Source organism: Pithys albifrons, chromosome 1, assembly GCF_047495875.1.
Source record: "Pithys albifrons albifrons isolate INPA30051 chromosome 1, PitAlb_v1, whole genome shotgun sequence".
NCBI lineage: Eukaryota > Metazoa > Chordata > Aves > Passeriformes > Thamnophilidae > Pithys > Pithys albifrons.
This window is the reverse complement of record NC_092458.1, coordinates 100,769,008-100,830,226: the sequence shown is the minus strand read 5'-3', so window position 1 is coordinate 100,830,226 and position 61,219 is coordinate 100,769,008. Positions and strand designations below refer to the sequence as shown.

Genomic DNA, 61,219 nt, shown 5'->3' with positions numbered 1-61,219 from the left:
ATCATTCTTCCCATAATTAGTTTATAGAGGTTATTTCCATCTCTATGCTGATGTGAGTGAAGTGTCTAAGTTTGCACATGTTGATTTCTAGCAACAGTGAAGTTTTTCCAGTAATATTTCTGACTTCAGCTTTCATCTTGTTTTCCATGCAGAGTTACAAAAGGATATTTGCCAGGATCGTATCTCAAAGGCTTCACCTTTTCTTTCTCTCATCAGAATTAGCTTTTAAGAATTTCTGTCTGGAGTTTGCTGTGGAAGTGGTGGAGTTTTTCACCAGTCAGGTTTTCAAACAATTCAAGCTATAGTTACTTCCAGATGATCTTAAGGCAGGCGTAAAAATTGTTGAGTCAGCTCCTGGTACACACAGTACCTTGACTGGACCAATTCTTAAATTTCTCTGCAACAATATCCTTCATTAGACTGGTATGATCCTTTATAAGTGAATTCAGCTATTGGATATCAATTTGCTATCAACTAGAAAGTTACTTATGTGCTATTTTGTAAGTCAGTGCTCAATGTATGTTTCATGATGATGTTAATGATTTAGTTTAATCTGTTAAAGTTCAGCCATTTATGAGAGTAGAGCTTGGGGGGAAAGTACATTATTTTGCATGTGTTAAAATGCTACCTAGGCAAGAGACTGGAGGCAGTACCTAAGAATATTAATTAAATGCTCTGTTGGTTGCTCCAGTTGTCAGGGTTTGGGATTTTGTGTTGTGAGTTATTTGCTCTGTGTGCAGTTTCAGCCAATACATTTTTTTAATTGTTTCTTGGAACATCTCCCATATGCTAGAATATTTAAAGTGTCTTTTTAAACAGTGACTGGCAATCTGTGAAACACTATTTTAGCATGAATGAGTTCATATGCTACTAAAATACTACTTATACTAGGAAACTGAGGTGAATTGAAAGTAGCACAGCTAAAAAAGTGAAGGCAACAGGTGTTTTATTAGATTGCAGATATTTTCTTTTTTTAACATCTGTAGAATAAAATCATAGAATAGAACCACAGAATCAGCTAGATTGGAAAAGACCTGTGTAAGGGGGGTACTTTTAATTTAGATGATCAATGGAGCATATAGGGGTGAGAAAGTACATGCTGAGAAACTAGAAAGTACGTGCTGGGAAACTAGGCAGAGTAGTATACAAAGGAACTGTATAACACTAGATGTTCATTATTGAGGCCGTCCTCTCTGACTTGGCTGCACGCATGGGAACACAATGGTGATGGTCGGTACAGGGGGGTGAGGAAGCTAATGATGGGAGGAAGAATAGGTGGGCAGGGGTCATACAACCACTACCCAACAGGCAAGCATGCGCAGACTGTTGCTACTTATGTAATTAATAGGCAATGTTTGGCTGCCTCTCAGGCATCACCTTATACTGCGTCCTGGCCCTATGTAGTATAATGGATAGCTGATAAATAGGAACACCAGGAGTGGGGTAGCTGAGCAACACCCATCCTTCCACCAAGCTTGTGTTAGCTCAGTGGGGTTGCCCACTAAGCATGAGTGCCATCCAGCTTCTGCAGGTCCTGGTAGTCCTGGCCTGTCTGCTCGAGTAAGCATCAGAGATAGGAAGCAACTGCTGCAGCATCAACTACATCAACTATATCTCAACTATACTGTATCCTTTTGTATCCTTTAATTAAGTTTTAAGTATTTTATTCTTTCTGTTCTCTTTTGTATTAAGTATTTTATCCTTTTAATTATCTTTTGCTAGTTGTTATGGCAATAAATACTGCTTTTAGTATTTTAAGAATGTGATTACCTTTATTCTGGACATGTATCTAAAACAAACTGTTACAACCTCAGATCATCAAGTCCAACCTTTGACCTAACACCATCCTGCCTACTAGACCAAGGCACTAAGTACCACATCCAGTCTCTCCTTAAATACCTCCAGGGATGGTGACTCAATGACCTCCCTGGGCAGCCCATTACAATGCCCTATCACTATTTCTATAAAGAACTTCTTTCTAATGTCTAACCTAAACCTTCCCTGGCACAGCTTAAGACTGTGCCCTCTTGTTCTACTGCTTGTGCCTTATACTTCGTCCTAAAATTTTTTGCTTATTTGCATGTTTTCGCTACTGAAGTAAGTCCCAGTATTCCTAATTTATGATATGTTAACTCAAGGTGTTTCTGACTAATAAAACATGATATCCTCTTCTAGCACATCACCAGTTTCATAATGTGATGCAGGATTAGAAGAATTTTTCTTGGAGACAAGGCATCTGATGACTAAGAGTATGCTGAATAGGAAACAGGGCAGGCTGTGCTCCTGGAGAAAAACAAACAAACCCTGGAGATATCAGAATTTTGTCATTTTCACAGAGATGAGTATAAGGTGTATGTGCAACCTGCCAGAAAGAAGTATTTTTGCGTTACAAGGAAGGGGAGAGTAATTTCTTTTGTTGTACCTAATTTAATCACCTATTTAGTAAGAGAAATAGGATTTATCTCTACCCAAGATTGACAGTGCCTTTGACTATTATTTGAGGAAAGAAGTGAAACATCCTAGACTTCAATTTTCCCAATGTTTAAAACTGAGATCTTCCCTAGTTTATTCTTATAAAGGAATTTTAAAAACCTTTTAAAATGTGCTGTTTAAATTCATGTTGTTGGGAGTTTTAGCACAATCACCTCGATAATAAATAGATGCTAGAACAATTACAGTCAAATCATTCATGCTAATGCTTCAAATTTGATGTTCTGTATGCAGAATACTATAATATTCTCACATTTTAGAAGTATGCCACGTTCCATAAAGTAGTAGTTTCAGGTGACTAATCATTTAATAAACCAAGGAACTGATATTTAAATGCAAATCAGGGGCCTTTTTTTTGTGTGGTTCTGGATCTTGGCCCATGTGTCAGGAATTAAAACTGTTGACATTTTGGTCTGTGTTTTTGCCAATGCCACCTGTGAAAAGATTTAGCCTTTTCCTGCCAAGTTCTAGGGAACAAAAGCTGATAGAGTGAAGGCTTTGTCTTTGAAGACAGACTTTGCATAAACTGAAGTTACTTGAGTCTGTCCTATTGGTTTGACAGCCTTGGGAGGAGAGCTGAGGGGGGGAGAGCAAGGAGGAAGAGAGAGAGAGAGAGAGAGAGAGAGAGAGAGAGAGAGAGAGAGAGAGAGAGAGCGCAGCAGGGTCTGCAACCTCTTCCTGGGGGGTGGTGGCCTCACTGCCACAGGCAGATGTCTCCAGCAGGCTCAATAAAAGGTGAGAGGGCTTGTGCTCTTGGCATTTTGGTGGTTCTTTCCCCAAAAAGACAGCAGGGATGCCTGCTGTCTGCCAATGCTTAGAAGATGTAACCTCTGCCTTCGGGGGAGTGTTCTGAGTTGGTAAGACAACCTTACGTAAGTAACTCTTTAGTGACTGGGGTGCTTACACATTTGGGCTTATTGTTTTAGTATTCCTCCTTCTCTCCCTTCTCTTTAGGTTCCTGCTATTCGTTCAGTCCTGTTAATAAAGATACTGTTTTCTGTACTCTCTATGGTGCTCAGCCTCAGTTTTGTCCAGCAACAGTAGAACCCACCCTATTACAGCCCATGATTCACAATTTTCAGAAGCAGCAAACTCTATAGAAGAGTGTTAACTGTGTCAGTTCTGGGGTACAAGAAAGACAAGGAGCTACTGGACAAGGTCCAGCAAAGATCACATAGATGATGAGGGGTCTGGAGATCTCTCTTATAAGGGGAGACTGCAGGAGCTGCACAGTCACTCAAAGTAATATAGGCAGTGCATGTGCGTGATGCAGTACATGTGGATGACAGGGATTAAACTTTAATGTTCTGGCAATAGAAAATAAAAGTTTAAGCTGAAGAAATTAATCTATTGTGATATTTCAAGGTGTATCTGTTAATTGCTTGCCAGTGGTTTCAAATCTGAAGAAAAGCTATCCAAAATCACACTAGGAAATCCGTTGAGTTCAGTCAAATATCTAATTGAGTCAGCTTCAGTTATCACTGCCATCACCAGTTGATTTATAAATACAACTGCTTTTACAGCTCATGAATTCTGAAATTTGCCCATTGTCTCTTAAGAAGAACAGGACTAGCATCTGCTATTAAACAAGTCTGACTTGGCAAAAGTCAGTGTGAACCTAGCCTAAAAGGTCAAGCCCATCCATTGTTCTTAGCTTTGATAGTCCCTGCTATCATTTGAGAGTGCACTTGTAGCCTGTTCAAGTTGGCAGTGTCAGCCCAAGCTGATTGGAGCTGCAGACATTTTTGCTGACTGGAGTCATGCTATCTTTGCCAGTTTGCTGGAATAGACACAGACACTTATTGGGTCATGCTGAAAACATTCCTGTCCTATGAAGCAAGTCTGTCTGTATTTCAAGTTTGCCACGACTAATGAATTAAAAATCTTGGGCTCACCACTGTTTGCTGCTTAGTAATGCTTGTGAGAAAAGGATTTTTTCCTCCCTGAAGTGTGAGAGCATGATAATCTCTTGTCACTGGCAAGGAGAGAAAGGAAAAACAGAATTGTGGAGAGAAGCAGAAAAGGGTGATCTTTTGGGTCAGAAGAGCCTATGGGAAGTGCAGGTAGCAGCATGTTGCCCTGACAGCTGTCTCAGCTTCTCAGACCTTGTCAGTTTGTTGCTATGCAGCAGGTGCAGCCTTTTCTTTTATTGAAGCTTTACTCCATAAAGGCAACAACAAGCCAAGGCAGTTGCTGGCTCTGGATTATACAAGTGCAGACACTCTGCTAAGTGAGGTAAGGCAACAGGTGTGAAAAAATTCGATAGAGCTGTAACAGCATTCAATCTGCGATCTGCTGCAGATTTTTGACAGAGGAGCAGCAGCCAGCTCTATAGGCAATTGTTGGGAAGAAGAGAGCTACTGATTAAATCTCATTAAATTCCAGGTTGCCCACTCACCCTTATCTCTCTTTACAGCAATGTTGTTCATCATGCATGGAGAAAGCAAGTGGGGAACTGGGGGCAGTAGGTCTGCATGTTTCCTAATATCACCTTGTTTGCACACAGGGTTCTTCCATCCCTCTCTGTTCCCTGTGATTACTTCTTGTGATGAAGAGCTTGAGGATTCAGCACAAAAAGGAGTGAAGTGATAAATACAGTATTTTAAAAAATTGATAATAGGGTAATTGCTGTATAAAAAGATGAGATTTCTTTTTCAGGATTGGAATAAAATGAAAATAGTCTTTAATGTTTTGATAGAATTCACTATTACTTACTGAAAGGGTATTGATTTTTGCCCTCACATTAAAAAATGATTAAAGAAGGTAATTTAAAAACATCACACACCACAGAATATGTGACAGGGATAAAACAACAGACTTAAAGCAATATTGTTATAGGAACTTTAAAACCCCTAGCAGAATGCATCATTTTAATTTCTTAGGTTATGATGGGAAATGTTAAGTATAAGATTATGTGGAAGACCACTTGACATACTCAATGTTAAGGGAAAGTGTACCAACAAAACAGAATGATGAACATCCTTACTTTAAGGATGTGCTTATCACTTAAAATCTCTTCATTTTGTGGGGTTTATTTCTTTACCTTGTATTGGGAAGTATGGAAGGGAAATATGATAAAGAATTTTGCATTAGTAATTCTGTTGGGTTTTTTTGAAAAACAGTGAGATGTATCAGATATTTCTTATGAAGTGAGGATAGGGAGGTGGGGAGGAGATCAGTAATGCTCAGAAGATAAAAGTTAATCACCCTGGTGCAACGCATCAAAATAAAATATTTCAGCTGACACCAAGGGTCTTTTCCTGAGTCCAAAATCATACATGGCTGCAATTATTTGAATTTTCTTTGTCACTGCTGCATAGATACCAGTTCAATTTTTTACGTCTTGAATATTCATAACGGAGAATTAAGAACAATTCCTGGTATCCTTTGTGCGTTATCAGAAAGAGACACTCTCAGCTTCAAATAAGATTTTTTTAAGTACTAATTTTAGATTATTTGTTGGTATTTTAAGAAAAGATTATGCACTTCAAAAAACAAGTAACCATTCCCTCTGCTAGTTAAATATCAAAACAGACAAAGCAAATAAACAAGAAATGCTGAAATTAATGAACACAAAGCAAATTTGATCCTGTTCATTGATTGCATGGCAGTGATGCATGTTTGATTCACTTGTGCACCACCAAGGAATATTGAAATATAGTTCTGCTCTGTGGGCCCTTTGAGACTGCCAAATAATTGAGTGTAAATTAGAATAAGTTGATAGGATTTCCCTGAAATACAACATCTAGTTTACTGGAAAACTGCAAGACTATTGGCTTAGGAAACTGGCTTTTGTGTTCTCTTGCTAAATGCTCTGCCAATAATGTATTGTTAAATTCATTGTATTTTCCTGAAGAATTTGGTTTCTAATTGACTAAGAAGTTTTTATGGTAATTTAAAAGCTACTGTCATCATTGTCCACATAGTTGGTATGAATACAATGCACACTGGATAGCAGACTAGAGTTCTAAAATAATTTCTTTATGGACAGATTATTTGCATGCATGAAGTCCAATTGACTTAATGTTCTCCACACATGTAGCTAATCAGAACTTTAATATCTTTGAATTTTAGCAGCTTTATGGTAGATAATCAAGGAGCTTGCTTGTGTTCAGCTATTCAACAGTTTAACCAAAACTGTTCAGCCAAAAGATTAAATACACACAGTAGAGCTCCAAGTACAACCCTTTAGTGTGCAGAAATGTTTAAATTACAACATTAGAGATCAATAGTAGCTAATTCTTTTGTTTCCCAACAATTCTTTAGTGCCTTGTTTGAAATGAACTAGCTGTTTTCTTAATGGTCAGATTTTCATCTCAGTAAAACCACTTTTTGTAATTGATGGTCTCAGAATTGTGATGGAGGACTGAATAAGGTCCTGATCAGGAGCCAAACTCATGCAGATAGACCCCTACACCTGCACAGACTTCCACTGAAAAGTCACCACCAAGGTTTGGAGACCTCGTAACTTTCTAGCCATTAAGAGTGTGACTATCAGGCACAGCTGGACTGGAGGAGTAATGGGTGGAAGATAGGAGGATGGGTGCCTCCTCATTGACACCATGTGGAGTGGTGTGCACATTTCCAATCACATGGTAAGCTTGAGGTCATGTTACTCTCAACTCCCCACCCCTTCTTCCTTCTTCACCTTCAGAACCAGACAGCATTGCCACGAGTCAAGGCTTGCTGAAGGGGCAATGGCAGGGAGCAAGCAGGTGAGGAGTGCAGTAGCTTCCTTTGCCATCATTCTTTCTAATCTATAAATAGCAAAAATAAAGACAGTCTCTGCACTGAATTTCTTTTAAATCCTTTTTAAATGGAAAAGTGAAATGGTGCTCCCTTGACTTTGATTCTAAACATGGAATGGAAAAGGGAACTGTGAGTGCATAAAAGCATTGAAACTCACTCAATGATATCACATGCTCTATAATAAATATATTGTTTGTATTATTGCAGCTGGAACAAACAAGTAAAAGCATTGACTCAAGTGCCCACATGATCACCACCGCCAGGGTACCTGCTGATAAGCCAGTACGAATTGCCTTCAGTCTGAATGACTCCCCAGGTACAGTTTAATTTATGGAGTAAACCACAATGAAATAATTGCTTTTAAATTTTACATGTACTTTCTAGTGTTTACAATATCAGTCATAGTCCAGTATAATGAGTGGATTTTTTTTCCCTGAGTGGTACTGTGATCAGTTTTCTTGTCTGATAACTTTTAATGTTTACATTAGCAATATCATTAGGCTAAATCCACTAGATTGACAGTTTATAACTTAGCTTTCTTTCATTGGTTTGTGAAATGAACTTAGGACTTTAATTAATTATCAAATTTACCTGCATGTGCAGTATATCTGATTTTATGGAATGGTAAAACAAGAAAAATAAAAGGGCAAATTTGGATAAGCCTAGAGCAGAAGGGACTTTTTTTTAGCAGGAAGTTTGAAAAATGCCACACATGCCCAGCTTGGTGAAAGGTTTCAGGAAACGCATGACCCACATGGCATCTCTGAGAAAGCAGCAGAAATTTCATTGATGTTTATCCTATCAGCTAGTGCTGATGGAGCATTAATTTCCCCAGACATACCCTGTAAATACATGAACCCTTTGGCCTTTGGAATAGATGAATATTTTTAGTTTGTACCTTTCATATTATTAAGGACCAGAGAGCTGTTGCCAAATAATGAAAGTCAGAATGAAGTAAAGCAAAAAGGAAGTTGAAAAGAACCCCCAAAAAGTTGGCTGTTGCTTTTGCTAAAGGTGAGTGCCTGGACTCAGGGCTGAAATGTGTTTATGGCATGAAGCATAAGGATCTCTGATAAGGGTAACTGAAGTCCCCTGCTGTTGCGTGTTTTATGGGACTGTATGCATTGTAGGATAATGTGAGGTTGCTTCCTGAGCTTTATGTGAACAGGATCTCAGCTTGAATACACTTTTCTCATTTAAAAAAATATTTTAGAATATGTATTGTATTTCCTAGCTAATTTTTTCTGTAATATTTATTTTCAGCTACAATACTGAAATGCAATCTCTTTTCCTACGCAAGGGAATTAAAAACCAAACATCTTCATATGTTATTGAACTCAACTTTCAGTTCATAAAGATGAGTGACACAGAAAGATTGGGACATGGAATATAAAGAATTATGTGTGATTATATATGTATGCTTTTTATAAATTAATCTGGCAATTACATTTTTATTACAGAAAGCTGTAAGGAATCATTCTCATCTCTCAAGATACAGTCACATGGTAAATCTCTTACAGGAATTTTGGCAAAGATAAGTCTTGAAGAGAGATGTATCTTATGGAAAAAGAATACTTATGTAAGACACTGAAAACAAGTCAGGGAAAGCTGAAATTATGGGAAAATCAAAGGAAGCAGACTGGTTTGTGACAAGCGATAATAGGAAATTACAAGATTGTGAATAGTTTGGAAAAAGGGGATATGAACGGCAGGAAGCCTAACTTCCTTAACATTACATCATGTTTTATTTTTTAGTTTTTTATCCTGCTAGTAACTCCAGCCTCTCTCCTAATGTTTAGAAAAATAAACCCAGTTAGAGAAAGGTAATGTTTTCTGCTACGTATTGTTAAACTGTTTCATAATTTTGAATCCTTTATTGTATATATGCAAGTGTTCCTGCAGTATTTAATCCAGAATCTCCATGAGTATTTGTAAAAATATAGCAACCAGTGGAGTGAATGCATCACATGCCTTTGAGGGCTACCAGAAGGCCTAAATCAACATAATGTTTTACCATGTCACAAGTTTCAAGAGTTATTATGTTTGATATAATTTTAAAAGACAAAGGAATTTAATGTTTAAAAGGTATGGAAGTTTCTAGCAAACTATAGTTGAATGGAGTAAAAACAAGTATTTAAAACGGTTTTTTTTAAGATGAATTGCAAAAGCCTTCAACAGATAGACTTTTAGGAATTCCATAGTAAGCAGGGTTTTTTTTCTTACTGTTTTATATTTCTTTAAACATTTTTTCCTCCTTGACAAGTGTAGTTGTTTTCAGTTCAAACACGAGTTAATCTGCTGTAAGTGAGGTAGTAAAGCATCAGCCGAGGCTCATGAACTGCTGTAAGTTCTTCACCAGGGCTAAGTAATGAGGAAATCTGTCTGACTTAAGCTTTTCTTTAAATACTACCTTATTTGAAAGGCACAGTGACATATTTCACCAAAAAAAGGCTGCATTCTCCTTCCAGGGCTGTACAACTGCTTACTAGGAGGAACTGCTAGCATAACTGGATATAAAAAGGGGAAATGGAATGTTTCTTCTGGGTGGCAATTATCTCACTGGCTAGGATTGTAACCAAGTACTGGGTGTGAGAAGCAGTGAAAGGAGAAACTGCTCTCAACTCATAAGAAATTACTCTGTGTTAACGGACCTACAAGATTGGAGCTGGCTTATCCTAAGTGTACAAGATATAATTTTAATCATGTTATATTATTTGTCAGTCAATGTCTGATGACTGAAATCTTGGCTAGCTTTGTGTGGTATTTTTAATGTGAAAGTAGGGTAACCACTTCCTTAAAAGTCTCAGGAGCAGCTCATCAGCAGGTGCTACATAAGATAGTTTTGTTGTGTATCTCTTATTCCTGTATATATAGGGCTTTATATTTGGCTCTTTCACTCAAATTCACTTAAGATACATTACTCACTGTATTGCACCAGTTTTGACTTAAGGTACCATTCTAAATTAATGAATTGGAAACATATTATTCCAGCCTGTCTTACATCACTTGGAAACCAATGCAATTTGAAATTAATATGGTGTTCCACAATTTAAATAAGTGTTTCAAAGTTGAAAATTCATTGTGGTTTATCAATATCAACTTCATTTAACCTGTGAAATTTAATTTGTCCTCATTTTTATCACTCTCACTTACAAATATATTAAGATACAATGATTATAAGAGGAACTTTATACTATTTAGACAAGTGGATTTGTTTTGTTCAATACTTCAAAGGAAAGGTTTATAGGTAAACATCTCTTCAACTTGCTTCCTAGAATAAAATCTTAAGTCTAACTGCAAATTTCTGCTTTGTGATATGTGGTGATAAATGACTGGTTTTGAAATTATTAGTGAGTTCTTTTATTTGAAATTCTTCTACCTCTGATAGCATATTCCAGAAAAATCATTGACAAGAAAGGGAAAAAAAATAAATCTTTCAATGAACCTTACAGAAGTGAAACAGTGTAATATTTTTGCAAGCATAGCAAAATTGCTTATTTTACTCCTCTTTGTGCTCATTATCCTAGTGACCTCAAAAAGCTTTTTGCTTTTTCAGTTGATCATACAAGGCTGTTTTGCAATGGTTCCTTCTTCAAAATCAACCTTCAAATCCCTACTCTGTCCTTATTTTGTTCGTAATGGCAACAGAGGCTTTCCAGCACATTTACTGAAAACCAGCAAGAGTTGCTAAAATATATGGCTAAAATTTACAAAACTAGTTTCCTAAAACTACACCCAACCTACAAGGAAGTGGCTTGGTCTTTGGGGAATTAGATGGGAACTCATGTGAGATACTCTCAAAAGGATATTCATCTGAGGATGCTTATACTTCAGTGAAGGTTTATGAAGTAGGGGGATTTTGCTGTTATCTCCTTTGTTATAGACTGTTTCTATTTTTGGGAGGTCCATAACTCTTTACTGTTGAGCAAGTCTTCACATCCTGTTCCTAAGAGAGGCAGTGACCATTCCCCACTATTTTATAGGTGAGGTAACTGTGAGGTTGTATAAGGTCGTGTCAGGCAGGGCTGTGAATAGAAGCCCTGAAGCTTCACACAGCAGTGCCAAGTCACACTCACTTAGCCACACAGCCTTTCAGGATGAATTTGGTGAGTTTTCTGTCAGTATACAGGGCCAGAGCTGCTGGATCTCACTGTCCTCCGAGTGTCAGGACTGGACCCTGACAACACAATTTGACGGTGTTGTGCCTCTGCAAGTTGTGGTGCTTGCAGTTGAGTTTGAGCACTTTTCCTGTATAAGAGCTGCTCTACTTACAGGATAAAACCTACTTATTTTACCAATTTAATTCTTTAACTTAGGAGCAAGAAATCTGAATACATGTAGAAGAAAAAAAAATAGTACCTGATTTTATAATTAAATACTGGATCCTAACTCAGTTACTCAAGATAACAGAGGTGTGATTGGCATTTCCTAAGTTTCAAGTGCCTGATTTAGCAGATTTTATGTCCTTTCAACACATTAAAATTTTTATATTCTATTTCTATCTATAGGAGTATCATGGAGAAACCAACTTATAAGTTTATACTCTAAGTAAATCAGATGTTGTTCTTAAAGGATTTATTGCCTATAGCCCATGGTTCAGCTAAATGGAGCAGCCATATAGGGAGAGACTTGGATATTACACTTCATTATACCAGACACTGTGTCAGTTAGACAGTGACATGTGAAGGATTTCTCCCATTTGTCTTCATGATAGAGGTCTGGGATATTGGAACCTCCAGGAGGCCAGAATATCATTTAATAAGAGAAGCTTTCCAGAAAGCAAGATTCATTCTCAAATGTGCAACGTTAGCATATATCAGAGGAATGCCTCTGGACATAAGTATATAAGTAGTAAGTTTTGTGTAAAGACAATCAGCCTTAATGGAGTTCAGATGCTCCCTGTTACAATGACAGTTTTCAGCAACAAGCAAAGCAAACATAAGAACCATGAAACAAACAGAAAAATCAAACTCTTTTATACACATGAACCAAGTCTTTGGGTCAAAAAACCTTCAAGTGTTCATTGTGTAATAACAGAATCACAGAATCAACTAGGTTGAAAAAGACCTCTGAGATCACTGAGTCTAACCTATGCCCCAACACCACCTTGTCAACTAAACCATGGCACTAAGTGCCACATCCAGTGTCTTCTTAAATACCTCCAGAAACAGTGCATCCACCATCTCCCTGAGCAGCTCATTCCAATGTCTGATCACTCTTTCTGTGAAGAATTTCTTCCTAATGTCCAACCTGAACCTCCCCTGGCACAACTTGAGACTGTGCCCTCTTGTCCTACTGCCTGGTAGAAGAGACCAATCCCCAGTTCGCTACAACCTCCTTTCAGGTAGTTATACAGAGTGATAAGGTCTCCCCTGAGCCTTCTCTTCTCCAGGCTAAACAACCCCAGCTTGCTCAGCCACTCCTCACAGGGCTTGTGCTCCAGTCCCTTCACCAGCCTCATTGCCCTTCTGTGGACATGTTCCAGCACCTCCATACCCCTCTAAACTGGGGGACCCCAAACTGGACACAGTACTCAAGGTGCAGCCTAACTAGTGCCGAGTACAGGGGAAGAATCACTTCCCTGTTCCTGCTGGCCACACTACTCCTGATACAGGCCAGGATGCCATTGGCCTTCTTGGCCACCTGGGCATGGTGCTGGCTCATGTTCAACTTCTTGTCAATCAAAACCCTCAGGTCCCTTTCTGCCTTCCTGCTCTCCAGGCACTCTGTCCCCAGCCTGTAGCACAGTGTAGGGTTGTGGCCAAAATGTGGGACCCAACGCTTGGTCATATTAAACATCATCATTGGATTCAGACCACCTCTCCAGCCTGTCCACGTTCCTCTGCAGAGCCCACCTACCTTCCAGCAGGTTGACACTCCCTCTGCAGCTTGGTGTCACCTGCAAATTTGCTGATGGTGGACTCAATCCCCTCATCCAAATCATCAGTGAAGATACTAAACAGAACTGGACCCAACACTGACACCTGGGGGACACCAAGTAGATGCAGCCCTATTCACCAGCACTCAATGGGCTCAGCCATCCAGCCTGTTCTTAATGCAGCACAGAGTGTACCTGTACAAGCCATGGACTGCCAGTACAGTGTCAAAGGCTTTGCTGAAGTCCAGGGATACTACATCTACAGCCTTCCCCTGATCCACCAGGTTGGTCATCTGGTCATAAAAGTTCAGGTTGCTCAGGCAGGATCTGTCCCTCCTAAACCAATGCTGGCAGCGTCTGATCCCCCGTCCATCCTGTAGGTGCTGTGTGATCACACTTACGGTGATCTGTTCTATAACCTTTCTGGGCACTGAAGTCAGGATGACAGGCCTGTAGTTTCCTGGGTCTTTCTTCCAGCCTTTCTTGTGGATCAACATCACATTAGCCAACTTCCAATCATTTTGGACCTCCCTAATGAGCTAAGACTGATAAATGGCGAACTCTTTTGCCAGCTCCCTCATCACCCTAGGATGGATCCCATCTGGTCCTACAGACTTGTGAGAATCCAAGTGGCTCAGCAGGTCACTAACCTCTTCCTCCTGGTCTAGCAAGCCAGGAGGCCAGTTATCCTGAGGGCAACCTGTCTTACTGTTGAAAACTGAGGCAAAGAAAATGTTAAAAACCTCAGCCTTTTACTTGTCTTTGGTAACTGTGTTCTCCTCCATGTCCAGCAAAGAATGGAGGTTTTCTTTGCCGCTCCTTTTACTATTGATGTATTTCTAAAATCACTTTTTGTTATTCTTAACAGAAGTGGCCAGATTAAGTCAAAATTGTGCTTTTGCCTCTCTAATTTTCTTTCTACATGATATAACTACATTCCTAAACACTTCCTGAGTTTTCTGTCCTTTTTTCCAAAGTCAATAAACTCTCTTTTTTCCCCTAATTTCTTGCAAAATCTTCCTGTTCAGCCAGTTCAGTCATCTTCCCCGCCAGGTTGCCTTTTGGCTCCTGCACCTACAAGATTTCTTTCTTGATGTCCATCCTTCCTGGACCCCTTTGTTTTAAGGGTTGTTTCCCAAAGTACTTTCTGAACTTGCCTCCTGAATAGGCCAAAGTCTGCCCTCCAGAAGTCCAGCATAGAGGTTTTGTTGATACCATTACTTACTTCACTGAGTATTGAGAACTCCATCATTTTATTGTCACTGATGGTCTTCAACCACCACAACTCCCACCATCCCTTCTCTGTCTGTGAAAAGCAGGTCTAACAATGCCCCAGTCCTGGTATTTATCAGCTGCAACAGGAAATTATCCTCCATACACTCTAGAAGTCTCCTAGACTGCCTATTCTCCACTGTGTTGAGCTCCCAGCAGACATCTAACAGTTTAAAGTCACCTGCAAGACTTTAGTCAGGGTACAGGTCTTTATCTCTAGGACACTTTTAAATATAGAACTTCAAAATTAAATTTGGGATCTATGGGAAATCAGGAAGTACTACTCATTTAGAAATCATGTTACAGATACATTAATTTAGGTGGCTGTAATGAAGTTCCTGATATGATTCTTTTATATCACAGGTCAGTGCTGTTGAGTTTATTGGAGTAGCCAAACATCTATAAGTATGTCATTCCTTCTTTCTTGTTTCCTTTTGACCACAATCTTAACTCATTTTTAGGTGTAGCAAATTTCAGTCTCTGATATTTAAAATATTTTTATTTTTAAACAAACTAGATTTTCAACATCTAGCTTGAATTATAAATCCTTTTTCTTTCTGAGTTTCTTTATAGAGACCACAGGGGTGAGATGCTGTTTGTAGCTGTTAAAGAATAAGCCTAGATATTTTCAGGGGGGTTTGGTACAGAAAAGGCACTAATTTTATTGTAAAGGCAGTCTTTCTTCTTAGGAATCAGTGACGCCTAATCCAGGCACACATTAAAAATTGATAATGAATTGAGAAAAAGTGGTATTTCTGAAATTTGTTTTCTAGTTAAGGAGGTGTAGAGTAGAAAATAACAAATACAGACAGATAAGGAGATAGTTCTGAAAGGTTTTTCATCTTCAGAATACTTTCATTGACATTTCAGACATTTCTTTTTTCTGATTTTTCATTCTGAAGGCTAGAAGTCAATGCAATGTCTTTTGTGTAATACCCAGTATTTCAGCTTGTAGGGGCAATAGTGATTCTTTTGGAAAAAAATGGAAAAGTTATATCTTTCCTCTTGACTTTCTGAAAACATCTTCAAAAAAATTTTAGGAGCTGCATGACTGCTGTCATTTGCTTTCCCCTTGTGTCTAATTTAAATGTATTTTGTTTTTACCAAGTGATTTTTGTTGTTATTGTTGTGGTTGTTGCTTTGACAACAGTGAAATACAGACTGACTTGAGGCCATAATTTATTTCCCTAAAAGCTGTGGGGAAAGTCTTTTGTTGTTCTTTCTGTGGAAAATAAGCCAGATGTGAGGATTTCTGTTAATTTTTCTAAACTAAATACTTGAGCTAAAAATCTCAAAAGAGACTAAGATAATTAGAAACAGAGGAAAATTTCAAGCCACTGAAGTCTCCAGCATTTCTTGATGATGTTCTGCACGTCAGATGATGATTTAAACAAGTCTTAAACTAGTATCACTAAAAAAAACCCGTAGCAGCTGTTCAATAGATGCTAGGGCAGGTCCATTATAAAATGTACTATGGTATGCCATAATGGTTAGGATAGCAGTACGTTCTATTTATAGTACCATTGACTCAGTCGCTTGAGTTCAAAAAATAAGCAGGGAACATCTCTTTATTGAAAGGATTTCCTCTATATTAATTTCTCTCTCCATTCCATCCTTTATGAAGTACTTCCAAACTTTTATTTGGTTCTTTTAAGAGGCTAATCCAATTAATTTTCTAATACTCTGACACTGCATTAATTTTATTTCCTTATTAATAGCTTATGCAGTGAAAAAGTGATTACTGGCTGATATTTCTTCAATTTTTTTTAGCAATTTCAAGAGCTGTTATGTTTTTCTTAATTTTAAAAATGTTCAAGATCCCTTCTTAAAGCTACTGTACCAGAGGTTGTACTACTGGAATTGTCAAAACAAATAGCAGCTTAACGGCCATCCGTGACTCTGATCCAGTATCTCTGTCAGAATATTTAACAGCTATTCGGTCAAATACTTGTAGAGCAGCTGTACCCCTAGTCAGACTGAGTCTTATTCTGTCCTTCCTTTTAGTCTTGCCATATGATTCATCCTTCTTCTTTTAGAAAATTAATCTATTTATAAATATTGTACAAGAAAGCAACAGCAAATTAAAGGTAAACACTTGCCTATCAGCATGATACCATCCCATACAATTAAAGCAATTTAAGTATTTTCCAGAATGGACATGTTTGGGATATGGTATGAAAAATGAAGGCAGACACACACAAGACATGAGTGTCACTTGGTAATGCTAGCAAGGCTCCTATGGTATGAAAATATAGGAACTTCACTTTGTTTTCTGAGGAAGTTAAGTTTTTGCTTTTGTATCACTGTATTTTATTTTTTTCTTCTCTGGGCATCCCTTCCTACAGGTTGCCCAGCTATGTTAGTAAAGGCTCTGATCATGTGTTAGCCTGTGTGCTTATTTTTCATAGGATAAGGTGACTTATTTTACTGCCCCCCCCCTATTTTGCTTTGCTATATGACCACGGAAGGGCAGTCCCGTGGTGTAATGGAGAGCACTCCGGACTCCGAATCCCAAGGCTGTGAGTTCGAGTCTCAATGGTGACCGTCCCCTGGCAGTTAAATGCCTGCCTGCCATCCGATCCCATCAGATCTTGGATGCTCAGCAGGGTCGGCTCCCATTAGTACTGGGTGCTGTAGACAGTCCTGAGGACCTCACTGTCACTGTTCAAGCTCGCTCGGCCGTGGCAGATAGACCTCAGGACTTAAACGGTGGGGCCAGTTCTGTGCACGCTGTGCCTCACCTAAAAAATCTACTGCGCAGGCTGGAAGGGCACACCCACGCGGGGAGAGCCCTGCCCAAATCTTCATTTGCAAAGTCTGGCCATATGTACGTACATGACCACAGAGGGCAGGACAAAAGGATGCCAAATATTTCACAAATAGTTTAGATCCTAGTCTGTACTCTTTTAGAATATCTAGAATCCTGCAGTCCTGTGGTCCTATCAACCTTGTTGGGGTTTTGTTGCCATGTATAAGTCTGCCAGTATATAGCATGTTGCAGGATCTGAACTGTTAGCAATTTTCTATTATGAGAGCCATCCTTATTTAATTTTGACACATTACTAAAATCTGACTGCAAGCTAATAGTAATGTTCTCCTCACCTCCCATAACCTGTAGTAAGATGCATAAACAGTCATCACAATCCAATGCAAAACTGATAGTGTGAAAGTCAACAAGAAAGAAATATTGTGGTGGCTAGCTGTGACACTGCCAAGTATGATTACTATTTCTGATCTCAGTCCAGCTACTAGTGGGCAGGTATCCACATCACAACACTGATGTAACTGGCACAGTCTGTCCCACCTTTGGTGGAATCCTGAACTGAAAATAATTAAATAATTAGAGAGATTGAGAGAGAGAGAGACAGACAGACAGAGGGAGAGAGAGAGAAAACAAACCATGGTTTGGCTTGCTGTCATGATTGAACTAACTCTAGCCCATAGGGATTGTAATGGACAAGATAGTCATTGCTATGGAGTGTGAAGAAATTTGTGGTGCCTTCCCCATTCTAATTATGCCTGTGTAGGTAACAGTCTTCATAGAGTCACAGAACCATAGAACGGTATGGATTGGAAGCAACCTTGATCATCTAGTTCCAACCCCCACCTCTGGGCAGGGACACTTTTCCACTAGATCAGTTTGCTCAAAACTTCCTCCAACCTGGCCTTAAACACTTTCAGGGATAGGGCAGCCACAGCTTTTCTGGGCAACCTGTCCCTGTGCCTGGCCACCCTCACAGGAAAAAATTTCTTCCTTATATCTAATTAAACCTACTGTCTTTCAGTTTTAAGCCATTGCCCTTGTCCTGTCACTATACGCTCTTGTAAATGGTTTCTCTCCATCTTTCTTGTAGGCTCTCTTCAGGTACTGTAAGGCCACAGTTAGGTCCCCCCAAAGCCTTCTCTTTGTGTTTCAGGGTTGCCAGGCTAATTAGTGTGTCCTTGTGATAGTTATTGCCTTCATTCAGTTAATGAACTCTTTGGTAGTAACGATGCTGTCCTTAGTAGGTTCTTTACTTTGCAGTGTAACGGAGAGATCCCAGGAAGAAAGTTTGGATTTATTTGCATTATTAAATTGTTACATGTTCTACTGGACTAACTGACTTTGTTTTGTTTCTTAATCACTGCGATACAATATAGATTTTCTGTCTTTGCAGCACCTAAACATTTTCTTATTACCAATCTACTAGTATTTTCAAGCAGTCTATTAAGACATCTCAACTGTAAAAGATAAGATGTGGAGGTGTTTTCAGGATCCCAATATTATTGTCAATATATGCAATATGTAACTTCATCTCTTAGATTATTTGAAGTGCCCTTTTTGGTCGACATGGATTTTTAACATAGTTTTTACCTTTTAGATGATGCTTCCCCTGAATGCTTCTCTTTGGCATTTCCAGAACTAGATCAGCAGCTGCAGGTAAACAGGTTTTTTTTTCTTGCAATAGTCCTATGTTACAGTCACTATATTTGTTATGATAAAAAGCCTCTGGTTGCTACACTAAGGTGGAAGTTTTCAGTGGTGCATTTCTAACCTATTATCATTTAGTAAGACTGTATATATCCTTAGAAGAAAACATTGTCTTTTCAAGACCTGCAGAAAATTTGATTTGGCAGTTTTAATCCAATTGCAGGGAAATTACTATTTTAACAGCCTCACTTGCTTTTAAGATTTTTTTATACAATTCCTGTGCAAAACACATTGCTGTTACACTGCAATGAAGAGAGTTCTTTTGTGTTTGACAGGAGAAGGAATAAGCCAGGTATTATATTCTCATGCTTGCACACTGTGCTGTGACTGGTGTCATCAGCTTTCTCTGAAGCATTCCAAAAGAAAGCAGAGATGTGTTTTTGTAGTGCTGTTTTACCTTTAATCTTGCGTAACTAAAGCTAGTCATAAGGATTGATGAGAGCCTTATCAAAGTAACTGCAGTTCATGCTGCATAGCCAGTGACCCTAATGATTGCCCTGACTGCAACATGGAGACAGCATGGGATAAAAGGGAGGAATCTTTTTGTGACCAGACTGATTTGTCAGCATAGGATGATGGAGCCCGGATATAATGGAAAATGAGCAGCTGATGCCAGTTCCATGGTTCACCAGGCACAGAACCAGTTCTGCATCCAGGAATTATTTCACTTTTCTTTGTGGAGATTCTGGGGTGTTTGTTGGCTTCTGTAAAGATCTTCAGGTCATCTGTTTTCCCAGGAGCATTTAGGCTTTCTCTGATATTTCACTGTGAGGGCAGTTGCTTCCTGAGTGTAAATTGAGAAAGGCATTAGCAGACCATGTTTGCCAATAATGTCATCTTTACTGTACCCATCCACAAGTAAGACAGCATGGGAGAGCTGCTGATTTTAAGGGCTGACTCTTCTCTCCTGCTCTTCTAATCAAAAGGATGAGTGAGAAAGGAATGGAAGATGACAGACACTCTTCTTGCTCTGCCCCTCTTATCCTGAGAATATGGGCAAGTTCCTTAGGCATAACTAGGAATGATTAAAGGAATTAATAACAGTTTAAGATTTGGGACAAAAGGAACAGGATGGCATGCTGACCTCTTTATTTCACTGACCTTCCAGTGCAGCAAAGATAATTGGCATTTTTTTCCCTTATCAGAGTTCAGTTTGAGAAAAGCAATAATGTTTCATGGCCAAAGGACTGAACTGAAAGAGCCTGCATTCTGTTTCCAGCTGGGTCAGTGACACATTGCCTAGTCCTAGAGTTGCTTCATACCTCTATTAATCTCTGAAATTAGGTTATTTTTTACCATTTTGGAAAAGCATTAAGATCAGTCATTCTCTAAAAGAGCAAAGTATGATTATTATTACTGCTCTTGGTACATAAAAACAAAATTACTAGCATTAGTATAGGTAGTCTACATGACAAAGTCATGATTTTTTTATTTAGGACTTTTCTGACCCATATTTCTAGAACATATAATATACTCTAAATGTGTAATTTCATGATAGACTGGCAATGCTCCTCCGGAAGCATTCAAGTCTGCTGGATAAATAATCTGCCCTATCAGGTTTTTCACCTCCTTTGACTTTGGACTCAGAGGAACCATGTGGGTCTCAGCACAGGGGCTAACAAACACTATTGTGTTTGTGCCCCAGGGTGCGGGGTTATACTTCTGGGTTTTGTGGGTTGAAACCAATTTCTCCTTGTGCCATTGCATTTATTGTAATATTGTTATTAAATTGTAACTCTGACATAATCTCTTTTGTGTTGGGTTCATTTCTCCTGATGGCTTACCTTTAAACCAGCACACCAAGTCACTTGGAAAATCAGAGCCTTAGAATTCTACCCAGGTAGGCAGCAGACCACAGCCTAAGTACCCAGCAATTTGCACTTCTGTTTTAGGTTTCAAGCCCTCATTCTCCTATGTTAGGCCCTGGCAGACAACTTGGCTATTTGAGCAGAATTACCTAGTGTTCCCTCTTTTTCTTCTACAGTTCTACCATACCTACTCCCTAGGCACCACTCACTGATGACAGTGCAAAGTTCAGTGGAGCCTCGTCATGGCAGTATAACAAACCCTGCTGTCCAAGTACTGGCACTGGCTCTACAAAGGTAGAGGTAGAATTAGCTGGAGAGAAGGTCTTTCTAGGAGACTTAGCAAATAGCTTAATTCTGTATAAGGAGTTTTACTAAAGGACGATCTTAGTTACAGCTTCTTTCAGAAAAATAAAAATGATCAGTTTGTATCTTCTGATGTACTAGGTAAATTCACACTAAAAATGGTTTTATTTTTAAATTACATATTTGAATGTTACATTTTTCTACTACAGTGAGAGGAACACATTCCAAGAGGCAATTTGTAAGAAAATAACTATTTTTTTTTTACCTAAATCAAGATTGATTTATGGTCAACTAGACACAAAAGCCCTACATATGAGAACAGAGCAGTTTAAGCTGCATGTAGGTCTCTTTTGCAGCTCTATTTTTCAAAACAAGAAACCAAAAAGAAGTTCCTGCTAAGTTATCAGTGAAATAAAACTCATATTAATAAACTTCTTGCTTTTGTTTGCATTATTGAAATTTTTCTCTTCCCACTGACGAGCAATACTTTGGATGAGGATAAAACACATGCTTATTTGGGCTTTAGTGTTATTTCTCCTGCTTGTGTGTGAGTCTTGTGATGGAAAGTGCAGTGAGGGTAGGCTCGCTGCACTTGTCACTTTGTCATCGGAAAACTTTAATCTTTGCCTTGTGTGAAATCTGGACTGGTCCTTGGAAGGCACTTCCTTGATTATCCACATAGTGGGTGGTGAGCCCTCTGATAGACACTCTGCTATGGGTTATCTGCTATATTTAGACACCTAAGGCCTTGTAGCATCTAAGGCCTTGTTGTTCAGGTTAGTGAATGTAAAGGAAGATATCAAGAGTTAAGTACATGCATTGCTATGCCCTATGTGTTGCCTATCCCATTCCAGCACTTCCTGTGATTTGCTCAGTTCATCTCCCTATTCTCCATCGAAGTCTTTATTCCAGCCGGTTGTTTGACCCTGAAGAGGGTCATGTCACATATGGATGCACAGGGTGTTCTATAATTCTTTATCATTCAAGGCCAGGTTGGACAGGGCTCTGAGAAACCTGGTCTAGTGGAAGGGTGTCTTGCCCATGGCAGCAGGGTTGGAACTAGATGATCTTTAAGGTCCCTTCCAAATGATTCTATGATCTCTTATCAAGAAATTGTAAGCTTGAGAAGCATTTATGTCATATTTTGTAGTTTTGTATTACAAATCTGTAGAGATTAATGTAGTGAATTAAAATAAAATTCTTGCAACAGAGAAAAAGCTCCAAGCATTTATAATACCAGTTTTCTAAGCCACAGGATAGTTTTTCATGCTTTAGTGGCAAATGCCTATACAAAAGAAACAGTGAAAATGTTATGAAAGGGACATCTTGTTGTGCATGATATAAGCATTTAGCAGAAACTTGATTTACTCTGGAACTTTAATTGATTCTACTGAATGCCAAGATTCTTGTTAGACACATAAAATTGTTTTAGAAAGTTAAAACGTACACTACATTTTTAAGAGGATTATGGGGTTTTTTGAATGTATTATTATTTTAATATTAATTTCCATGAGACTTCCTAGAGTACTGTGGTACTCTATTGTTAGATTTGACTGCCTATGAACTTGATAAGTCTCCTGCAGTGCTGCTGTAATAACTATGGTCTTAGATTATATATGACATGGATGCTCACAAAGTCTGAACATCATCCTATAGTTAGAAAAGAATGGAAAACCTCTTGGCAAAGGAGAGCAAAACTCTCAATTTCCCTCATCCAGTTGACCTGAATTGTTTGGAGGAAAGAAAATGGCTTACTTTCATAGTAAAACTAGACAAGATATATCCTGAAGGAGATATCTGAAACTGGTTGAAAAGTTTCAGTTGCGTAACAAAAAGTAGCTGCAATGTGCTACTTTTGCTTGGAATAATGTGGTTTCTTCCCTCATGGAAGAGTACACAAGGTCATATAATGAATATGGGCCACCATGCAATATATTGGCACTGAACTTTCTGTTTCTCCATGTCTTAGTTTGAGGGGAAAAACCCAAAATGTTTACCAAAAAGCAGAGGAGAGGATTCCACCACAATAATCACGTCACTCTTTATTAAAGAAAAGGAACTTCAATTAGAAAATGGATATAAGAAGGATAACTGTTCTTAACTACTATATATCTACATATATATGTAGATATAGGTATAATATATATATATATAGATATAGGTATAATATATATATGTAAATATAGGTATAACTGTAAACAGACCAGAACAAACTACTCCCCCAGCAGCAAAGGTAAAAAAAAAAAAACAGAGAACAACCCCCAAAACAGTAGATTCCTCCTGGAGCAGTTATATTTATGGACAGTGTCAATGTCCTGCTTCGGCTGGCTGCAAGATGAATTCTCAGTCTTTTTTCCAGCGAGGCAGAGACGAGAGGGGAGCACTCTCTCTCTTTCTTTGTCCTTTATCCCAAACGAAGAAGGAATAAAGCTGGGAGTGGAGGAAATGGTGATAGTTCCCAGGAATCTCCTTGCAGTCCAAATTGATCCCCAGGAAGAGGGGAAAAAAAAGGTCTGCAGTGTCCTGTAGCACCTGTGCCTCTCCTCTCTTCTCTCTCTCTCTCTCCAAAGCTCAGGGTGCCAGAGATGGAGGGGGAAAAGCAAAGAGCGGACCCAGAAAAAAGAGAGCTCACCAGCAATTCGTGGCTCTTTTTTCTGTAGCTATCCAAAGGGAAAAAAAAAAGTCAAAGCAGCACACAGGGAACAAAGAAAGAAAAACCTCTTCCCACCCCCAGGTGCTGGGGTTCTGTTTTCTCACTCCACCCAACCATTAAGCTTGAATCTAAAAGTCATCAGCTATCTTTTGTCCTCACTCCTGCGACTCCAAGCCTAAACCTTCTGTGCTGGTATGGTGAGAAAAATTCTCTGAGGGGGCTTCTCCCAACACCACCTGCCTGTGTTTGAACCTTTAACACTCCAGAAGGGTTTAGCTGAAAGTTACCAAATCTACAAAAAGTGAGACACCACTCTTTAGGACAGTGGTAAAAACTGCTTCCTAGACAAGTTCATGTGAGCTGGCAAAACTGCCTGATAAAATCTTTTCTTGGAAGTTTAGTCTTTCCATGAAAAAGTTTTATTTTTCACAGTTGAGTCAAAAAGTAAATGCAAACAAACTATGGTCAAATAAAAAAAATTACTGTTTTAAAGTTTTTGAACATTTGAGTGGTACTGCCATGTATACAGCTTTTGTGGATATGGAATGCTGATACTCATATTGATAGGCAAAACATACTTTGTTCCGTGAGTAAGCAAAAAAAAAAAAAAATCAAACCTGAAAACTGTCATTCTGTGTCCCCAAGCAAAGATTTTTGTTTAGAACAGCTCCTTCAACCTGTCTTTAAAAGTATGCAGAACTGCTCAGGCTCTTTCTATTTCTTTGTGAACTGCATTTGCATGTCCTCTTCCAATATCTTTCATATCTGGATTCCAAACAAAAGTCTAAATGAACAGTTCACATGTCTTGTAAAGATGTACATATATATGTGCAGTTACAGAATAGTCTATAGAAAGATCTCTTACTGTCTACTTCCTGGATTCTGTAAAACACTTCTCAATGTTACATTGAGTTATTCAACAAAGAAGCAAAGTAAAAATCAAACCTTATTGAAAATCAGGCATAATAGGATAGACCACTAGTATAACTTAAAGCTGCATGTCCATATTTTGCCAGCACAGGAAAATGTGGGTGGATGACACTGAAGCCTGAAATAAACAGGATTAAAAGTAGCAACTGTTGCCATTAAATGTAACTTTATTTGGCAGGGATGCTTTTGGCTTGTCTATAAGGTAGGCTTTTATATATATTAATTTATGGACAGGCAAGGTATTTAATGAAGTATCAAGCTTGGGCTGTCCTAAGAAGTAGCTAAAGTATGGCTGTTTGCTTCTGAGTAAAGTGAAAAAAAACATACTGCAAATTGAAGTTTATTAAGGCCTATTGTTAAACTAGCAAATTCACAAAAAAGATAGTATACAGACTTCATGGAATGCCATGAGGGTATCATCTCCAACACTTTCCATGGTCTGGCCACAGGCATTCAAAAAAGTCATTCCAGGTGGAATGGAGACTTGTCTCTCTCTTTTTCTCATGTGATTGTGATAGAGATGTTTGTTAAATAAATAATGCATTAGCCAGTTTAATATCCTACTGGCCAGAAATTAATCATGGATGCTGTAGATACTATTGCCAAAACCTTTCATAGATATTTCCAAATTGCAAAAGAGCAAGCCAGGTTGTCAAGTTCTGACTGCCTCATCCCTGGAATGTTCAGTTCCAGGCTGGATGGCGCTTGGGCCAACGTGGTCTAGTGGAAGGTGTCCCTGCCCATGTCAAGAGGTTGGAACTGGATGATCATTAAGGTGCCTTCCAACTCAAATAATTCTATGATATGATTCAATGATATGATTCTATCTAGTCATATGAAAACATAATCAAATTTATGTTTTAAATAAAAATACTCAAAAAATTAAAAAGTTCTTTATATAGTGCTTAATACCATCAGACATGATTGAAAAGAATTGTATGAATGAACATTAGTAAACTGATTGTATTATTTGTTTTAAGTTTATTTTAAGTGCTAAAATATCGGTATAAAAATGTCACTGAAGAGGAAACAAGGGGATTGAAAATCAGCAACTGGTTCTAAGTGAAACTTAGATACTAAGTTTCAGCATGACTAGATAATTTTTAGCTCTATATATCTTTTGAGTGGAAAGCTGGAATATAGAAACAGAACACTTTTAATTTTTAAACTAGTTGAAGCCAGCTAGATTAGCAGAAACTAAGTTGGAAGCAAATCCAAGCTGATTTTTTGTTGGTTTGGTTTTCCTTTGAAGTATCACTGTTTGGGGTCTTTCCCCTTGGCACTGTTCAAAATTTTTTTTATTGTAATTCATTTGTTGATAGCTGATCTCTGGTACATACCAGAGATGCTGCTTTGGCTCATCCTTGCATTCTTGAATTAGAGCACTGAGACTTCTATATTCTGTCTTGTTAAATTGATGTTTATTATTTGGGTGGCTGGTGGCTGTATGAATGGTGCTGTTGCTCATCCACATTGAAATGCAATTAAAAGCCCTCTCCTAGGGATAAGAATCAAGTAATGGGCTGCCCTTTTCCTAGGTTTCAAAAATCTCCAAGATCAGAGAGGATGAAACAGTGTTCCTGTGAAACAATTCTGCAGCAGCATTTTTACATTTAGAACATGGGAAATGAATGTCTGTGTTAAAATTTTTGTGAGGAATCATACCATCTACAAGTACTATACATCTGCAAGGTCTATATGTTACTTACATCTGTGCATTTGGTTACATCTGAACCAACTTACCAAGTCTCATGGATAAATTTTTTTTTTTTAATCTTTGTCTCTGAATTTTAGATTTAAATTTCCATTTTAGATTTAAAAAAGGATTATAAGATCACAAGTCTGATGGCTTGTGCTTTTCTTTTCCCAATAATGTCATTAAATATTATACTACAAAGTAGAACAGCAAGAAATGTAAAATAATCTACTAATATTATGAAAGGTGACTGGATGTTCTTTAACTGGGCAGTAAAGGAACTATTTGAAGTGTTTCCTTTTCCTTCAAACAGGTGGCTCAAGCATGCTATTTGGAGTTCATTTACAGTCAACAGTTTCAAGCCTAATAACAAAAATCCTTCCTGAAAGTGTTATAGCCAAAATATGATAAGCCTGAAGCCTGAATTAAGCTGCATTCTATTTAAGGAACAAAAAGTACCATCATTTAACCAAAATGTATTTTCAAGATCTCAACTGAAATTCACATGAGGAATTCCAGGACTGATTGGATTTTTTTGCCATATTTGTTACATTCAGTGTGCATTGGGAAAAAAGTTAGTTTTGCTGCAATGTTAGAATAGGAGGTATGATGCTTTTGTCTTCAATGTGTCAGTTTTTTAACCTGATTTTTCTTTTTTTCAATTGCCATCACCCTTCTACTCTCAGTCTCACCTGCACTTTATATGAAAATAGAAAACGCTTTGCAAATAAGCTGATTTAACCCTCATGGTTTTTTTTCTACTAAGTAAACATATCCCTTTTACAGGAAATAGAGATGCAGAGAAATGGTATTATCTATTTACAACTTGAGGCACTGCTGGGATAGAACCCATCACAAAATCTTGGCTGCACTGGAGTCAGCAGTCTAACTCCTGTTGAGTCCAGTAGAATCAATCCCAGTGTCCCAATTAACAGTCCTGTCCCATTTAGGAATAAACTGGAATAAGCATTGCATTTAGGAATAAAAAAAGCATTTAGTCCATGTCTTTTCATATCTTTTGTTCTCATCTTACAGAACTGGAGAATAGAAGCTTGTTTGCACTCAATTTCCCTTCTGCTCAGAGCTGTAGTTTCTGCAGTGAAAAGATGCTAAGTTTGTTATGGGTCTGACTTTAGCATTCATATATCACTGTAGCTGAAAAAGAGGGATGTAAGGGAGAAGCAATTCTTTGAACAATCTTTAGGAATACTTTGCAAAGCTGACAAGGACAGTTCTGAAAATTCTTATAAGGTTTGAATGTTGATACATATTCTTATGCAGGGAAGTGGGGTTGGTTGGGCTTTTTTTCCTTCCATGAAAGGAATAATTGGCAATATCCTGCAGTTAGGGGAAAAAATTCTCACAGGAATTAAGATAAATATTGTATCTTTCAAAATATGTATTTTAAAACTAATATTTCATTCAAAAGCAGTGTATTTTTTTCTTCTTCTTCTTCCTTTTCTGAAAGCCTTTGCCTCCTTTTCATGACTCTAAGGAATCTATGCAGGTGTATAGACAGCACTGCAAAATAGCAGAAGAGTACCATGAGGTCAAGAAAGAAATTGCTCTGCTGGAAGAAAGAAAGTGAGTAAATTTCCCAAAGGATTTACTGTTGCATAACCTCTTTGTAAAATCCTGATTTAAACATGAGGGTTTCACATAATATTTTCTGACCTTATACTTACATACATGTATACTTATATATGTATTTACTTATATATACACACAGCTTGTAATTGTGGCCTTTCAGTGTCTGAAGGGAGCCTATAAGAAAGATGGAAAAAGAGACTACTTACAAGGACATGTAGAGATAGGAAAAGGGAGAATGGCTTTAAACTAACAGAGGTCAAGGTTCGGATATTAGGAAGATGGGATATTAGGAAAAATTTCTTCCCTGTGAAGGTGATGAAGCACTGGCACAGGTTGCCCCATTCCTGGAAGTGTTCAAGGTCAGGTTGGATGAGGCTCTGAACAACCTAGTTTACTGGAAGGTGTCCCTGCCTGTGTAAGGGGAGCTGTAACTGGATGATTTTGGGGTCCCTTCCAATGCAAACCATTCTATCAATCTATGACTCTATGACTGTAGTCCATACCTTTGCCTGACAGTCACAGTGGAGCACAACAAGTAGGCCTTTGCTCCATAAGATCAACTGGGGCAACTAAGAGCTGTAATAGTTCTGGGCTCTCAGTTATGTGGACATTCCTTAAAACCTTCATTGACAGCCTCCATGTCACATAACAGTCCAGTTCAACTGGTACAGGTCTCCTTTTAAATGTTTTGGGTTTTTTAATTTTTTTTTTCAATTTAACTTTATACATTTTAATGAAGAATGTAACAGATCCTCAGTTGGGCTTCAAGTACTTTATGATAAGCCTAACTTAGTGAGGTGTACTGTTTCTGTATACATTGGCTCAATGTACATGGGTATTTTAGGTGTTCACATCCAAAGTGCATGAACTGAAGACTTCTGTTTTATCTGTGGCCTGTACTCTCATATTCTGCATGACTATTAAATGGCAAAATGCATTCTGTGGCTCTTCATCCCTTTCCACAAAAAGCCTAAAAAAGAAATTTAGAGAGAGAAAAGAGGGTGAGTAGTGAAATCCCTACTCAGTTTACATTGCAGTTTTGCCAAGTTTGCGTCCATGGGAATTGTCAGCTGCAGAATCAAGCTTATGGGACAGAAACTGATGAAATCCTGTATTCTTACAAGATAGCCAAGAAACTCACTGAATCCAAACTATGAAGGGTAAGAAAGTAAGATGTAATTATTGGGGTTGATGGCTACAGGCACAATATAGCTTAAACTTGAGGGTTCCCACTAAAAATCCCCTTCCACTGAAGGATCTCTGTGGCACTCAGGTTCGGACAGACTGACACACAAGTTCAAAAAGAAAAAAGAATTAGCCAGAAAAGATTAGCACTACATAGTCCCTGCATGAAAAAAATGCATAAAAATGCAGTGTTTGCATTTGATTCATCATTAACTGAACTTGAACAATCAAATGTAATTGATGTGTTTGCAAAGATGAGGAAAAGATAATTAATTCAAATAATTTTGCAATGATTTGTCAAATTTGGTTGTCTAATATAAGCTGCTTACATATGTATTTAGCAATCAAGAGAATTCAGTGGAAACCCATGTGTCTTCTCATATTCTGAAAATCCAGATACAATGTAAAATGTTAAGTGGTTGTTTAAGTACTTGACTTTAGATGTATAAACCCAAAAGGTAGCTTTAGATAATTTGGATCATTTGGGGTTTAGGTCTACTGATAAAAATCCATTATTATTACTGACACATCCCTGAATCAGTTATGCCTATTTATGAAGTATGCTTGGAGCCTCTAAAAACTAGACATTTATAGATATTTTTGCACTTTCTTAAATGAAAAAAAATCTTGTTTGAATGCAATCTTTTAATTTATGAAGTCTGAATTAGAAATATTTTGCTTCTTGAGAATGGCAAGTACATGCACAAAATTGTTTACCAGAGATCACAACTGTCCTAATTAACCTCTGAGTCCAGATGTCAGCCTCTCTGCAGTGGTTATCCTGGACGAATTAAGGGGCTTCAGGCTGGTATTTTTGTTCATTACACCAGTGGATGTCAACAGTGGAACAATGTCAGGATGCTTCCACCACTGTTACCTTTGTTGAACCTGTTCTGTGGATTCCATGCCCCAGTAAACATACGTTAAGAGTGGCTGAATAAGGCAACAAGTGGAATTATATTAGTGATTCTTATGTGCCTTCCAATTACATATTCATATATGTATTACAAATGTCTTCACGTGCTGGGAAATGCCTAAACAAATACCACCACTGCCAATGTTTCTTAATCTGAAGTGGTACTAAAGCACTTAGATCAAAGATGTTTAATTTCCTACAGGTTGGTGCAGTGTGGTTGCTTGATTTTGAAGTTTAAGAAGCTGCAAGTACCAACTGAGGTTGGGGGTTTTTTTCTCCAGATGTGAACGGTTTATAACTTCTCCCTCCAGGGACCTCCTTCCAGAAACCATTGGGACCTCCTTACTGCATGAAGTTTGGTTAAAACTGGGAGGTGGATTGGAAAGTTATCAGGACACATATACTATTAAACACATGCAAGCATACGTACCTGAGCACATTAACCTTAATTTTTATTTAAAACTGGATGGAAAGGGAGTGTAAGTGGGGAGGTGAAGGAGTAAGCAAGAAGTAAAAGAGAGTTTTGGTCTAGTGATCACTGATTTATATGTAAAAAACATTCTCAGCACTTACAGTTTGAGAGTTAAAAGACGTTTAGGGGGTAGAACATACTGAATGAAGAGAAGAGTGAATTACAATGGCTGGGGTAGCATGTGTGTTTTGCATTGTATACATATATAAGTATAATACATTTTACATAGATAGATATAGATATGTAAAATGCATTATACTTACATAAGTATATACCCTTATAATTGCAGCCTTTCAGTACCTAAAGGGAGCCTACAAGAAAGATGGAGACTGTTTACTAAGGTGTACAGAGGTAGAACAAGGGAGAATGGCTTTAAACTGACAGAGGCTAGGTTTAGATTAGATATTAGGAAGAAATTCTTCCTTGTGAGGCTGTTGAGACACTGGCACAAGGTGGCCAGAGAAATTCTGGTTGCCTCATTCCTAGAAGAGTGGAGTATTCCATTCTTAGAAGGAAATGATGTTTTGACTTTTTTATAAAGTCTGATGAGATGGACAAGCTTGTAACCTCGAAAGCAGTTATACTCAAATTAAAAAGATGGCATTTGCAGCTTTCTGAAATTTGCCCCTATTGTGGGTATCTTCTACCTTTGAATTTGAATCTATGGAAATAAAGATTCACAATTACCTAATACACTCGTTATCTATTGTCTATTTCTTTTAAATTCTATCTTGATAAAATGGACAATGATCAAGTTTCATCCCTTTTAATGGGAACAAACAAATTTATAGTGTTGTTCAGTGTACATTTTTACCAAATGCAACCACAAGTGTTGTTGGATGATATCCCTGCCAGTACTCCCGTCTTCTCTCCAAATCTGTATAATTACAATGGCAAATCCCATCTGGCAGTGTCTGCACCTGTGGTGCCTACTGATAGTACACTGTGCACACAGAATACTGAATGTTAGGATTGACAGGAAAAAACCAGAAAATGGATTGAGCAAATACTTTGTTGGCTAGGAGGAATAAATTATGTGAAGTTAACCTGACATAAATATCCATACTGATATTAGAGCTTTTTAGTTAAAAAAATATAATAATTTTACTTTGAAAAAATTTTTTCCAACCTCCAAATTCACTGTAACCTTTCATAAATTAAATAGTACAAGCAGGTATATTTCTAAAGGAGGTATCTTTAAGAAATAGAAAGTTGAAAAACATGTTCTAAAATAATCAAAAACATTTAGTCTTTAACAAACTTCTCAAAGGTTTAACTTGACTTGTCTCTCACTGAAGTGTGAGCATTAAGTATGGCCAAGTATAAAAAGTGATGTGAAATGACAAGGATTACTTTTCATCGAGGCAAGAGCAGAGCTTATTTGCCCTTTCTCTTGTATGCAATGTAGGTGGCATGAGAATGTATTAGACTGCGAGCAGGGGAGGAGACAATAACTATTTCACAGGAAGATGGGAAATGTGAGAGAAATGTGAGGCTGCAGTTTCAAAAAAGGGAAAATCAAAGAATGGTAAAAGAAGTTACTCAAAAAAAGGCCAAAAAGGGAAGCAAGAAATTGAAAGAATTTGAAAGAACAGAGTAGATTTTTTTGTTAATACAATCATAGCTTTGTTTGCTCTCTTCACTCAAACTCTTTCCATTTATGCCAGCAATATGTAGTATAAGGGAAAAAATCACTGTGGAATAGGAGACACGAAAATAAAGAAAAGGGTGTGGAAGTGAGAACACACCACATTTAGGGCACAGAATGTAATTTAATTTATGTTCCAGAAACACACACGTATTTCCATAACAGATGTTTTGGGGTATCTAAGTTTGGGTGAAAGGAGTGGGATGGTTGGTTATTTTGAGCACTTGTTATATTGCTATTACTAGATAATGACCCTGGATTATGTAGTTAAACATTAGAGTTGCCATGGTTGCTAGCTGTTTATTATATTCTTAGCACTGGCTGGTTATCTCTTTGTCCTCCCCCAGACAATTCTAGTATAACTCTCCAGAAAATATAATTTGATCACCACCTGGTTTAGGATCATTCCTTTTCTTTGCCATGGATATGATTTCTTTTCTTCTTTTGCACGTGTTACAGTAAACATAGAATCATAGAATCATTAAGGCTGGAAAAGACCTTTAGGATCATCAAGTCCAAACATCAACCCAGTGCCAACACCATCTTCACTATTAATCTATGTCCTCAAGTGCCACATCTACATGTTTTTTTTTAACACCTGCAGGGATGGTGACTCCACCACTTCCCTGAGCAGCCCATTCCAGTGCTTGATAACTCTTTCCAGGAAAAGTTTTTCCTTATATCTAATCTTAACCTCCCCCCTGTCACAATTTGAGGCCATTTCCTCTCATCCCTTGTTACCTGGCAGAAGAAACTGACTTCCACCTGGCTACAACCTCATTTCAGGTAGGTGTAGAAAGCATAAAGATCTCCCCTGAGTCTCTTTTTCTTCAGGTTAAACACCCCCAGCTCCCTCAGCCTCTCCTCACAAGACTTGTGCTCTAGACCCTTCCCCAGCTCCATTGCCCTGGTTCTGGACATGCTCCAGCACCACGATGTCTTTCTTGCAGTGAGGGGCCCAGAACTGGACATATGTGGGATTTGAGGTGTGGCCTCACCCGTTCCAGGTACAGGGGAACAATAGTGTCCTGCTGACCACACTATTGCTGATAAAAGCCAGGAGGCCAGTGGCCTTTCCTGCAAATAACATGCAGTGGAAATGTCTGTTTCATTTTGTGGACACTTTCCATATGCTTTAGGACCATGCTGTCATGACCATAGGACTGTTCTAACGTTTCCAGCCCAGATAGTTTCTCTGGGTACAGTTTCTGGTGGGTCTTTGCAACATTATTAAAACAAGTAGTCTTCAGACTTCCAGTTACTGCAGAAAAAGATTGGTGTGAACCTTAAAATCTATCTTTTATCTCAATAATTTTCCCATTCTAGACCTGATTTTTCATCATCATGGGTATGCAAAATATATGTTACCCACCAAACAGTGGAAATTAAATTACAGTTTTTCTAATACAAAGAGAGACTTCCTGGTCTAGTGGAAGGTCCCTGCCCATGGCAGAGCTGTTGGAACCAGATGATCTTTAAGGTCCCTTCCAAACCAAACTATTATCTGATTCTTTGACCTTTTATGTATTGGCATCTGAGACATATTTTCATTTACATTAAAACAGGCTGTCTCATAGTTTTAAAAATGAATTAGTAGACTTTGAACACACAAGGGCAGTCTCCTCAGATAGCAATTGCATTACAGGGTCTCATGATTCCTCCTAATGTGAAAGCTGTGTTGAATGTGGGAAGAGAAAATGATCTTATGGCCACCAGAACACAGACACATGTTAGCTGTGAAGAAATGTGTAGTGCCACAGATGAGTGATCCTGAATACGTTGTTCACAACCAGGGAAAGGCAAATCTGACTCTTTGTACTTTGGAAGCTGTTTTCCTTGTGTCCAGTCTATCTCTAAATGCACTCATCTCCAGACAGATTTATCTGCTCAGTCTGTCACTTTCCTTGGCATTTATTCATTGTGAGTGTTAGTGTTAAGGAGCTCTGTTCTCTGCATAGTCATTCATTAAGCCCAAGAGAAATAATTTCCCTAAGACCATGCTGTGTTTTATTCCTGCTCTGGCATGGCTTGTGGTTTGTGGTGCAAATCACACTAATGTTCCCTTCCCTCACAAATTCCTTTCCCAAAAAGAACACTTAGACTGTACATTGCAGATTGTCTCAAAGCTTTGAATACCTCAGCACTAGTTCATAAAATACCTTATCAGTGCTGTTTATATTCAAACATGGGGTAACCATTAACAGAAAACACAGATTACACAGTACTAGATCTATTTATTAAGCATTCATAACAAAGGCTAGATGGTGCAAGAGCTTAGTATGGTGTTCTTTAACTTCTGGAAGCTAAGTTCAAATCCTGGATTATATCAGAAGCAAATGTCACTGTCCTCATCCTTTTGTGAGCTTCGTAAACTACATCATTCATAACATTTAGCAATCCCTGGTACTCTAGTTCTGTGGCAGGCTGACAGTATTTGCTGAAACATCACCACACCCTGTAAACAGGAGTTGATCCTGATGGGAAGGGAGTAAGTAGGTTCTGCTGACTCAGAAGTGAGCAATTTTACTACAGAATCACAGAATATGCTGAGTTGGAAGGGGCCCACACAGATCACCGAGGCCAACTCCTGGCCCTGCACAGTACCATCCCAAAGAGTCACACCATGTGTCTGAGAGTATTGTCCAAAGGCTTCTTGAGCTCCCTCAGGCTTGGTGCTGTGATCACTTCCCTGGGAAGCCTGTTCCAGCGCTCAACTACCCTTTGGGTGTAGAACATCTTTCTAATATCAAACCTGTGGCATTTATCAGACACTCTCATGGGTAGTCTATCAATAATACACATGTGTAGCCATCATCTGACACAAGTAGCTACTTGACAGTTTACTGGAAATTAGTTATTTGGACAGTTATTTGCCTCCAATGTACTAGGAGAAAACTGGAGATATTGTCTCAAGCAGAAAATACAGGAAAGATGGCTGAACTGGTTTTTTCTGCCCACACATTACTACTGGATCACAGAATCACAGAATTGGTGCAAGTGCTTTCTGTGAGGGAGGTCCCAGAGTATGGACTACAGCAATGAGTATATTTTTATTTTAGTGCATTTGTAGTTTGTTTAATAGCAAAGCTAAATTCCAGAGGGGATAAAAGGTATCAATGTTGCTTGAATATTACTGGAGAGCAGCACAAAAGCCATGCCTGCACAGAGTCTCATCAAGTCAGGACTAACATTAATAGAGCTGTCTGAGTTTGCACACTGTCTGTGCCACTCCTGGCTCAAGTCCAAATAAAGTAGTGAGTACTATTCTTTTTCAAGTACTACAAGTACCCACAGAAAAGATTTGCCTGCTTTGAAGATGCTGATTACTCATTAGTGTGTTCACTGCATCTCCCTTTAAGAAGCTCATAAGTGTAAGAAAAGTAAGGAAGAATGATTTGGAGTTCATTTGTTTGGAAACTTCTGTTTTAACAGACTGTAATTTAAAAGAGCTTAATTTAGTCCTTCAGTCCAGCCTTGAATCAGAGAATAACTGCAAAGAAATATTGCTGATGCTCTCATTTGGTCTCCAGAAACAAAAGTCTTCCAGAGGAAGCCCTGAGAGATTGAAGGGATTAAAGACTTGTAAAACCTCATTGTCCTTAAATGTATTTTTCACTCTCTAAAGCACACGTGCAATTACTTCTCCGTGGCCTCTGTCCCATTAACAGTAGCTGTCTAGCAAGATCATCTTGGTCCCTTTGAAAATTGTTTCGTGTAGCATGGCCCAAACAAAAAGCAATGAAGCTACTAATGGCTTGTTGCTTTTAAAAATTTTACAACTATGTAGTGTCAAATGTAAATAGAATTTTGCTGAGTAAAAATATGTTCTTGATGTTTTCTTTCAAAAGCCTGATTGAATACACATTTCACCTGGTGAAAGGAAAGAAAAAGAGGCTTTTCTGCAGCATAGCTACTCTTCATGACATCAATGGTATAAAACAAAGCCAACATATTTAGCTACTATATGTATGCCTATATACTGCCTCTTTGGATGATTTAAAATTTCTGTAGTGGCTCCTGACTTTTTTTTTGTTTGTTTGTCTTATAATGGGAAGCACAGTTGGAAGAAATGGCTGTGCCAAGAGCCTCTTCTAACTTGTGACTGCTTGAACTGCAGTAGCTGTGACTGTAAAACCATGGGCAAACTCTGCTATCAAAGGAAGTTGCAGTAAAGACAGAGGAAGGTCAAATTGATACTCAGAGAAGGTCAGACAGAAGTGTTTTTCAAAACCCAGGTGCTTACATTTTTGCTGCTGTAAGTGGTAGCTTTGCAGCTACAAGTAACATAAGTGATCAGCAAATACAAAAATGTTACCTTTTCGTGAATACTCTGACCAGTGGGAATAGAATTCCTGATCTGTAGAAATTTCCTGTCTGAAAGCATAGGTCTAGCCTGACAAGAGGGCTCCTTTAAGGACTGCAGTGAAAGCTATCCACTTTGAAGGTACCAACATCTTCCCACTGATGATCTAAAAGTATTGTTTTGACACGACTGAGAAATGAACAGTTAAAGATTAACTAGTCTCTGAGAAAGAATGATCAAAAGAACTTAGAACCTTTTAGAAGAGACTTCCTGTGGCAGGTGTGAATTTTTAGATTAAGGGGGAAAAAAAGAGGCCAGGCTTTCCTGCTGGATGACTTAAGTGGAGAGCAATTAGTAATTCACTAACCCTGTGGGTTACTAATGCCTTCAGGGTGTTTTAAGATCTCTTTTATCTTAACTTGTGCTGAGGTAATTTCAGTTGATATTATATAGGATACTCCAGCTTCTGGCCAACTCTGGGAATACAGGACATTATGTTACTCCATCCAGAAGAAGCCACAGTTTGAATCCACATGTGTCTGTTCTTAAGAGGACCAGGAGGAGTCAGGTTTGCAGCTCTATAGCACTTCCTCAGCATTAGGGCTAAGGTCTGAACCTAAACACATGATAGAAACAACATACGTAGTTCAGATTCATGTGCCTAGCATCTTCTAGAATTGTCTGCAGCACAGAAAAGGAAACCAGGTGCACTTCACAGAATTTGCTGATAAATCTAACTAACTGAACAAAAAACCTTGCTCTCTTTCAATTATATTTGGCATTGAGAGAAAAATAAATTGTTATTCTTCTAGTAAACCATTAGCAAGCAATCTCCAGGAACTTGATTCTCCCCCACGAACTGTGTATTCAACATTTACTGAAGTTAGAGAACAAAGAATCATACAGTTATAGGATGGTTTGGATTGCAAGGGACTTTAAAGATTATCTAGTTCCAAACCACTGCCATGGGCAAGGACACTAGACCAGGTTGCTCCAAGACTCGTCCAGTCTGGCCTTGGACACTTCCAGGGTTATGACAGCCACAGCTTCTCTGGGCAACCTGCGCCAGTGCCTCACCATCCTCACATGGAAGAATTTCTTCACAATATCCAATCTAACCCTGCTCTCTTTCAGTTTAAAGCCATTCCCTTGTCCTGTCACCCTTGTGGAGTCCCTCTCCAGCTCTTTTGGAGCACATTTTGGTACTGGTAGGGGCTGTAAGCTGAAGCCTTCTATTCTCCAGGCTGAACAGCCCCAAATACAAATATTTGAAATCAGCATTTTGCAGGTTTGGTCACTGAACAGCAAACCTATCAGAGATTTTGGAAACTTTAGCTTTTAAATGGAAAAAAGAGGACTCTAACAAATTAATTTTCTAGGTTCTTTTTTTCATATAAGCTCAAGTAATACCATGTTAACAACCTACAATTCAGCTTTGACCTAACACATGATGACAAATTTTTGGATACTGCCATTTTTAATATTTGGGGTTTTTTTTCATAATCGTTAGAAAGGAGCTGATTGCCAGGCTGGAACAAGTGGAAAAAGAAAGCATGGATGCTGCTCAGCTGGCTAAGGAGTACGCAGAACTGACAGAGGAGAACCAAACACTGAAGTTGGCCCAGACACAGTGTGTGGAGCAACTGGAAAAGCTCAGAATACAGTATCAAAAAAGACAGGGTTCCTCATAAGTCCCAACTAGCTTGTGTGAGGCAGTTCATAAATGACTGGTCCTGTGCTGGAAAGAGATTTAAAAATAAAGATCTGTTTAATATGTTATAATACTTTATTACAGATGCAGAGTATGTAGAAGTCTATATTTGATTTAATGCTTGCTAGCCAGTAGCTTAATGTAATGGATATTTCATCCATTATATAATGGATATTTTATTTCAAGTAACATAATTGAAGTTAATCTATCCCCATTATATGTTCTAGTAGATCAGGTTTCTTTTCTAAACATATTTCTTCCAAGTTAAGAAGATATAGACACACTAGAAAATGGTATAAATAGTTTCTGTGTTGGAAGTTTGGATCATACTGAAGCATACAGCAGAGACAATGTTAGTATATGGAATACATGTATGTTAAATTTAGTTTGGTGATGATTTCTTTCAAATTATTTTCCTCATGCCTGAAATGTTTGGAAGTTATCTTAAAACAGATCTCCTCACTGGTAAAAACTGTGCTTAATTATCCCATGTCAACTTTACATTGTTGTATAAAATCTGAAATTGCACATTAAAAATTTAAGTAACGTAATTATTTTTTACCACTTCCAGTATTATTAAGTTATGAAAATAAAAGGAAACAGATGAGAACAAAGTTTCCTTCCTCAAGCATAAAGATAGCTTGAGGCTCTTTTGGCTCTTGTACTTTCTGGCATGCAAGAAATGAAAAATTAATGTAAGAATCATAGTTTCATCACGGTTTAAACTCAGAATATGTTACTAAAAGTGCTGTGAGGATATGTAAGTAGAGACAGGATATACAAATAACAAGGAATATTCAAATAACCAGGAATATACAAATGACTGTGAAGTACAACGTCAGTTTTGCTTGCTCTATTTATCCCCGTATTTTCCTAGATCAACAGAAAATTCCATTTCTATTCATTATCCATGTTTTCATTAAAAGTGGATACAGAAAAGCCATTTTATGTTCTGAATATTCTCAAATCATGTTGTTTTTTTAACTCTGCTTGGCAGATGCAGCTTAATGCATCTTCATGAGATTGGAATTCAACTCAATGTGTTATTAATACTGAAATGTGTCTTAGTAACTGAAAACTATGAACTTAAAACTTCCATCAGAATTTTAGCTTTTATTATTATCACTAAGCTATCATAAAAATGGAATTTTATGTTCATCAGAATAACTCCTGGCAACAAAGGGGACAAAAAATATAGAAGTTGCCCTTTATTTCTCTGTACTCACTGCCTACAGTATTCCCTGCAGCACACATATGAAAACAGGCTCTGCATTGCTCCAAGCAGCTAGCACTGCAGTAGGAGAGCATGAAGGGGTAGCAGGAGAGGACAACCTTGTTTTCACTTCTCTTTCTGAGCCACCAGGGCAGTGTCAGCATCCATGCCCCACACTGCTTACTGCTGTACCCTGGCCAGTGTAAAGACACAATGGGAAATCACCACTCCTGAGGCATGTGCTTCTTGCTGAGATGCGTCACAAGCAGTGCAACACTGTATTTATTCCTCTTTCCTTACTATCTGAGGATCATTTTCAGTCTATCTTGTGAAAGTTGAAAAGGGAAAAAAACATAATAAAATTCACTCTGAATGTCAGGCAAGGAATGCTGGAAAAGCCTCATTTGAGTTTTGCACTGATGGGAAACATACTCTGAACAAACATCAAGGCTTTGCTTTCAGCACAGAACACCACAGAGTCTAGGATGTACTTTCTTTGACCTGTACTTACGTGTACTACCAAGAGCATTCTCATTTTGAAGTGAATTTTTCATTTTAGTAATTTTCCCATCTAGCTTTGAAAACATCATCCAGTCAATCTGGTGATTTCAGTGAATTCATTGAAAACTGTACAAAGTATATAAAATTATTTCATTGACAGACTGTCTTTGGATGTAAATGGCAGACTTCTATTTATACATAGCTGTGTTTACCTTGAAATTTTCTAATAGGTGCAGGCATTTTGTTTAGATATCAGAAAAATAACAGATCATATGCTGGGATTAAAACCTGAGGGAGAGCCACAGTGAGACTGAGGAGGAGAGCTGGGCCTCATTTATGACATACTGCACTTTGAGAGTAGCGAGGGAGTACGTTTTTTCTAACCTGTAGATACTGACCAGTATGAAAGTCTTCAGGAAACGTTTTTATAGGTGTGCAGACAACAAATTTTTGAAGTGGTCCACCTATAAGCCTGGATAAATATGAAATTCTTAAACCATCCCAAACTAGTTGAAGTCAGAGTTTTGTATTTAATCTTGACTATGGCTATTTGCAATCAGATTTTCCTCCTGCTTTTAGTTATCATGAAAGTAAAAAATAACAGCCTTGTATCAATATATTTGCATGCCAGCATAGATGCTCAAGTGTCTGAAAGCACTGACTTGGAGAAATTGTATCACAGTGAAAATAAGTAAAACTAATATAGAAGTACCAGGGAAGAAAAACTGAAGTATCTCCTGAAAACTACTTTTCAGAGAAAAAGTAGTAGGGGGAACAGGATTCAAAGACACAGGGGTAGACAAATGGAATATTAAAAAAAATATTCATAGGTAAATTACATTGAAATGCAGAAAAATCAACATAACCCAGAAAATCATCCAGGTGTTGCAAAGCATAAAGAAGGCTAGAACAGCCTTTTGAGAGGTAACTGCTCTATCTGTCATCCAACTCTTCATTTTCTTATTAAGAGCATAATAATGAGAAACTTTCTGTATTCCACAAATCTCCAGTTTTGACATGCTCAGTTTTTTCTCTAGATAGTTTGGAACTCTGCTGAATAAATAGCTGAAATTAAGCTTTTTAATAAAACATTTGTTATACTGATCCTCTATTTTCCAAGTAGTCAACATGATTTGTGTCCTGGTATTTAAGGAGAGACCTTAAAGTGGTCTGCAAGTTAGGTCCATTGGAGGTATCACACTGTAAAAACAAGTTTTATACAATTATTTCAAAGATGATTTTATGCTGTTTGTCACCCAAGAACTTAAAAGCCTGTTTCAGCTTTTGAGATCAACTGCCAATGAAATGTTTAATTTTATAACTTCTGACTACAGAACTGTGGTTGCAGTCAGCAAAATAAGGATGCAGTCTGAGTCTTGCTGTCAATTCAGCAGTCATTAGGAGGCAAGGAAAGATATGTGAAAGGCTCAGATGGCTAAAGAAGATGCTAAATGCAAACAGCTACACATACATAATCTGTTATTAAGTGTATTTCTTGCTATTTCCAGGTTATTCAGGTTAGCAAAAGTAAGCATGACACTATGTTGGCAAATGGGTTTGCTTCAAACCACTTAAAAAAGAGTGAAGCACATGGGTTTAAAATAAAAAGCAAGACCTGTGCTTTCCATTTCATATCATTGCTAACTCAATTCCTTCTGTCCTAATGAGTGCTGAACAAACAGAATTTAAGTCTTGCAGTTAGCAACAATATGATTCATGCAGCCTTGAAACAGCCAGAGGCTAGAGCAATTTGATACTTGAAAAGTCTGGAAGATGAGGACCTGAGTAAGGTTTGAGTTTTGCAGCTGTTTGGGTTTTTTTTTAATGTGTTCCTTTCCAGGATTATATTTACTCTGGCTGGTTTTGTGAATTAATGATCTTTGGAAGTGTGGCACCTCCCACCAGAGGCTTTAGTGTCATCTAGGCCTTTGGAGCATTACATGTTGTTAATAGTGGGTACAAATAGGCAAGCATGGAACAGAGAGGTCTTTTCAGCCTTCCTTTGCACTGGTTGGGGAGCTCTGGCTCTGTCCCTTTGCTGCTTCATCTCCACATCTCCATCTCACAGACCACCTTGCAGAAACAAGCTAGTCACTGTCTTAGTTGGGGAGCCACTTGGTGTTTTTTCCTATATAAAATTCCTTTGGTTGTGCTAAGCACACAAAGTAGAAGTGTCCAAAGGAAGAGAAGGGACTTGTCTGAAGGAGTCTTGCCTCTCTTCTCATGGTAGGTACAAGATGTGTAATGCTGGAAGAAGAGGGCTGCAGGGAAAGGAAGTTTGATCTAGGCAGTGATATAGCAGGAGGAGTGCTGGCCCTGTCCAGCAGGATTGTGAGAAGAGTTGACAAAACCTGGGTGCTGGCATGACTTTTCTGTTCCATTCACATACTTCCATAGTCATACATGTGCACCCACAGGACTCAGGATCTTCTCCCTCCTGGTGGAGAGTCATGGCATGCATAAGCATGGATAATATGGTGATGCACACCCTTGGGAAACCCATGATGAAACTATTAATGGTTTCCATGAAAGGCCTGGAAGGCGTGCAGCAATGAAGGACTATGACTATTACTGAACAAATACCAAAATGCTGGGCCCTGTTGTCCATCCCAATAGATTTCTCTGAGACAGGACCAGACACTGTGACTGCATAACTGTACCACAGTGCCCATTAAGGAGAGAGGGAAGGTAGCAAAGTGAAGTTAGAGGGACAGACTCAACCTTACCATTTCCTTCACTGAGGCCCTTGGTTTTGCAATGTTAAACTGGGAGTTATCAAGATGGTCTTTCAGAGGCACACCAAAACTGCATGGCTGACACTTTAGAATCATAGAATCGACTGGGTTGGAAAAGACCTCCGAGATCATCAAGTCCAACCCTTGGCCCAACTCCATCCACTTTACTTGATCATGGCACCCAGTGCCCTGTCCAATCTCAGTTTAAAAATCTCCAGGGATGGTGAATCCACCACCGCTCTCGGCAGACCATTCCAATGCCTGATTACTCTCTCTGGAAAGAATTTTTTCCTGATATCCAACTTAAATTTCCCCTGGCAGAGCTTAAGCCTGTGCCCCCTTGTCCTATTGCTGAGTGCCTGGGAGAAGAGACCAACCCCCACCTGGCTAGAACTTCCCTTCAGGTAGTTCTAGACAGTGATGAGGTCACCTTTAAGCCTCCTCTTCTCCAGGCTAAACAACCCCAACTCCCTCAGCCTCTCCCCATAGGACTTATGCTCCAGTTCCTTCACCAGCCTTGTTGCTCTTCTCTGGACCTGCTCCAGCACCTCAATATCCTTTCTGAACTGAGGGGCCCAGCAGTGAACACAATACTCAAGGTGTGGCCTCACCAATGCAGAGTACAGAGGAAGGATCACTTCCCTGGTCCTGCTGGCCACACTATTTTTGATACAGGCCAGGATCCCATTGGCCTTCTTGGCCACCTGGGCACACTGTTGGCTCATGTTGAGCTTCCTGTCAATTAGTACCCCCAGGTCCCTTTCTGTCTGGCTGCTCCCCAGCCACTCTGTGCCCAGCCTCTAGCGCTGCATGGGGTTGTTATGGCCAAAGTGCAGGACCCGACACTTGGCCTTATTGAACTTCATCCCACTGGAATCAGCCCATCTCTCAAGTCTATCCAGATCCCTCTGCAGAGCCCTCCTGCCTTCCAGCAGGTCAACACTCCCTCCTAACATCAAATTTGCTGATGATGGACCCAATCCCCTCATCTAAATCATCAATAAAGACGTTAAACAGGACTGGGCCCAACACAGACCCCTGAGGAACACCACTAGTGACTGGCCGACAGCTGGATGCAGCTCCATTCACCAGCACTCTCTGGGCCCAACTCTCCAGCCAGCTCCTAATCCAGGAGAGGGTACACTTGTCCAAGCCATGGACTACCAGCTTTTCCAGGAGTATATTATGGGAGACAGTGCCAAAGGCCTTGCTGAAGTCCAGATAGACCACATCCGCAGCTTTCCCCTCATCCACTAGGTGGGTCACCTGATCATAAAAAGAGATCAGGTTGGTCAGACAGGACCTGCTCCTCCTAAACCCATGCTGGCTGGGTCTAATCCCTTGTCCATCCTGAAGGTGCTGTGTGATTGCACTCAGGATGATCTGCTCCATAACCCTGCCAGGCACTGAGGTCAGGCTGACAGGCTGTAGTTGCCAGGGTAAGCCTTGCAGGCCTTTTTGTCAATTGGGGTGACATTGGCCAACTTCCAATCGCCTCAGACCTCCCCAGAGAGCCAGGACTGCTGGAAGATGATGGAGAGTGGTTTGGCAAGCTCTTCTGTCATCTCCCTCATCACCCTGAGATGGATCCCGCCTAGTCCCATAGACTTGTGAGGATCCAGCTGGCTCAGTAAGTCACTAACTATATCCTCCTGGAATACAGGAGGGCTATTCAGCTCCCTCTCTCTGTCTACCAGCTCCAGAGGCCAGATGTCTTGAGGGCCACCTGTCTTACTGGTAAAAACTGAGGCAAAGTAGGTGTTAAGTACCTCAGCCTTCTCCTCATCTTTGTTAACTATATTTCCCTCCAAGTCCAACAGAGAATGGAGGTTTTCCTTGCCCCTCCTTTTGTTATTAATGTATTTATAGAAGGACTTTTTGTAATCCCTAACAGAATTAGTCGAATTAACTTCAAATTGCACTTTTCTTTCCCTAATTTTTTTCCTGCATGACATAGCTCTCTTCGTAAATTCTTCATAAGTAGCCAGCCCTTTTTTCCACAGTCTGTAAACTTTCTTTTTATCCCTGATTTCTTGCAGAATCTCCCTATTTAACCAAGCCGGCCATCTTCCCCTCCGGCTGGCCTTTTGGCACACTGGTATAGCCTGTTGCTGTGCACTCAAAATTTCCTGCTTAAAACATGTTCATCCCTCCTGGAACCCCTTGTTCTCAAGAGTTGTTTCCCAGGGTATTCTCTGAATTAGTTTTTTGAATAGGCCAAAATCTGCCCTCCGGAAGTCCAGTGCAGAGGTTTTAATGATGGCTCTCCTTACATCCCTGAGGATTGAAAATTCTGTTATTTCATGGTCGCTGTGCCCCATGTGGCCTCCAACCACTGCATCACCTGTAACCGAGGGAGACGGGTTTGCGACCTGCTGAGACGACTTCACAGAAGTTAGCAGCAACAGGCAACCTTATTCATCCGCTCACAAAACTCTTATACACTTCAAAAGCTGAATGCCTCCGCAGCTCCGCAGCTCCGCCACCTTGGCACTGATAATTGGTTAACAATGCTGTTTGCATGACAATACCCGCTCTAATTGGCTGATTACACACATCTGTTGAGAGGGTGGCAGGAGCTGCTGACCTCATTAACTAGTCCTTGAAGCTACAACACCCTAACTACAGAAACAAGTTCAATACACAACTCACACTTTAGATCTAAGAGCATATGAAATCCCAACAATCACCCACCAGCCCCTCTCTGTTTGGAAACAGTAGGTCTAGCGGGGCCTTACCCCTGGTAGGCTCATTTACCAGTGTCGCAGGTTTGGCCTAGCTGTTGCCAACCCTGGACTGGTCCCCCACTTTCCCCTCCCAGAACTTTCTTAGCAAAGGAAAGGGAAAAAAAACAGAAAAGACACGCACTCTAAAGAAACTGAACTGAATAAAAGGAATAATTTATATCTACTAACATTTACAAACTACACTGTATACACAATACATAGGATCCCACCCACAGGGGAGAGGGGAATGGAGAAAAGGGGATTGATTAGCCGGAAAATAGGGAAGACACCAACCCAACTTAAACAAACTGAATGAATCAAACACAATTAAAAACCTCAAGGAAAGGGAACAAGAATGAAACAATCTCACCTAGGCCAGGAGAACCACCAGGAACCGGAGGGACCAGACTTCAACCACCTCCCTCCAGTTCCTCAGCCAAGGACAGGGAAGCAGCAACAAAACCACACACCCCCCCTGCTACGTGGAAGACACGTGTGGAATACTTGTAACTTCCTTAGATACAATGGTTACTGAGGAAGCCATGGGTCAAACTATTACATTCTCCACCCCTTATTCCACACTGTTTTTTTCATGCAATTTTTGTATTTTTGCATTTGCTTATATTCTACATATATATATATATATATAGTTTATATGCGCTCTTTTAAGGCAGATGTCATCAAGGATCAACACCATCACCAGTTCAGCTTTAGTCCTTTGCTTTTTGGTTAGAGTCACAGTTCTAAGTTGAGGCTTAGTCCACAGTTTAGGGCTGCCTTATCGCTGGACGTCATGGGATACCAGTACTGGCTTTGTTTGGGTTTTTCTCATCTCGTGTCTGGTTTCCTGCAAAACTCAACTCAAAGCACATAATTAGTTCTTCCCCAAGGCTAGATTGCCTTGGGGCACACACTGGATTTCACCATCTTTCTTCGTTACCCACCAGGTGTTTCCGGACTCTTGGGCAAAAACAATCCCATGAATGGGTTTGTCTTGGCCCGAGGGAGGGGTAATCCAGACAGATTTCCCTAACATACCTCTCAAGTGAATCGCTGGAACTTTATCTCCATCTACTGTGTGGAGGGATTCTGCTTGGGCAGGACTAGCTCGATTGACAGAGCTTCTGGTGTTAACCAACCAGATGGTCTTGGCTAAATGCTAATCTCACTTCTTGAAGGTTCCTCTACTTTGTGCCTTCAGAGTTGTTTTTAACAGTTCATTGCACCTTTCAACCTTTCCAGCAGCAGGTGCATGATATGGAATGTGATATACTCATTCAATACCATGCTCTCGTGCCCAAGTGGCCACTAGATTGTTCTTGAAATGAGTCCCATTATCTGATTCAATGCAATCTGGAGTGCCATGCCTCCACAAGACCTGTTCCTTAAGGCCCAAGATGGTATTCCAGGCCGTTGCATGTGGTTCCAAATATGTCTTTAACCATCTAGTGGTGGCTTCTACAATGGTAAGCATGTAGCGCTTACCTTTGTTAGTCTGTGGCAATGTGATGTAGTCAACCTGCCAGGCCTCTCTGTATTTATACTTGTCTCAGAATCCACCATACCAGAGGGGCTTCAATCTTTTTGCCTGCTTAATGGCAGCAGAGGTTTCACAATCGCGGATAACCTGGGAAATAGTGTCCATGGTTAAATCCATTCCTCGGTCTCGTGCCCATTTATAGGTTGCGTCCCGGCCTTGATGGCTTGAAGCATCATGGGCCCATTGAGCTAGGAACAATTCTCCCTTTTGCTGCCTGTTGCAGCCCTGATTCAGGTGGGTCTGAAGGACCACCTTACAGGTTTCGTTTTCACCTTAAAAGGACATGTTTCCAGCCTCAACCAATTGGAGTCAGACCACCGCACCTGGGGTGGGGTCACTTGAGGTCATATATACCTGTGTTTTTGAATAAACTTGGGATTTGCTTGAACATCACATTGGTGTGTGCAGTCTCCCTCTAGGCCAGGTTTGCAACAATTGGTGGACCCCAACGTGTCTCAGAACATGAAACCCACCTGCAGGCCTGCCTAGAACCTTAAGAAGTGGCCCCCGAGAGCTGCTATGCCCCAGTTTTTTTGGGTGCTTTGTGGAGAAGCCCCCGAGAGCTTCTGTCTCCCGTAAACTTGGGAGTTTTGTGTAGTGGCCTTGAGAGCTGCTGGAAGAACGTGGACTGAAGGAACCATGACCTTCGAACCGGTGAGTTAAAGAAACATGGGAAATTCCAACTCGACTAAAACGAAATTATTGCTTGATAAATTTGAAAAACTAGCTCGTGTTACAAAAACAAACATTGAAAGACAAGCATTACAGGAATTTTCGGATTGGTGTTTCACTCGAGAGCACCTAACAGATGCCAATTCCACGCTTTCCATAGAAGTGTGTGATAAAATTGGGGCAGATTTCTGGAATTTAGTGCAAACTGCACCCGACGAATTTTTACAGCTCATTCCGTCATATGCAGCTGTAAGGAAAATGCTGTTAGAGGTAGAACGAGCCCGTAAAAACCTCGATCTACCAGAGAAAAGGGAAAAAAGTCTGTTTCTGCAGGGAGATTTTTCCCCTGAACATCCTTCTGCACCGCCGTGGGCACCGCCGCTCACAGAAACGCCGCCGCGGTACCCATACACGGCACCGCCCGCTCCCGCTCCGGAAAACCCGGCAAGACCACAGCAACCATGGAACCAAGGCTTTTCCATGCCGTTCGTCGCCGCAAAAAGCCAAGAAGTCATCTTTGCACCGCCTTACAACTACCAAGAAACAGCCTATGCACAGCAGATGAGACCACCGGCTGCCGCTGTAGAAGCGGCCAGACCTCAGCAGCAACCTTGGAACCCCACGAGACACGCCGCAGAAAACCAAACCGTGAGTGAGTTTTATTTAAATCCTAACTCCGAGAAGGCGCGATGGGGGATGCCCTCAGACGAGAGAGAGATGAGGGAAGGCAGCTCTCCCCCTGTCCATCCACCTTCGGCGCCGGCTCCACCGCCGCTGCCGCCAATGCCCTGCGGGTACCTCGGGGCTGGAGTCGCCCCGCCGCCGCGCTCCCCGCTGCCCTGCGGGTACGCCGGAGTCGCTCCGTTGAGGCAGGAGACTGTTGAGGCAGTGTCGCAGGTTTGGCCTAGCTGTTGCCAACCCTGGACTGGCCCCCCCCTTCCCCCTCCCAGAACCTTCCCAGCAAAGGAAAGGGGAAAAAAAAACCTGAAGAGAAACGCACTCTAAAGAAACTGAACTGAATAAAAAAAATAAATTATATTTACTAACATTTACAAACCACACTGTATACACAATACATAGGATCCCACCTCCCAGGGGAGAGGGGAAGGGAGAAAAGGGGATTGATTAGCTGGGAAATAGGGAAGACACCAACCCAACCTAAAGAAACCGAATGAATCAAAACAAACACAATTAAAAACCTCAAGGAAGGGGAACAAGAATGAAACAATCTCACCCAGGACAGGAGAAACACCAGGGACCAGAGGAACCAGACCTCCACCACCTCCCTCCAGCTCCTCAGCCAAGAAGAGAGGCAAGAACCAACAAACCACTCCCCCACTGCTACGTGGAAGACACGTGTGGAATACTTGTAACTTCCTTAGATACAATGGTTACTGAGGAAGCCATGGGTCAAACCATTACATTCTCCACCCCTTATTCCACACTGGTCTTTCCACGCGATCTTTGTATTATTGCATTTGCTTATATCCCACACACAGATATATATATATATAGTCCATATGCGGTCCTTCAAGGCAGATGTCTTGTCATCAAGGATCAACACCAGCATCAGTTAAGCTTTAGTCCATTGCCTTTTGGTTAGAGTCACAGTTCCAAGTTGAGGCCTAGTCCACAGTTTAGGGCTGCCTTATCGTTGGACATCATGGGATACCAGTACCGGCTTTGTTTGGGTTTTTTCTCATCTCGTGTCTGGTTTCCTGCAAAACACAACTCAAAGCACATAATTAGTTCTTCCCCAAGGCTAGATTGCCTTGGGGCACACACTGGATCTCACCATCCTTCCTCATTACCCACCAGGTGTTTCCGGACTCTTGGGCAAAAACAATCCCACGAATGGGTTTGTCTTGGCCCGAGGGAGGGGTAATCCAGACAGATTTCCCTAACATGCCTCTCAAGTGAATCGCTGGAACTTTGTCTCCATCTGCCGTGTGGAGGGATTCTGCTTGGGCAGGACCAGCTCGATTTACAGAGCCTCTGGTGTTAACCAACCAGGTAGCCTTGCCTAAATGCTTATCCCAGTTCTTGAAGGTTCCTCCACCTAGTGCCTTCAGAGTTGTTTTTAATAGTCCATTGCACCTTTCAACCTTTCCAGCAGCAGGTGCATAATATGGAATGTGATATACCCATTCAATACCATGCTCCCGTGCCCAAGTGGCCACTAGATTGTTCTTGAAATGAGTCCCATTATCTGATTCAATGCGATCTGGAGTGCCATGCCTCCACAGGACCTGTTTCTCAAGGCCCAAGATAGTATTCCGGGCTGTTGCATGTGGTACCGAATATGTCTCTAACCATCCAGTGGTCGCTTCCACCATGGTAAGCACATAGCGCTTACCTTGGCTAGTCTGTGGCAATGTGATGTAGTCAACCTGCCAGGCCTCTCCGTATTTATACTTGTCCCAGCGTCCACCATACCAAAGGGGCTTCAACCTTTTTGCATGCTTAATGGCAGCAGAGGTTTCACAATCGCGGATAACCTGGGAAATAGTGTCCATAGTTAAATCCACCCCTCGGTCTCGTGCCCATTTATAGGTTGCGTCCCGGCCTTGATGGCCTGAAGCATCATGGGCCCATTGAGCTAGGAACAATTCTCCCTTTTCCTGCCAATCGAGGTCTACTTGCGATACCTCAATCTGTGCAGCTCGGTCTGCCTGTCTGTTATTATCTTGTTCCTCGTTAGCTCGACCTTTGGGCACATGGGCATCTACATGGCGGACTCTCACGTTCAATTTCTTTACTCTGGCAGCAATGTCTTGCCACAGATCTGCAGCCCAGATGGGCTTCCCTCTATGCCTCCAATTCATCTTCTCCCACCGGTCTAGCCATCCCCAGAGAGCATTTGTTATCATCCATGAGTTGGTGTACAAGTAGAGCCTTGGCCATCCTTCTCTTTCTGCAATGTCTAGGGCCAATTGGACAGCTTTGAGTTCTGCGAACTGACTCGATTTGCCTTTCCCCTCAGTGGCTTCTGCCACCCGTTGGGTGGGATTCCACACAGCTGCTCTCCACTTCCGGCTCCTCCCTACGATACGGCAAGAACCATCAGTGAAAAGTGCGTAGCGCGTCTCTTCATCTGGCAGCTGATTATATGGTGGAGCTTCTTCAGCTCGACTCACTGACTCTTCCTCTTCTTCATCTGCTCAGGCTGAAGTTCCCACCTTCAGGCCAATTGGTTATAATTTCTAGAATTCCAGGGCGATTCGAGCTCCCAATTCGAATACGTTGTGTAATCAAAGCAATCCACTTGCTCCACGTGGCATCGGTGGCATGGTGTGTAGGGGGCACTTTTTCTTTGAACATCCAGCTTAACACTGGTAGTCGAGGTGCCAGGAAAAGCTGGGCTTCAGTACCAATTACCTCTGAGGCTGCTCGTATGCCTTCATATGCCGCTAGGATTTCCTTCTCCATAGGGGTGTAATTGGCCTCAGAGCCTTTGTAGATCAGCTCCAGAAACCAAGTGGTCGCCCTCGTGTCTCACCAGGCACCTTTTGCCAGAGGCTCCAGGAGGGACCTTTATCTCCAGCTGTGGAATAAAGTACATTCTTCACATCTGGTCCCGTCCTGACTGGTCCAAGAGCCACGGCATGTGCGATTTCTTGCTTGATCTGCTTGAAAGCCTGTTGTTGTTCAGGACCCCACTGGAAAATGTTCTTTTTACGGGTCACAAAATAGAGAGGGCTCACGATCTGGCTGTACTCTGGGATGTGTATTCGCCAGAAGCCTATGGCTCCCAGAAATGCTTGGGTCTCTTTCTTGTTAGTCGGTGGAGCCATTGCTACAATCTTATTGATGACATCGGTTGGAATCTGGCCACGTCCATCTTGCCATTTCACCCCAAGGAACTGAATCTCTCTGGCAGGTCCCTTGACCTTGCTCTTTTTGATGGCAAAACCAGCTTTGAGGAGAATCTGAATAATCTTTCGTCCTTTTTCGAAGACTTCTTCTGCTGTGTCTCCCCATACAATGACATCATCAATATACTGGATGTGTTCTGGGGCCTCACCCTTCTCCAATGTGGCCTGGATCAGCCCATATCAAATGGTTGGACTGTGTTTCCACCCCTGGGGCAGTCGGTTCCAGGTGTACTGCACGCCCCTCCAGGTGAAAGCAAACTGTGGCCTGCACTCTGGTGCCAGAGGAATGGAGAAGAATGCATTAGCAATGTCAGTAGTGGGATACCACTTTGCTGCTTTGGACTCCAACTCATACTGGAGCTCCAACATATCTGGCACAGCAGCACTCAGCGGTGGCGTAACTTCATTCAGGCCACGATAGTCCACAGTCAGTCTCCATTCTCCATCTGATTTACGTACAGGCCAGATAGGGCTGTTGAAGGGTGAGTGTGTTCTGCTGACCACCCCTTGGCTCTCCAGCTTCCTGATCATTTTATGGATGGGAATCACAGCATCTCGGTTTGTACGATACTGTCGCCTATGTACAGTTGTAGTGGCCATCGGTACTTCTTGATCATTGACTCGGAGTAATCCCACAGCAGAAGGGTCTTCTGAGAGACCAGGGAGAGTAGACAACTGTTTGGACTCTCCTTCAATCACTGTGGCTACACCAAAAGCCCACCGGTACCCCTTCGGGTCCTTAAAGTGTCCTCTTTTTAAATAGTCCATACCAAGAATGCTAGGGGCTTCTGGTCCTGTCACAATGGAATGCTTTTCCCATTGGTCTCCTGTTAGGCTCATGTCAGCCTCTACCACCGACAGGTCCTGAGACCCTCCGGTTACTCCAGAAATAGACACAGTCTCTGTACTCTCATGTTCTGATGGCATTAATGTACATTGGGCACCAGTATCTACCAAAGCCCGGTATTTCTGAGGATCCGATATGCCAGGCCATCAAACCCACACAGCCCAATAAACCCGATTATCATCCTCGTCCCTCTCCTCCTCCTGGCAGGAGGCAGGGCCCCTCTATTGTTGTTCCTGGTCAGAGCATTCTCCATCTGACGTGTGCGATGCTCTGTCAGAGGCTCCTTCATCAGCATGGGGGGAGTTGTTTCTTTTGCGTCTCGGAGATCGATGTTTCTTTTCTGGGGTCTTTGCTTCAACTATGTGGACAGATTTCTTGCCAGCTACTTCCCGTTTTAATTCTTGCACTCGGGCTCTAAGTTTGGAGGTGGGTTCACCGTGCCATTTTTTCATGTTTTCCCCTAGTTCGCGCAGAACAGTCCATAAGACACTACGCTCACTCTGTGTCTTACTCCTGGGGCTTCCAGTTTTCTCTCATGCTGCATGAGATGACAGAGAACGGGAGCGGGAATGAGAACGAGAACTGGAACGAGAATAAGAATGAGACCTTTCTTTGCGACCTCTAGAACGTCTGTGTCTAGGTTCTTCTTCATACACAGAGCGTCTAGTATTCCTCTGGTGGCCTCTAGTTCTCCCTCGTGCTGCATGAGGTGACCAAGAACGGGAACGGGACCGAGAACGGGAACAGGAACTTGAATGAGAATGAGAATGAGACCTTTCTTTGTGACCTCTGGAACCTTTGCCTCTAGGTTCTTCTTCATACACAGAGCGTCTAGCATTCCTCCCTACCCTTTCCCCACTGTAGAGGGACGAATGCTGGTAGTTAGAGGGGACCCTCATGGTTTCTGATATTCTCCGTATCCAGTGACACATTCTGTCAACGTGTATCTCATTCTCGTCCGTACTTAGAGGGTATGCAGATATCAGACATGGCATATAAGGCTTAGGGGCCCCATTCATCACCTTATCCCACATCGGCTGTGTGCATGGCATCTTCTCTGGGACCAAGATGTCATAGTAATTTGGATCAGAGTATATAATCTCCAGCATGGCCAGTTCCCGCAGATACTGGATGCCTTCTTCTGCAGTATTCCACTCTCTTGGAGCACTCACCAAATACTCTTTAAATGGGTATCTTGCTTTCACGGCATGGAGGATTCGGGTCCAGAGACTGGATGCCATCTCCCCCTGTCCCATTTCCTGTTCTATTTCACGGTCTCGGGCAAGAGATCCCAATTGTTGTGCTTCATGACCTTCCAGCACATGACTACTGGCCCCCTGGTCCCAACATCACACCAGCCAGGTGAGGATGCGTTCATCGGGCCACCGACTGTAATCCCTTCGTATATCTCGAATCTCCTTTGGGGTCAATGATCGTATAATTTCACTTTCCCTCATTATTTCCTGTCCATCTCTCCCACGTACTATTCTCTCTACCTGTGTTTTTACTCTTCCACTCCTTCGTGGAACCTCTCTCACTTCCTTTCTGACCCTCTCACGCGAAGATGGGGATTGTTCGCGCCGTGAGGACGAGCTTCTATGGTGTTCACTCCGGGAGGATGGGCTCCTACGTCGCCCACGCTGTGGAGAGAGACTTCTACTTCGTTCGAGCCGTGGGGAAAGACTCCTAGCTCGTGCACCCCGTGAAAGGGAGCTCCTGCGTTGTTCATCAGGTCTGATGAATGGAGGTAACACATAGTCCTTGGAAGGCCGGGGTAAGGGCCTTCCCCGGTCATCTATTCCCTCAAATGTAGGTCTAGTATGGGGAGGTGGAATCATACTTCCAAGGGAGGGTTGCCTTTGGAGAGGCTGAAACGGTCCTTCCTCAGGCTGACGAAAGCGCGTTGACCTCCTCTCTTCCTCCACTGGGTACTTGCGTATGTAGTCAGAGCACCAATCGTCGAATGTTATTCTATCCCAGGATGCTCGCACCGTCCCTTTCCTTTCTCCAGGCATGCCTCTGGTCTCCTTTGGACGTGCCCCCGGTCCCATTAGGTGTGCCCCATCCCTTGGGACCACTCCTCCCTCTCTGGCGGCTGCTCCCTCTTCTACTGTGACTATTCTTTCCTCTTGTGCCATCGCTCCTTCCATTGTCACAGTAGTTTCTTCCTCTCTCGCAGCTGCTTCTTCGTCTACTTCTTCTTCTTTTTCTTTTTCTTCTTCTTCTTGTTCCTCTTCTTCTTCTTATTCCAATTGCGGAGGGGCTCTATGGGTTTTGTAGTCTCCTTTGTCCTCGTTGTTTTCTTCTTTATGGGGGCAATGATAATCTTCCGGTCCATAACTTCAGTTTGAGTTCCCACAGAGCGAATAGGAACTGTATCCGCGTCGGCTTGAGTTTGAGCTTCGACTGTGGTCTTGGTGGGTTTAGTAGGAATGGCCGCTTCCAGATCTGCAGCTTGAGTCTGAGTTTCCACAGAGCGAATAGAAGCTGTTTTGACGTCGGCCTGAGTCTGAGCTTCAACTGTGGTCTTAGCAGGCTTAATAGAGATGGCAACCTCCAGATCTACAGCTTGAGTCTGAATTTCTATGGAGCAACTGGAAGCTGTATTAGCTTCAGCTTGCGTCTGGGTTTCAGCCATGGTTGTAGCGGGGACAGCAGAAATGGCCTTGTCCAGATTTGAAGCCTGAGTTTCGGTTTCTACTGAGCAAACAGAGGCTGTATTAGCTTCAGCAACTTGAGTTTGGGTCTCTACAGAGTGAACGGGGGCTTTGTTGGCCTCGGTTTGAGTCTGAGTTTCAACTGTAGTTTTAGCAGGGACAGCGGAGATAGCCATGTCCGGGTCTGCAGCTTGAGTTTGGGTTTCTACAGATCGGACGGAGGTTGTATTAGTTTCAGCTACTGGAGTCTGGGTCTCTACAGAAACATCGACCTCATGCTGTGTTTGGACTCCACTTTCGGTAGTCTGAACGGGGAATGCACGGATCTCGGATGGCATATCTCCATATTCTATCCTGTCCTCAAGCCATTGACAGTAGTCTATGGCACATCGATAAGCACTAGCCAGGCCCCAACACAAAGCAGAGACTCGCGTATATGGGTCCTCATAGGAAAAACACTCTTCTGATAAACAGCGGGCCACCTCGGCAGAGTCACACACTTGTTCTGACGTGAACTTCCAATAAACAGAGGGTGAGATACGCCCTAGCACTTTACCGAGATCCGACCAAGCCCCATCCCATCCTGGGACTGGCCTGTCCGAAGCCCCTTCCAAAGTTCCAGCGAGTCCCCCAGAGGCATAGCCTTTCTTAGGTACGAAACAAGGGAAGCAACAAAGTGCCAGCATTCTTCCAATCTTATACAACAGTTTCATTACCTTCATAAACACTAGTGCTGTCACAACACAATTTAGGTAATAACTGGGACCAATTGTAACAGTAGGGATCTCTCTCAATAGTCCGTTAATGTCATAATTTAACAGGCCTTTAACGTCACATGTCAACAAGTCTTTAATGTCAAGATTCAGGAGGGCCTTACATGGATGACAATTATCAGGCAGACCTAGGTATGTCCCTAGGAGACCTCTCAGAGTGGGAGTAAGCATTAGCACCATCAGTGTGTAAAAGAATAGAAAGACACTTAACAGGAGGCCTTTCACTACAAGAGACTGCCAGGCCATGCCAGCATGGTTGGACTGACCTCCTCTGGTACCTCTCAGGTATTTGCTAAAAAGGGTGAAAACCATTCTTTCTATTGTTTACCTTATGCCTGAGTCCTCTGTTCCCAAACAAAAACCTTGTTTATAACAAAAAGATACTCTTTTGATAATACCACTTCAGTTGGCAGTTCTCCCGGCCACTGTTCTCTAAACAGAGAATTATTTACAAAACAACTCAAGGTCAGTATCTCGGTGGGACCTCCAATAATGTCGCAGGTTTGGCCTAGCTGTTGCCAACCCTGGACTGGCCCCCCCCTTCCCCCTCCCAGAACCTTCCCAGCAAAGGAAAGGGGAAAAAAAAACCTGAAGAGAAACGCACTCTAAAGAAACTGAACTGAATAAAAAAAATAAATTATATTTACTAACATTTACAAACCACACTGTATACACAATACATAGGATCCCACCTCCCAGGGGAGAGGGGAAGGGAGAAAAGGGGATTGATTAGCTGGGAAATAGGGAAGACACCAACCCAACCTAAAGAAACCGAATGAATCAAAACAAACACAATTAAAAACCTCAAGGAAGGGGAACAAGAATGAAACAATCTCACCCAGGACAGGAGAAACACCAGGGACCAGAGGAACCAGACCTCCACCACCTCCCTCCAACTCCTCAGCCAAGAAGAGAGGCAAGAACCAACAAACCACTCCCCCACTGCTACGTGGAAGACACGTGTGGAATACTTGTAACTTCCTTAGATACGATGGTTGCTGAGGAAGCCATGGGTCAAACCATTACAGGCAGACATTCCAGCAGGGCTACAGCCGCCCGCCATAACCGCGTGGCCAGGAAAACAAAGAGACCACGTGATCGCAAAGCCCGCGAAATCAAACAAAGGAATTGCGTGCCCTTACCACGAGGCGCAAGGACCGCCCAACCCCCCTCCCTACTGCCTGCCAATCACAGCGCATACGCCAGGCGCGGGTCCGCCGCAGCCTGCAGGGGCCGGGGTCGGATCAGTTCCCGCGCCACCCCCACCACCTCCTCCGTGGATCGACCGCGTCATGGAGAGGAGAGAGACTCCTCCCCAGTGGAGCGGAGCCATCGGAGCTCCCCCTGGTCGTTCCCTTCACTGTGCGCCCTCCACAGCACAAGCGTCCCGAGAGCGAGTTCCCACAGCGCCAGTTGCGCAGGAGACAAGCTCTGCAACACCAGCGGGGACTCCCTCCCCGATAGCCGTGCGCTGCCCGCAGCTGCCAACACCGGCACTGGAACCCCCCGCGCTGGTAGAGACTGCCCCTGCGCCGGCAACCTGGTACCTGCAGCCTCCATCATCGACAGCCACACCCACCGGCTGCATCCCGGAATGGAGAGCAACAGCACAGCCGTTTAAAGACACGGCACCAAAAGAAAAAGAAGCCTCTGTTTGGGACATGCTGGGGGGAGCTGGGAATCACGATGTAGTAAAAAAGGGATTTGAAAGATCCAAAAATGCTGCTTTAGCTGTCTTTTCTAACCTTCCTAGAACAGGGAAGCCTCTGGTAGCTCAAAGGACCATTTCAGAAGCCTTCACAGCTATGGTGAAGCCAGATGAAAAGCATCTAGCCACCATAATTCAAAGGGTAGTTAAATCCAGAGAGTATCTAAGTGTATCTCTTGCATTTGTAACTTGTCTTGTTGCTGTTACTAATCAAAATGTATGGATAATGCTTTCTCAACAGGGAAATCTAAAAAATTTCTGCTCAGATAACATGGTTAAAGCAGGAGAACCAAACAAAGTGTGCTTTATAGGAATACCTTATCATAACATCAAAGATTTCATTCCTTTTGGTATTGAGGAAGCAAAAGTGTCCTGCAGTGGTACTGGAGAAACCATAGCAGACATCATATGGCAATTGAATACTTCCTTAGAGAGAGATCCACAAGAGCTAAGGTTAGTAGGAGCTCTCCCTGGAAATGAGTCATGTGTTGAATTTCACCCTGTGCATTCTAATGTATCAGAATGGTCAAACAAACACTGGTCACAGCAATATTTTCCTGTGGGAAACACAGATGTCACTCCTCATAATAAAAGTTACACCAATAGCAGTTGGTGTTGGAATGTTGTTGGTTCACAAAATACAAGTTACCCCAAAACAAGATTGGTTCACACAAAAGGTAACCAGAGAAGAGCATTGCCTCCTGGATATTTCTTAATTTGTGGTAATAGAGCATGGCCTGGAATACCTGCCCAGGTAAAAAGTGGACCTTGTTACTTAGGCCAGCTGACCAAATTTACACAATCAATACAAAAGCATGTTAAGTGGTCTAGTCCTCAAGCTGAGGAAAACACCATAGAACATTGGAGTGATACAGGAAATTTGCTAGCAGCAGTTTTTTCCCCAGTTGGTGTAGACAGAGCATTACGTTTAGTGCAAATGCTTAACTACTGGGTGCAGGAGCAACTAAACATCATTGCCAAAATGCTTAATGATTTCTCAACAGATGCTGATAGGATAGAACAAGCAGTATTACAAAACAGAGAAGCTCTAAGATTCTTGTTGATGATTCATGGTTACCAATGTGATGAGTTTAAAGGAATATGTTCCACAGAACTAAGCAAACACTCCAAAGAAGTACAAGCAGTGAAAAATAATCCTGATAAGCTAACAGTTAACATTTCTCCTTTAAAGAAATGGGTTCATTCCCTAAGCCTAATAACCTGGCAAGAAGCAGCACTGATTCAAAGAGTATTGATCCTAGTTGTTATTATGATTTGTTTAATTGTTCTTATTTGCAGGACTACTCATTAACTGTCCAATCAAACAAGAACAGTCCAGTTCAAGTTAGCATGTTGTTTAGCCTATATTTTAAAGTTCTGTTAACTTTCAGTTAAAAGTGCAGTTTTGAGCTTATTGCACTGCCAAGTTGCCCAGCAGGCTGTAGGGATAAGGACACCTGTCCCCTCAGCTGCTGAACAGTTAAAAGTGCAGTTTTGAGCTTATTGCACTGCCAAGTTGCCCAGCAGGCTGTAGGGATAAGGACACCTGTCCCCTCAGCTGCTGAACATTTTTTGCAGAATGTAAGTAGTTATGTTTAGCCTTTGTGAATTTCCTCTGTGAATTCACACTTGTTTACTGCTTTACCAAGAGTGTATAAGGACTAAAAATCAAAGTTTCATTCTCAGACCTCTGTGATGGCCACACAGAAGTTCTGAGAATGGACCTTGAACATAAGGAGATTTAGTTCAGCTGAACTGAACTTGCTTCTTTACTAAGTTAAGTCACTCTGCACTCTTGGACACTTTAATAAAATTTGTAGTTTGCTTACAGTGGTCTGTGCGGTGACGACTGCACAAAAAGACCACAATTTCACGTGTGAAAGAAAAGTTTCTTGTTTTGCACTAGTTGTAAGTTTGCAAATTCCAAACATACATGTCTTAGTCATGTATTAGTTTGTGTGAGTTTACAAACGTTACTGTACCTCCTTCCAAAAGTTCTATTTTGAAAAGAGAGGGGGAGGTAGGGATGTGTAACCTGCAAATACCCTGTTAAGTCTTGAATTAGCAAAATTTAAGACTTTTCAAAATGTTATTTCTCAATTTTCAAAATTTTCAGCCTTTCTGTTCAAATTGCAATATGCATGATGTGTATTATGTTGTTTGCATTTTTGCTTTGTTCTTTGAAACAAAAGGGGGAGATGTTGCAGCCCTGATTCAGGTGGGTCTGAAGGACCACCTTACAGGTTTTGTTTTCACCTTAAAAGGACATGTTTCCAGCCTCAACCAATTGGAGTCAGACCACCGCACCTGGGGCGGGGTCACTTGAGGTCATATATACCTGTGTATTTGAATAAACTTGGGATTTGCTTGAACATCACATTGGTGTGTGCAGTCTCCCTCTAGGCCAGGTTTGCAACAGCTGCCAATTGAGGTCTACTTGTGACACCTCAATCTATGCAGCTAGGTCTGCGTGTCTGTTATTATCTTGTTCTTCATTAGCTCGACCTTTGGGCACATGGGCATCTACATGGCGGACTTTCACATTCAATTTCTTTCCTCTGGCAGCAATGTCTTGCCACAGATCTGCAGCCCAGGTGGGCTTCCCTCTATGCTTCCAATTCATCTTCTCCCACCAGTCTAGCCATCCCCAGAGGGCATTTGTTATCATCCATGAGTCAGTGTACAAGTAGAGCTTTGGCCATCTTTCTCTTTTTGCAATGTCTAGGGCCAATTGGACAGCTTTGAGTTCTGCGAACTGACTCGATTCGTCTTTCTCCTCAGTGTCTTCTGCCACCCGTCGGGTGGGACTCCACACAGCTGCTCTCCACTTCCAGCTCCTCCTTACGATACGGCAAGAACCATCAGTGAAAAGGGCGTAGCGTGTCTCTTCATCTGGCAGCTGATTATATGGTGGAGCTTCTTCAGCTCGACTCACTGACTCTTCCTCTTCTTCATCTGCCAGACTGAAGTTCCCACCTTCAGGCCAATTGGTTATGATTTCTAAAATTCCAGGGCGATTCGAGCTCCCAAGTCGAATATGTTGTGTAATCAAAGCAATCCACTTGCTCCATGTGGCATTGGTGACATGATGTGTAGAGGGCACTTTCCCTTTAAACATCCAGCTTAGCACCGGTAATCTAGGTGCCAGGAAAAGCTGGGCTTCAGTACCAATTACCTCTGAGGCTACTCATATGCCTTCATATGCTGCTTTAATTTCCTTCTCCATAGGGGTGTAATTGGCATCAACCTTTGTAGCTTCGGCTCCAGAAACCAAGTGGTCGCCCTCGTCCTTCGCCAGGCACCTTTTGCCAGAGGCTCCAGGAGGGACCTTTATCCCCAGTTGTAGAGTAAAGTACATTCTTTACATCTGGTCCTGTTCTGACAGGTCCAAGAGCCACGGCATGTGCAATTTCCTGCTTGATCTGCTTGAAAGCCTGTTGTTGTTCAGGACCCCACTGGAAACCGTTCTTTTTATGGGTCACAAAATAGAGAGGGCTCACAATCTGGCTGTACTTGGGAATGTGCATTTGCCAGAAGCCTATGGCTCCCAGAAAAGCTTGAGTCTCTTTCTTGTTAGTCGGTGGAGCCATTGCTACAATCTTATTGATGACATCGGTTGGAATCTGGCGACGTCCATCTTGCCATTTTACCCCAAGGAACTGAATCTCTCTGGCAGGTCCCTTGATCTTCCTCTTTTTGATGGCAAAACCAGCTTTGAGGAGAATCTGAATAATCTTTTGTCCTTTTTTGTAGACTTCTTCTGCTGTATCTCCCCATACAAAGACATCATCAATATACTGAATGTGTTCTGGGGCCTCACCCTTCTCCAATGTGGCCTGGATCAGCCCATGACAAATGATAGGACTGTGTTTCCACCCCTGGGGCAATCGGTTCCAG

The 61,219-nt window shown here is 41.2% G+C and overlaps 1 protein-coding gene across 1 annotated transcript; it reads left to right on the top strand.

Annotated features, from left to right (window-relative positions):
- Window positions 1-7,470: 7,470 nt before the first annotated feature.
- Window positions 7,471-38,055, top strand: MAP3K7CL (MAP3K7 C-terminal like). The gene is made up of 4 exons (XM_071572721.1): window positions 7,471-7,555; window positions 18,751-18,809; window positions 27,719-27,834; window positions 37,875-38,055. Exons 1-4 carry the CDS (start codon window positions 7,486-7,488, stop codon window positions 38,053-38,055), a joined length of 426 nt encoding a protein of 141 aa, XP_071428822.1. The 5' UTR covers window positions 7,471-7,485.
- The last annotated feature ends 23,164 nt before the right edge of the window (window positions 38,056-61,219 follow it).

What these genes read in the sequence shown, in the direction of transcription:
- MAP3K7CL (XM_071572721.1), top strand. Translation starts at nt 7,486, where the DNA reads ATGATCACCACCGCCAGGGTACCTGCTGATAAGCCAGTACGAATTGCC. An exon ending in CAGTCTGAATGACTCCCCAG is followed by an intron (nt 7,556 to 18,750) that starts GTACAGTTTAAT and finishes TTTACCTTTTAG; the next exon opens with ATGATGCTTCCCCTGAATGC. An exon ending in GCTCTGCTGGAAGAAAGAAA is followed by an intron (nt 27,835 to 37,874) that starts GTGAGTAAATTT and finishes CATAATCGTTAG; the next exon opens with AAAGGAGCTGATTGCCAGGC.